Raw genomic sequence first — 72,089 nt, forward strand, 5'->3', positions numbered from 1 at the left:
ACCGTAGCAGTCGCACGGTTCCGGACTGCGCGCCTAGAACCGCGAGACCACCGCGGCCGGCGCGTGATCTCAGCTGTTTAGCATTATAGCCCTAATAAGCTGCAGCAATTAGCAATATCACCGTACGTGCGTCCGGTTCGTCGGAGTGATGGTTCTCGTACACGTCTGCGACAATGGAAGAACTCCAGCCACAAAACAAAACTCTTTCGAACACTAGGACGGCAGAAGGCGGTCCTCTGACCAATATACTCTAATACTGTCTTCTCCTCTCTGTGTTCTACAGACAAGAAACGCGAACTCCCAGCCACAACGACGGAGTTCAAATAACGTCTCAACGTAAGTATAGGCAGAAGAAGTGCTCTCAGTCACTGAACGCTGCGTACTCATCAACGACTTCCAACTCGGAGGCGAAGTCCAGAATCGTATAATTTCGCAACAGTACAGTGCCTAACCGTTCTAACTATAAACTCTCCTGACAGCAAAGACAGCAAGTACGACTGTACCAACAAAGCTGATACTGAGCGACCGTCACACACGTGCACTCAAAAACTAAAGACCTGCTCCTCTCCTTTGCTGGCTTCCCAGTAAGACTCGGCTCCCCTCCCTCGTAACTGCAGAAGGCGAATCGTATTCTCGAAACGCCGGAATATTCTCCCTCTCTACAGATTCTTCCGAACGCCGACCAACCATACTTTAGTCTTTTGTCGTCCAGTGCGGAAAGTTTGTGAGGGTATACCTATACTCGTACAATAAAACGCTTCTGAGTAAAAATACTTGGAAATAACCCAGCCTGCGTGATTTCCGAGGAGATGCTTCCTCGTTCCTCTCAACTGCGTCAAAGAGTTGCAGAGTTCCCGGTTACCATTCCGGTCCGGCTTCATATGGCCGGCCGTGACTCTACTGTGCTCCAGCACTTAGGTGTCCCAGCGTTCGTCTTGTTACTTCCTGTGCGGGCCTTCCACCCAGGGCTTGAGATCGGCCTGCCGTTTCATCTCCACTGGTGTTTCAACCTCTACTAGTATAGGCAATCATTCATTACGCCGTTTTGATAATAAAGACACTCCGTCACTTTCATGCAAAAGCGTTAACAACTATTTACAATGCGTATGTGACATTGTCAGTCTTCTTTAAATATTCATATATACGATGTACAACCTATCAAATGATACCTAATTGTTGTTGTAGATCACAGCAGAGTATGTAGATGAGTGCTCGTAAGGTGCGAAATTATAGCCACCTTACAAGTTCGTCCCCTTTCAAGTAATGAAGAACAATTACTTCGCTGTTTTAGTTTTGGTAAGTGTTGTTTCGCAAATATTCTGTAACTATTTTTCGAAGTTCCTATCCCATAAATTTTCTTCCAGCTTTAATGATTTCTATTATGCAGTTCATATGGCATTTCGATCATAAGCGATCGATTTAATCTCGACTCTTTGTCTTCGGAAGAAATATTCTCACTTTTCAGTCTCCAAATAGCTAAAGTACTCAGCTACATTCCTTGTTATTCTTGAATCAGCGCTATTACGAAGAACATGTTGTGAGTTATTCTTACCAGTTAAATAAGCCCTGATTATGCAAGTCCTAATTATGCAAACAAAAGAGGCCTTTTTCGTCCAATAATTCCTGCACGTGCTACAAGTACTTACATAATTTACAGCACCAATCAGACTGACAGATTCTTGTGATATGCGTGATATTTGTCGTCGGCCATAACTGATAAACACGTTAAGTGATTTCACAGAGATTTCCCGCCTCAGCCCTGCGATGTGTACCCTGCTTGATTTGCTCAAATTCTGCAGTCAAGTATTTGTAAAAGTTTTTATCGAGTCTTTGCGAGACCCATACATATTTAAGGCTTTTATAAAGTACGTATGTTTGTTGCAAGTATTTATTGTAATGGAACGTCTTTTGATAAGAGACGGTAACAGGACTTTTTGGGTTTTTTTATGTTGCAGCAACCGGTCATATGAATACTGAACGGAAGGAAGTAATATTTTCATGTGTGGGCACACATCTATATTCCATACATATAAATCTGCTGAGTTTCCACGTGACGGAGCAGGTGAGGCCTCCGTTCATAGCTGAACCCGCACAGACAGGACCCCGCGGTGAACGTGCTCCCGTGTTATGCTTTTGTTGTATGGGGCCATTTCCAGCAAGGAATACGTTCCTGTCTTGATGTAATCCTTTGTTCTGCATCATTATAGGTGAGACAACACTCTCCCTCCTCTTCTTAAGACACTGCATAGGTCTCGGTGATGTTACTCAAACAACAAGACCTTTGCTTTGAAACCCTATCCAGTATCAGTACCCGTGGTAAATTTCAAGGTTCTTCATGAATCACTGTATGTCTTTTCTGCGGACACAGTTTAGGTCTCTGTCGAATTCGTTGTAGCGTGACATGCTTCTGGAATTCTATAAGACAAATCTTTTGGTTGTAGCCTTTAGGACGTACGCATGAATGTCTCGTATTCTTTCGTGTGCCGCCACAGAGCGCTACCACGTGTCCATCCATACTCTATTAGTGCGTATGGTACTATGAACTTTCACTTGAAGTGCAATGTCTTCGAACGCTAAATTTGTTCTTATCACCATTACTGGTGACCAATTTCATTTATTCTTTGTGTATGTTAAGTGTTCAACGAAACTTTTTATTTGTCGGTTAATAAACTCCATATGGAGGTTCTTGGCAATCTCCTACTACTATCTTACTAATCCCCCCCCCCCCCCCCTCAGTCATTGTCTCACTTTGCCAGTACGAACCACGAACCAAATATCAAATTAGGAAAGGATGGGGACGGAAATCAGTCGTGCCGTTTTCAAAGGAACCACCAAAGCATATGCCTGAATAGACTTGGGTAAATCGTGGGAAACCTAAATGTGGATGGCCGTGGGGATCTGAACCGCCGTCCTCCCGAATGAGCGTCCGCCGTGCTGACCACTGCGCCACGTCGCTCAGTTGGGACACGCAGAGCAAAAGATTTATCATTACGTCTTCCTCAGAGGTGATGCTTTATACGTAGCTCACCCTGCTATGACATAATCCTTATCACCGGGGAGTGTGTTTCATAACCAGTTGATACTATCAGCAACCAATAGACATCAGCACAAATGCGAATCTGTTCTAAATCATTCCTAGTGTCAGAACAATGAACTGAGCAAGACAGGCAAGGTTACTGTGATAGCGACATTGCGTGTGCAGTCACCTGTAGAAGATGATGAACAATCTGCTACACAAGTTTCAAACTAAAAGAAGCACATAACAAAACCAATTAACCGTGATAAGACGCGATATTCAAATCAAGTTCTAAAGATTGCTAATTCCACACAGCAACTTTTGAGAGCATCCTTGAGCAATCCGGCGTACATCGCACTGAGTACTAGAGCGGCCGCGGTGGCCGAGCGGTTCTAGGCGCTTCAGTCCGGAACCGCGCGACTGCTACGGTCGTAGGTTCGAATCCTGCCTCGGGCATGGATGTGTGTGATGTCCTCAGGTTACTTAGGTTTGTTGTTGTTATGGTCTTCAGTCCTAAGACTGGTTTGACGCAGCTCTCCATGCTACTTTATCCTGTGCAAGCTGCTTCATCTCCCAGTAGCCTCCACGCTGCCCTCCAATATTAAATTGATGATTCCTTGATGCCTAAGAACATGTCCTACCAACCGGCCCCTTCTTCTTGTGAAGTTGTGCCACAAACTCCTCTTCTCCCCAATTCTATTCAATACCTTCTCATTAGTTATGTGATCTACCCATCTAATCTTCAGCATTCTTCTGTAGCACCACATTTCGAAAGCTTCTATTATCTTCTTGTCCAAACTACTTATCGTCCATGTTTCACTTCCATACATGGCTACACTCCATACAAATACTTTCAGAAACGACTTCCTGACACTTAAATCTATACTCGATGTTAACAAATTTTTCTTCTTCAGAAACGCTTTCCTTGCCATTGCCAGAGTACATTTTATATCCTCTCTACTTCGACCATCATCAGTTATTTTGCTCCCCATATAACAAAACTCCTTTACTACTTAAACTGTCTCATTTCCTAATCTATCTCCCTCAGCATCACCCGAGTTAACTCGACTACATTCCATTATCCTCGTTTTGCTTTTGTTGATGTTCATCTCATATCCTTCTTTCGAGACACTGTCCATTCCGTTCAACTGCTCTTCCAAGTCCTTTGCTGTCTCTGACAGCATTACAATGTCATCGGCGAATCTTAAAGTTTTTATTTTGATAACGACGCCCTCTTGAGTAGTCCCCGCCCGGAGATCCGATCGTTAGGTTTAAGTAGTTCTTAGTTCTAGGGGACTGATGACCTCAGATGTTAAATCCCATAGTGCTCAGAGCCATTTGAACCATTTGAACAGAGTACTAGCGGAAGCCACGTCATTGGACCTCAGGCAATGTCTTCCCGGGTGCCAGCAAACCGCCATCCGGACCGCTCGTCTCTCTCTGTGCCGACATGCAGCAGCTGCCACTCGGCTCCTGGGCCGCACCGCTGCTACCTACCCGACCCCGCAGATAAGAGCGGTCACTCCGACTTCCCAGTACAGGGTCCGCTACAGGAGGACGACACTGTCGTGGACAAACATCGATCGTCTCCCAGGTGCACACTTCAGCAACGTTCCGCTACTCCTCGGCCTACTGCCGCACAGCAAGACAACACTTGCCGGCCGACGCTGCCTGTATACAAGGTCACGTGTGTTGTTAGCATCCAAGCGGAACTCGTCGGTGTCATGGGTTTTCCGACGGTGGCCTTTGGACCCCGACGCCAGTGTGGTGTTTCCGACTACAAATATTTTAGCCATGGGTTTTCAGAGCGTCAAAGGAATCCACAATAGTGGTTTAAATGCTCTAAGCACTATGGTACTTAACATGTAAGGTCATCAGTCCTCTAGACTTAGAACTACTTAAACGTAACTAACCTAAGGACTTCACACACATCCATGCCCGATGCAGGATTCAAACCTGTGATCGTAGCAACATCGTGGTTCCAGACTGTTGCGCTTGGACCTCAGGCAATGTCTTCCCGGGTGCCAGCAAACCGCCATCCGGACCGCTCGTCTCTCTCTGTGCCGACATGCAGCAGCTGCCACTCGGCTCCTGGGCCGCACCGCTGCTACCTACCCGACCCCGCAGATAAGAGCGGTCACTCCGACTTCCCAGTACCACAGCGGCCGGCCACAATAGTGGGGGAGGCTCTGACGACCACCTTCTAATTAGAACATCTCTTAATATTTTATCTTGCCCCAGGACTTGCTACGCACATGTTATATAGCCATGTTTAAATGCTTTTTTATTTCTTTATTTTATATTTTTACCTTTTCATTTTTTCTACTTTTTATTATTCTTAATTTTTACCGTCTTTATTTCCACAACATTACTTCAGTAAATGATTAAATACTTGTCTTATTTTATGAATTGTAACGTCTAACTTAATTTTTTCAAGAAATCCAAAGGTTTGAAACATTTTCTTAAATCCTCCGAGTCATTGTGTGTTGTTATAATGTCTTTCATACTATAGTCAAGATCGACGCATATTTTTCTTCTTCTTCTTTTTTAAAATATTTTGAAGAGAAATGCCAATGGAATCTTTTTTAATTTCAGATAATGCATTTAATGCTTCCGCCTTCAGCTTAATTTTTCAGGGAGTATACGGTTGGATATTTCTGACTGATTGAGGAGTTTTAGTTTCCTATCCCAACCTTCAACAACATTGGTGGTCCTCTGCCGCTGGTTAAAAACGTTCCATGTATCAGTTGGTATATTAGGACTTTGCATCCACTGAATGACCATACAGCTTGCGAATTTCATGACCTTTTCCAACCACTACGCTTTTCCCCCATTATTACCGCCCACGCTTCATCCACACTATTTCTTGGAAGATGTACCATTGCAGTACACGTGTGGTACAATAATCGCACTTCTTCTCTGTCCCTGTATTCCTCCATTAATCCCAGTTCTTGTATTTTCTTCCACAGACGTCGGTTAAAGTGAAAACTGGAAGTGGAAAGGAGTATTTTGAAGGGTTACTGTTCTCACTTCTTTAATGAATTGTAGCGGTGCAGTATGCGATGACAATCCAGGCATCTTGTTTCTCAATCCATAAAAAAATCTTTTATAGGTATTTAGACTTTACAAAATCTTAAACATGGCTGCGAAATAACAACTGTGTAAATCTGAAGACGTTGAAAAATCAGCCAACCATTTGCAAACAAACGTTAATCAGCCCTTCACCTAGGTTTCGATATTTGTAAAAGTATCTTGTAACAAGGTCCATTACTTCTGAGAAAGGTATTTTCACAAATATCGAAACCTATTTCAAGGGCTAATAAACCTTTGTTTGCAACTCGTTGGCTGATATTTCAACCTCTTTACATTTAGACCTTTGTCTTGGAATAAACAAATTAAAACACGAAATACCTTCGTCTTTTCTTCTCTGTATCCTATGTCAACGTGTATGGTGTACAGTTGTTTGAAACATTTCGAACAACTGTCCGATGTCCCGTCCATAAGTACAGTTCCATTCTCACATACGACTTTCTCCGCTTCTTCACAACCGATCACCAGCATTCCTTTGTCGGGAACAGACCAATTGACAATTTTCAAAGAACTTATACTTCCAGTTAATATCAAATCGTCTTCACTCAGTTGAATTTCCGAAATAGTACCAATGTTCTACGTCGTCCCAATAGCTTCCTTTCTTGCTTTACAAAAATGCAATCTTCAAGTTATCATAATTTGGCATATTTTCGACGAAATCTGAACCTTTATCTGTCAGATCTTGATGTTACTCTTTAAAAAGCTGTCTTTTCATCGTGGACCCTGTTCCTGCTGTTGTGCTTTCGTTTCTTAAACTGCACATCTGCTTCATCTAGCGCGCAAAAGTGTTGCTGTTCAGCCACGATTCTGCCGTTTGAAGTGTGTGCATTATGTCTGAGATTAGCACTTCTGATAATAAAATTAAAGTAATTTGGAATATTGTTGAAAGGTAAACAGGGCAACTGTGATCACAGGATGACTATATTTCTGTCACACTCAATGAAAAGTTTATTAACAAAAATTCAGAAGTAGAAAATATTTTTAATAATCATTTGTAAGTGTAATAGAGAAAATAGGATCCAGATGTTCAGTAGAAAATGCAAGTCTATGTATGGAGGAGGCAATACCTACACAATTTGATAAAACTGAAATTCACCTGACCTCTCCTACTGAAATTAGGAAAATAATAAATTCACTCAAAAGTAAAAGCTGGCATGGAACTGACGGCATTTCCAACAGAGTACTAAAAGCTTCATCCCAACAGAGAAGTACGATTCTCAGCCACATATGTAGTAGCTCACTGGAACAGGGTATTTCTCTGGATAGACTGTAATATGCTATTCCCAAACGACTGCATAAAAAGGGGGATGGATCTCATACTAAAAACCACCGCCCAGTCTCACTGCTGAGAGCTTTCTTCAAAATTCTTGAAAAAGTAATGAATTCAAGAGTAGCCTCACATATACGCAAAATTGAAGTACTAACGGGATACCTGTTTGGTTTTCAGAAAGAATTTTCAACAGAAATTGCTATATATCCTTTCATTGATCAAATATTAAATGCTCTGAATAACCGAACATCACCCATGAAGCTTTTGTGATCTCCCAAAGACTTTTGACTGTGCGAATCATGAATTTAAGTACTTTGGTATGAGTGCGACAGTGCACAAGTGGATTAATTCATATTTAAGTGGAAGAATGGAGAAGGTTGAAATTAACAGTACACATAGTCTGCAAAAACCAGCAGAGTCCTCTTACTGGGGAAGTGCGAAGAATGGTGTCCCATGGGGTTCAGTCTTGGGTCCCTTATTGTTGTTAATGTGTGTTAATGACTTGCCACTTTATAATCGTGAAGATGCAAAGCTAGTTCTCTTTGCTGGAGATGCAGGTCTAGTACTCACACCAAGAAACAAGACTTAGCTAAGGAAATTGTAAATAATGTCTTTGAAAATTATTAAGCGGTTCTCTGCAAATAGACTCTCACTACATTTTGCTAAAACGCAGTACATACAGTTCTGCACAGTAAATGGCACAAGACCATTGATAAATATACACTTTGAACAGAAGTCTGTTACTAAAAAGTCAGAATATTCTAATTTGCCATGTTAAACGAATTTCTGAATGACAACTCCTTCTACTCAATAGGTGAATTTATAGATATTAAGTGGTAATTGTAAGAAATATATATATATATATATATATATATATATATATATATATATTAATGATATCATGTGAAGAAACCTTATGTTAAACTGCCACGTAGTTACTACATGTCGTATTCGTGATCGACAGAACAAGTATTAATGTAATGTAATGCGATTTTTAAACGGCCTCGGCACCTCCGTTCGGAATTCCCGCAGAACCAATACGTGTACTCATCACATTTTCTGTGCTTCTGGTAGCGATGACCATCCTTGAGGAGATAAGGATTCCGTTTCAGTGGTGTAATTAATTCCATTACTCACAGTGTACAGAACTCGAGTACATTAGGCCTACTAAACTATACGGAAACAAAAGCTGTCGGCGAGCGCACTGCCTGACAAACTGTGACAGTACATCCGCTACTGGCGTAAATGGTCGGAAAACCCACGGTGCGAAATCGCTTGGTCAGAAATACCTAAGGGTCTTGCAAAAGTGTCACAAACACCACGGTCGAAAAACCCAAGTAGCAAACTAGTCCCGCAGGTGCATGTATTATAAAAGTAATCACGACAAAAGTTTGATAAGGAAAGGGTCTACAGCCTTCATCCCACTCTTACACGTGTTAATTATCATTTATGGCTGCGCAGTTATTATTTATTGCAGTAATTTTTTTGTAATTAATCGGACTGGACAAACAATTAGTCACGTCCGGGAGACTTCAAACTAATACCTTATACGACTGTTGCAGGCTACATGACTCCAAATGTCAGAGCTCTTACCGATGTTTGCTCTTAAACTGGTTGAAACTGCCGCTTATGCACTGACAGCGCAAACGTTTGGTTGTTTAAAACTGATGGTCAGGGTCAAGACGGGGCAATGGTCCCCGGTTTCTCTCTGTCAGGACCTATTTACGACCACTGTTTCTATGCCGTATTACATAGCTGAGAATGGTAACCAATTTTTTGTAGAGACGTTGGAGTGTCCGCAATGAGACACCAACAAATCTGGCAACTTTGTTCACTGTGTGATCATGGGTGTTGTGACCAAACAAAACTACTTTCGTCTGGCTATAACTGTGGGTTCTTTGATAGGCTCATCAAACTAGAATACATGAAGTGTCAGTTCAATTTATTACATAAATGAATAAAAGATTGACTTAACTTTGACACAGTTTCATGCCACAGGAGTGCTTGGTAACTGACTACTGTCATTGGCTATAGTCCGATCCACGAACGATGGCGGTTCGGCGTGTGAAGGCACAGACGGGTATTACATTGTTGACGATTCCAAGCGACAGTTGTCGTACACCCAGGACTTAATTTCGGCCGGAACGCGTTCCGTCACCTACCAGAGACCATTTTCTATTTTTTTCTTTTTTTAATTTTTTTTTAACAGTTCAGCACCGGAGATTTGAAATAGTACAAGTGTGTTACATCACAACGTAACTATAATTTGCTGCTGCGCCAGCACAAGTGAACGGGACAATGGGTTGCCAACGTGATGTGACGGGCAGGAGGTACTATGTGTGTGTGTGTGTGTGTGTGTGTGTGTACGTACGTACGTACAGTATACCCAAGAATACTAAACACACGTTCATAGAGCATCTACAAAGCAACTGTTCGAACGTTGTGGCTGGCAGCATTTGAAAACATGATGTTATAGTCACGAAGACTACCGACTTGTGCCAGTACGTATTATAACACTCCTGTCTGCTACTGCTGTACCATAACCTTAAAGCCGGAAACAGGTTGTGAAATAAAACTTTTTTCTTAAAGCAATTGTGGTATAAAGCAACAGAGCAGTGTTGCCCTCTGAGAGGAATTTTGTTATGTTGACCGTGTTGTTCCTAACGGAGGTCAGATAAATATTCAGGAAAGTTCCTTTCGCAGTTCTTTACAAAATCAAGGGGGTGCCATCCGTTATGTCTCATTGCAGGGTCGAATTTTTCCTCGCCCTCTAATATTTTACTGAAAGGGATCCTTTCTGTAAATTGTGTAGGTCCTGTTTGTATTTTTCTTTCCAAGTCGTACATTTTGCCTTGGATTTGTGACGTGTTATGGCCACACTTCTTTTCGCAATTAACAATCTGGTTAGTTCCCTACTTTTTTCTGTTACAGATTGTTTAATCTGTACAAATTCCGCGTTACATTCTGTTTGTATTTCGGATTTAATACCGAATACCTTTTCGTCCACTTTAGTACAGACTAAGGGTTCTATTTGATCTTGAATTTTAATTACTTCAGAGTCAAATATTTCGTTAATGTCGTCAATTTGTCCTTGTACATTGGCAATATTGCCATTGATGACAGTAATTTCGCTTTCAATACTTTTGATTTCATTACTCACTGTTCCTACCCTTGAGGTGACTTCTTCAATTTGTTTACTAAGTCTGATGCCCTGCATTTCGATTTGTTTACTTTGTGCACTAATCTGTTGGTTTTGCTCAATAAGTTGATTATTAATGCTTCGCCCCTGTGCTGCTATTTGTGCATTAATATTGTCACTGTGTGCTGTAATTTGTGCCTTAATATTGTCATTTTGCGCTGCAATTTGTGCCTTAATATTGTCATTTTGCGCTGCAAATTGCGCAGACAGTATTCTAAGTAAATCAGTCAGATCTGGTGTCTTTTCACTTTTGGTTTCTACCGCATTTTCGAGTTCGAGTCCTACTCCCTCTCAGTTTCTGGTGATTCGAACATATTCCGCGATTCATTAACATAGCCACTGTCTTCCAAAACATCGCTCATATTGTCTTGCTTAGTACGAGCGACATTCATAACTTCTATCTGTTTATTGACATCGGCATGGTACCGTACGTAATTTAACTCGCGCGTCATGCCATCTGTTGGTGTGCTGTCTGTACTGTTCTCGATTGCATTCTGTTCTCGCGTGTCTAGATTAATTTCTAATTTCCTGTCCATTTTAGCTATTATTAAGAACTGATACCTTTTATTTTCAATGTAAACTGAACTTTCACTATTCGTTCTGTCAAATAATGTACAGGTTCGTGCCTCTAGACGTTTTATGTTCACTCTACGTTTGTAAAATGCTAACTACTTATAATTTTTTCCGTCTGTAGGTAGGAATTGAACAACGTCCTGTCACGCGGCGCCACGTATAACACTCCTGTCTGCTGTACCATAACCTTAAAGCCTGAAACAGGTTGTGAAATAAAACTATTTTCTTAAAGCAATTATGGTATAAAGCAACAGAGCAGTGTTACCCTCTGAGAGGAATTTTGTTATGTTGACCGTGTTGTTCCTAACGGAGGTGGCTTATTGGAAATGAAAGTCAGAATTACGTAAATATTTGAACAGTAACAAACAAAATTTTGCCTATCTGCACTGTTTAACGGATAACGAAAACGGTCGCCAGCCTAACTAGGCAAGAGAATGATTAACATTCTCGTTCAAGAAAATAGTTATTAGTAACTTTAATGGATAAACACACCCTATACTTTGTCACACGCGAGTGCAGTGAACTCTGACACATACATATGTTTACGGTAAGATTGAAACTAACATAGCAGCACAAACTATTTGCAAAATTATAACAGGTACAGAGAAACACTATTACTTTCAGGGCTTATACAAACTGAATGGTCTTTATAACGTTATTATTACTATTCATTGCATAATCATTAATTTGATATAGGTTAAGTCTCTCTCGGTTAAATACGTTACTATTTAAAATGAAAGTTAATTGGAATCCACTAACAGGTTGCTTCTCACTATCATTTGAATAAAGAAATTATAGTTTTCATAATTAGTCGTCTTCCCATTACTTGTTACCTAGCATTAACACAATAGACAAACTGTGGATCCTGTTATTAATATGCACTTCCAATACACAAGAGAGACAAACACTTAGCAAACATGAGTATATAACTTTTCACAACTGCAGTTTTCCACTTTTACTACATTGAGAGACAAAATTAACATACGTAAGATACTGACTCACCTTCTGCGATTTACAACAGGCAGTAATGTGATCATTTACTAAGCAAAACTTTATAAGCCTCAATCTTAAGAACTTTTAATTTTGAAGTTGGCATCAGCACATTAACAAGCAGTTTTACTAGGAAAATTATTTTCAGCAAGCTACATTAACTTTAACTTTCTTTTTACTATGTTCAAGAGGCATCGATTAGCAAAACACTGGGATTTATTGTTATTTCAGTAGGTACACTCGGTAATCACTTTAGTTCAAACGGAGAGGAACTTGAGATGTTATGATGAGGAGAAAAATCAAGGTAGGTACATAAATTCAGATATAAATTACCTTATATTTGAGCACAATAGCACACCCATTTAGCTGATCCTTCACTGTACATCATTATAGCATTCCGATGCAATGATTGCGCAATGTGGTGGCACCTGAATGTTGGTAGGTGGAATTGCAGGCAGAATTGCTGGACTCTGTCATTTCTTGGTGGCGATGATAGATACAAATTCCAGAATAGTTCCAGCTATTTATCCATCCATCCGAGGCATTGGAAAATAGCAGAAAAAGCCTCTCTCGGAACCAGCACTATGAAACTTTTGCATGGCAGTTCACAGTTTTTTTTTTATGGGCTTCCTTCCTCCCCTATAGCCCTACCTTTTCCTCTCCAAAAATGCCGCCATCCTCTAGTGTCGACGCAGCACTTAAAGTAAGGTGCTGTTAGTAGCAAGACTTTTTGCCATAACCCGAAAATAAAAGCGGAGGCATACTCTGCTATGCCTCAGGGAGCGACGACACACTACTCAGAAATACACCGCTCTCTGCAGGTGTGAAGCAAGTGATGAGTTTAGAAACTAAAAAGGAAGAAAGAAATAAAGACAGAAATGAAGGCAAAATAAAAAAAACAGGGACAGCAGCACATACAAATGAAAACGATACTGGCGAGATAATCCCATCGCCCATAGAATTAACGAAGTAATAATCCTCTAAGATAGATTGCGTGTTTTCTAGTTTCCCAATAATTTTCCATACAAAGTTCACACAATTCCCATGTTACCAATTGTCATATCATTAGTATCATAGAATAGTCTACTCTAGTGATGCCCAGAAGGCCAATGTCAAATCTTTGGTATAGGCAAGTCAAGGGTAGTTTGAAAGTCCGAGTGACATAGCTCCAGGGGTAAACTCAGGCAATTCCTGGACGAGGTGCCTTAGTCAACCCGGAACACCTTTTGATAACCATGAACCATTGCAACTTTCAGAAATCTTGCAAAGGTAGTGGCATATTTCCGGTCAGATTCCGCCAGACGATGCTGGCTCCACAGGTAGTCCATGAAAGAGACAGCATCGGTGAGGGAAAGGTCATAGATCGTGAAAATGGTGTGGCCCAAGAGCCACACCATTGCGTTACGTCGCGTTCGGGGGTTGGTCTGAATATCAGGGGTAAGGAACCAGTCGATTGACACATTGTCTGGTGTCGTCCCACCGATCAGAGCTAATAGCACAAGTGCAAGGTCCCACACTTCTGTGACGTGAGGGCATAAGAGACGGTGCTCTCTGGTGTCTACGTCACCACATCGGCCGCAAGCAGCCGAGGGCCGTAGGCGGATGGCCGCCAGGCGATGATTAGTGGGTATTAAATTGTTTACGACACGATACCATAGCGCTGAAACTTCCGTGGGAAGGGCTGGGTTGTTGATATTAGCCCAAGCTTGGTGCCAGATGACCGACGGTCGTCTGTCCTCTAATTTATGTGGTGTGGGCTGGCCTCGAAGTGCCTGGTAAAGGCGCTTCGACGTGCGTGCCTTGTCAGTGGCCACTGTTAGGACGTAACTTTGATTGAGGTAATAGTCCTTCACTGCCGTCATCCGGAACGGAATATGTGTCAAACATACTGGTGCACGCGCCGATTGTGGGCGATAACGGTCGAAAAGAACCGCTGTTGTCCCACCTGGGTCTGTTTCACGGAAAGTGGCGATACGATGAATCAGGAGGGCCGCACATTTGCGGGGAAAGTCAATGAGTCTAAGGCCACCATCGACCTTTGGCAGTGTACAAGTCTGTGCATCAACTTTGAACAGTGCATGCCGCCAAAAAAGCCAATATACTGTTTGTGAGATGGCTCTGCCAGTTTGTTTCGGTAACGTAAGGAGTTGTGCTACATACCATGCCCGTGATTGGATGTAAGTATTAATCAGTTGGATTCGTTGATGGAGGTCGAGTCGTCGATCAGCGTGGCTCACGCAACGTCCTCTGATGCGCGTGAGAAGCCGCCTCCACGTGAGTGTTAACATGCGCTGCGGACAGGCAGTCACCTCAAGGCCCACAACTCGGTACCATGGGCGTTCGATGGTCAATGATCGTGGTCCTAGCGGGATCAGCACCGTTTTGTTGGAATTTAACATGGCACCGGATGCTCGTTCATAAACGTTGAGAACTCGGCGAACTGAATCGATGTCCCTAGCGTTTGCGACGAACACACCGACATCATCCGCGTATGCTGCACTGCGAAAGGTGACGCCTGGGAGAGCGACACCATCGACCATCCGTCCGATGTCACGCAGCATGGGGTCCAGCGCTAAAGCGAACAAATACATTGACAGGGGACACCCTTGTCGAACTGATCGTCTGATGGGAATTGGTCGTGATCTGCAGCCATTCACAACGATTGTGGAATTTGCTCCATCCAAGAAGTGCCGGATGATTCTTATGAAGCGCTCCCCAAAACCCATCCGCGACATAACGGCCAGCAGGTAAGGGTGGGAGACCCTGTCAAAGGCACCGGCGAAATCTAGGGAGAGAATTACAGCCGGGGTTCGAGTGTCGGCGGTGAGTAAGACAGCATCACGGTATATAGAAGCGGCGGTGAAGATGGTTCGATTCGAAACGCCACATGATTGAGTGGGGCAAAGTACCTTATTCATTACCTGTTTAAGACGAGAGGCCACGCTTCGTGCCACCAACTTATAATCGGTGTTAAGAGCGGTGATAGGACGGAGGTCTTTAGCTCGACAGTGACCTGTAACCTTTGGAATAAGGGCAATACGTCCAGCTAGAAATTCGGCGGGTAGTTCGCAACCAGCAAAAATCTCCTCGCACATTTTGCAGAAGCGGTCTCCTAACAGGTCCCAGAATTGTTGGTAGAATTCATAAGGGAGACAGTCGGGGCCAGGTGATTTTTGTCCCGGACAGGCACGGAGGACAGATGTGAGGTCAGCGAGTGTGAGTGGCTCGGTTAAACAGTCGCGGTCTCGATGATCCAATGAAGTTGGGACCCCCACCGATAAGTGCTCGTTGGGCGGCGACGTCTACCGCAACATCCTGGAAGAGGTGCGTATAATGGTCTGTCAGGTGTTTGAGAACTTCACGATGGTCTGTGAGGCGCGTACCATCGTCTGTTTTAAGGCGTAGAATGGTGTTCTTCTTTGCATGATTCCTTTCAGAGGCAAGGTGATAGCTGGATGGCCTCTCGCCCTCAATCAGGGACGTGGAGCGGCACCTCACCACCATCCCCTCGGCCTTCTCCCGAGAGAAGCGAAGGATTGTCTCTTTAATTTTGTTGAGGCGCATGCGTAGCTGGTCATACCTATCAGCAGGAAGGGTTAGTGCATCGTTTAGACGTTGTTGATAGCAGTCTAATGTACTACGCTTCCAGTGTGCGACTTCGCGACTATGTTGCTGGATAACACGTCGCAGCCTCGGCTTCGCACAGCGGAGCCACCAAACTACAGTGGTAGGGTACTTCGATGCAGTAGCGATGCAATCCCGCCATGTTTTCGTGACAAGAGTGCGTAGTTCTGGCGTTGGGAGATGTAGTGTATTCATCTTCCAATAGGTGCCCCGAGGAAACGGGGTTGGGCCCGTGATATGCAAGGAGCAAGAGTACGCACAGTGGTCATTAAAGGACACAGGAATAACTTGGACGGCATAAAGGGCAGGAAGCAAATCAGCTGAGACATAAACACGGTCAATACGGCTTGCTCCAGTGGGGTAGATGTGAGTAAATTGTGTGTAGGCGGGATGAAAGTGGCGCCACGTATCATTAAGGTCAGCCGCCTGAAGGAGTGAAGCGAGTGCTTCACACCTCATAGGCGTTGGGACCTGATCAGCATCGGCTACCACAAGGTTAAAATCTCCGCCAAACACGATAAGACGACGAGCTGTCAAGAAAGGGGTGATATCTTACGTAAAAAGTGTTCTTCTGTCATTCCTGTGATTAGCTCCTGAAGGAGCATAGACGTTAATAAAAAGTACATCCCGAATGATACACGCAAGAACGCAACCATTGGGTAGTTTTGTAACACTGGATGGAGTTAACTCTGATCTGTATAGCAAAGCAGTGCCCCGCCTGGCGTCAGGGTCGATGTTATATAGTGCCTCATAACCAACCAGGTCAGAGAGAAAGGGGGCACAAACCTCCTGGAGAAAAACCACATCAAATGCACCAAGGCGCAGAAAGTCCTTCAGAGAGCGTAGTTTTACTGGGTTGGAGATGGAGTTGATATTTACTGTTAATAGGGAGAGGGCTCCCGGCTGACGGTCAATTGCAGCCATGAGAAAGCAACACAGAGAAAGTAACGTCAGATAAGGTCATGGTCGTATGTAAGCAGGTGTGTAAATATCGAAACTGTAACCCTGCTACATCACCCCGGATGTTAAAGACAAATACCAGGCAGCTCATGTGGGAACGAGCCCACTCAATCACGCATTTCGTCGTCTTCGTCGTCAGCCCAGTTCAGTCTTCCCCCATCGGCGGGATAGTCCGAACCAGGCGGCGCAGACGGCTCAGTCGCAGCGGTATGTGAGAGGGTGCGAGTGCGCTGCAGCGGCTGTTCGCTACCCTGTTCATTTTTACGTTTTGCGGGGACTGCTCCCCGATTCGTGATGAACTAATGAGTGCTTCTAATTGGCGAGCAGTTTTCCGCATACCGTCCGAGCGGGCAGCGGAAACAGAGCGTGTAACTGATGAGGCCTGAGATTCAGCCTCACTGCTGCTCTCAGGAGGGGGACGTATGACGCCCTCCTCCTCCGCCTGCTGTTCTTGGCTCGCCTTCTTGCGCCTATGACGACGCCGGGGGGACTTAGCGTCATCTGCCGGTGGGGGTGGGGTAGGAAGAACTACCTCCATCTGTTCTACAGTGACAATATCAATGGCCACAGCAGGCGCTCTAGTCGCCGCCGGCGGTACTGCCACTACGGGCGTCTGGTCCTAGACAATCTCAATAGGGCTGTCAATAGTTGCACTAGGTACCGTTTTCACCTCTCCTGACGGACCCGGAGTCGAGTCGTCAGTTCTCTCGGCGGTTCGGTGGGCAGCACCCGCCACTATCTCGCTGAGAAGAGGCACAAGGTTGTCACCTTCCGTGCGTTCCCGCGGCAGTTGCACAGGGCGCCTGCGCGGGCATTCCACGCGTAGATGCTCCGTAGATTGACAGAGGGAGCATGTCTGTGATTGCCCTATATAGGTAACCTGTGCCCTTGTACTCGCAATATTTAAATATGACGGTATATGCTGGCGGAGGTCCATACGAACACTACGGACTCCGCTGTTGCCCTGGAAACGGTAGGAACTGCCCCATTTTTCATTCGTGATGCTAAGCACCTTGCCATACCGCGACAGGACACGGCCGATTACTTCATTGGGACACTCAGGGGGTACGCTGAATACCCGCACAGTCCGTATCCCAAAGCCAGATGGCACTATATGCACTGTTCCGACTGTTCCATCGAAGTAGCGGAACGGATGTTCGCCCGCGAGTGCCAGGCCATACTTTTCGTATTTCTCCTGGTCGAGAAATTTTACAAATAGAGAGAATAAGACAAAATCCAGTTGAAAGGTGTCGACGTCATTTTCCGGTACTTGCAGATCACCAAATATCCATTCCTGTATTTCAAAGGCCGTTGGCCGTCTCGCTGCTCTGTCGAATACGCATTGAATACTGTTCGACCGGTTCGACATTTCACCGCAAAAATTTCAACGCTGGAAAAACCAAGAACAAACGAAAACGACCACGACTACGAAACGCGACTCGCGACCCGCTACAGAGCACAACGGACCGCTCCGACCGCGGGGTGCTTCTTAGCCAAAAGGCCGAGAAGCGATAGTTTGGTACCTCGTCCCCGACTCGTAGCTCGTCCCCGACTGACTATCAGTTCCACCTTTTCTACATAGGCCAGCCACACTTTGCGCGCGCTACACAGTTCCGTTCCCGAGAGGAACCACAACAACTTTTACATACAGAATAACTAAGAGCCCTAAGTGAGGATCAGCAGTTTACATAACAGCAAACAAACACATTAAATAAAACAAAACACTTTCGCAGATTGACATCTCTACAAAAAATTATTCACACAGAAATTACAATTAGGTGTAGTAAGTTTTGTTCCCTCCAAATGAGACAAAGAATTTAAATGACAGATATACTACATTACATAGAATCAAATCATGACATCAAAGTTTTTATAAAAAAAGGAGTAAACAATTTTGTGTTATCGATTCAATTAAACACATTTACAGAAGCTTAACGATGTAACATTAAATAAAACAACAGCAAAATAAATCAACAGAGTTATGGTGTTACAGTATGAAGCAGAACTGTGGAGCAAAGTGACACTGGTACGGCGGCAGGCGGTGGCAGCTGTTGTTTATATTGGAACCTTCTGCTGTTATGTTTTGATTATAAGATATTATGGTTTAGAAACCTGAATTTCAGAATAGTATTTTCTAAAAAATGATTTCTCATTGTAAGTCTTATCACAAGTCTCTCTTGTGTCCGGCAGGAGGGTGGAGGGAGGAGGGGAGGGGAAGGTGTAGAAGGGGGCGTGTTGCGTCTCCTAGAAGTTAAGAAATTAAGCATTGCGTACGCCCATGCACGTGCTTTCCGCTTGAAGAAAGCTTATGTCCTGCAGAGTATGTCTCTCGCTTACTTCAGCAGAATTTAACACTTACCACCAGAATTACCGATGAAAACTCGCAAAAAATGGAATCGAAATTCACTGAACAACTCGCTACGATCACGTTTAATGCTCGCATCAGCTGCGGCATTCACAGCAGAGCGCTCAGAACATACTGAACGCTCATTGGCTGTCGCTAAAAAAATGGTTCAAATGGTTCTGAGCACTATGGGACTTAACTTCTAAGGTCATCAGTCCCCTAGAACTTAGAACTACTTAAACCTAACTAACCTAAGGACATCACACACATCCATGCCCGAGGCAGGATTCGAACCTGTGACCGTAGCAGCCGCGCGGTTCCAGACTGTAGCGCCTTTAACCGCTTGGCCACCCCGGCCGGCGGCTGTCGTTACATACGAGACGTAGGTGCGCAGAACAAGTCAAAACTCGGCCACCCTCGTTCGTGACTCCAACTAAAGAAGAGCATCAGTTGATGCATTAATTAACAAACTGTTGTCTTGAGGTATAATGTTCGACATTCACAATAGTATAGGTTCATGAGAAGTTTTAACAACTCGTTAGTCCTACTCTATGATGTTGACTCCTTCAGATGAGGTCACAAATTGGAGTAGAGCGCTTCCGTACTCGGCTCTATGTTGACCTCCGGTGAGAGGGCACTGCCGTGCTGAGAGGTGGGGCCTGATCGTCAGGAGCGTGTCTGATACATCGTTCTGTACTGTCGCGAGACGTCGCTGAAGTCTGAGGTATCTGCAAGTGGTGTGGCACAGCGATCTCTGGACGATACTATACTGGGAACGGTAGCTACGTTGTACCCCTCTGTTATGTCTCCACGTCGACTCATGTAAATGCCCTGATTCTATTGAAGAGGTTAGCACATACACATACACACGCTCACCACCTTGCTCCCATGACGTAGTCACAGGTGGAGGGTCACGTGACTTTCTGGTACCAGTTTTGCACCATCTACTCGTATAATGCTCAAACTAGACCAGTATGCTTTTTTTAAGGGAATGAATGAGAGGACAGAGACAAACGACTTTGGTAACTACTTAATACTAGCCTTCCGTCACAGCCATCAAAAATATTACAGTCAGTAGTTAAGGAGCGAGGAAGTTCTGTAATATTTCGACGTTTGGAGATGAGGTACTGGTGGAGGTAAACCTGTGGGAGGAGGTCGTGAGTCATGTAAGGCGGGCAACTGACAGACCACTTCTCAACGAAAGGCAAAGGTCGCAAGTTCAGGTCGTGATCTGGCGCACACTTTTAATCTGCCATGAAATCTGAAAAAGAAAATAGATTGAAACATAGCAAATGATTAATTTGGCTTCAGATCAAAGGAAAGGAACGAGGAAGCAATGTTGGCACTACGTCAAATTTTGGAAAGAAGATTAGAAGTAGTCAGAAAAAAACATGTGTAGCATTTATTGACCTAGAAAAGGCATTTGGTACAGTCGACTGCAGGTTATTGTTTTGAAGCAATGCGCAGAGCATGACGTGATTGGAAGGACAGACGACTAATTCTGAGCACATACGACAGTCAAAGTATTGAAATGGAATAGTAGCAAGAAAGGTCCAAAAATCAAAAGGGCAGTGAGACAAGGGTGTGCTTTATCGCATCACTTATTTAATGTGTTTACTGAGGAGCAATAATAAGAATGAGAAAAAAAAGACGACCCAAATCAAAATTAATTGTATGCCTATTCACTCCATCAGATTTTCCAATGACGCTGAAATAGTGACACACTCAGAGAATGAAGTAAATAAGATGGTTAGGGTTTTAAATCAAGAGATGACACTCAAACTAAAACTAAATACGAAAAAGACAAAAGTCGTGGTTACATACAAGAAAGGAGGTGTAGCTAAGGCTGACATAAGAATAGGCAGGGAGAACGTCGAGAAAATAAACAGTTTCGTTATCTCGGTATTAATGTGGAGGAAAACAATAGACGTTTGGAGAAAGTGAAGACAGAAATAGCACTGTCCAAGAACGGCTTCAGAAATAGGACGAACCTTCTGGTGAACAGGCACAACAGCTTCGACACTAAGAGGTATTTGTAAAGGTCTCTGTATGGAGCGTCATGACGTACGGATGTGAACCATGGACGTTAGCCAAGTACGGGAACGTTCGCCACGATTCTGTGTTCTGGAGGAGAAAGAGAAAAACTCACAAGCGTGTTCTAATCCAACTGCGTGCCTACGGAATATCGCCCCAGTTGAGCAACTGGATTCGTGATTTCCTATCAGAAAGGTCACAGTTCGTAGTAATAGACGGAAAGTCGTCGAGTAAAACAGGAGTAACATCCGGTGTTCCCCAAGGAAGTGTTATAGGCTCTCTATTGTTCCTGATTTATATTAACGGCACAGGAGACCACCTGAGTAGCTGTCTTAGATTGTTTGTAGATGATGCTGTCATTTAGCGTCTTTTAAAGTCATCATATGACCAAAGCGAATTGCAAAATGATTTAGATATCTATATGGTGCGAAAAGTGCCAATTGACCCTGAATAAAGAAAAGTATGAAGTTATTCACATGAGTACTAAAAGAAAGCCACTAAATTTCGATTACGCGATAAGTCACACAAATCTGAAGGCTGTAAATTCAACTAAATACTTAGGGATTACAATTACAAATAACCTAAATTGGAACGATCATGTAGATAATGTTGTGGTCAGAGCAAACCAAAGACTGCGATTCATTGGCAGAACACTTAGAATGTGCAACAGGTCTAATAAAGAGACTGCTTAACCACTGCTTGTCCGCCCTATTCTGCAGTTTTGCTGTGCGGTTGGGGATCCGCATCAGGTGGGACTGACGGATGACATCGAAAAAGTTCAAAGAAAGGCTGCTCGTTTTGTGTTATCGCGAAGTAAGAGATTGTACCACAGACATGATACGCGAATTGGAGTGGCAATCATCAAAACAAAGGCATTTTTTGTTGCCACGGGATCTTCTCATGAAATTTCAATCACCAGTTTTCTCCTCCGATTGTGAAAACATTCTGTTGGGACCCACCTACATATGGAGAAATGATCATCACGATAAAATAAGAGCAATCAGGGTACGCACGGAAAAAGTGCTCGCTTTTTCCGAGAGCCTTTCGAGAGTGGAACGGTAGAGAGACAGCTTGAAGGTGGTCCATTGAACCCTCTGCCAGGCACTTAATTGTGAATATCAGAGTAACCACGTTGATGTAGATGTAATTCGACTAAATGAAAAACAAATGGGGTGGTTCTAGACGAAATTGGAGGATAGAAAGAACTGATGAGCGTTAAAGGCCATTGCAAAACAAAGCTTATTGGACCTTTAATTAGACATGATATCCCTTTACAAAGCATTTTCGAAGGCAAGATCGTAGGGTAGAAAACGGGAAGCAAAGCGAGAACATCCTATTAAGAAAGAAATATGATCAGTGAGATGAGATGTTCCTCGTACATGGAGATGAAGAAGATTGCTGTAGCTACTCTGCACAGGCTGTAACTTTTTCAGGGGCAGGAGGATATTAATTTAACGTACCGTCGATAAAGGAGACCATTAGTGATGGAACGCAATCACGGGTTAGGAAGGATGGTGCAGGAAATCAGCCGTGGCCTTTCAAAGGAACCATACCGGTATTTGCCTGAAGCGACGCATGGAAATCACGGAAAACCTAATCTGGGTGGCCGCACGCGGGTATGAACCGTCGTCCTCCCGATGGCGAGTCCAACGTGCTAACCACTGCGCTACCTCGTTCGGTTGCAGCCTTTTGAAAGGAGATGAAGGAGACTAATATTTTATCGTGTGAGCTTTGTATGGTTGTAATTTTAATTTTAATAATTAACGGCCTCAGTTGCACCGTTTGCCTAGAATTAACTAGGTTTCAGTCGGGATAACCCAACCTTCTTCAGAATAACAGTAACTACCGTCTTTCCATAGTGCACATCGTCAAGCTAAAACTACAAATCCATAAATAGGTCAATGTGTACTTAAAGAACTAGTCTAAATTATTGGAGGATGACGGGACCTATTTCGGTCAATTAATTTAAATGTGTTGACCGGAGCGATGTTCGCAAGTCACACTTTAGCTTTGAGCGTAATTGACCTATGTCGGTCAATAGTTTTTACATGTGTTGACTGGAGCGATGTTCGCCAAGTCACACTTTAGCTTAGAGCACAATTGACTTATGTCGGTCAATAGTTTTTAAGTGTGTTGACTGGAGCGATGTTCGCCAAGTCACACTTTAGCTTTAAGCATATTTCCGCTGTCATTCCCTAAATGCAATGGCAGTGGTCTTTTAATGAAAAAAAAGTATATTTATTATGTAAAAAGAAATGGATGAAAATGGGGAAGAAATGGGTTTAAATATTTTTGTTATTTACTCTTTCAGTACGAACTTTGTTGTAGAACCCCTTTTTTTTACGTGTGGTAATAAAAATTCATTTAGACAGAATTAAGCACATTTAAAATTACGTGAACTTTAACCACCCTCTCATACTGATAAATTCAAACTAACTGATTAATAACATTTATGACTCTGAAAATTATTTAAATTAAATTTTTTGCGTATTTCGGCCTTGGCACACATTTTCTAAATGCAGTGGTTTTTTTAATAGTTACTGAATTCTTTCCCGGCGTTAGCTATGGAACACAAGACTGTCTCTGTTAGCAGAAAATGGTTAAATATTGCCAAGCCGACCTGAACGTTTAATTATCATTGACAAAACACACTTCACTATACGTTTAAGTTATTTGCTTTAGAAATTGAAAGAACCAACAGGTGAATAACTTCAACGTTAATTATCCGCCTATGAATGCAGAAATGTAAAACCAGTAATAAATTCAGTCAGCCTCAGTATCGCTGCAAAAGAAAAAATATTTCGTAATTCACTGCAAATTTTACCTGCTCCCAATTTACGGGTTTGGTTAATTTTATAGCGGAACAATTTTTTAAATGTGCCGCCGCTGCAAATCGTTCGGTCGCGGCACAGCCCAGCAACACCAACGATAATCGCTAAAAATGCTGAAAATTCTTTAAAGAAATATTATAGATGACATGGGCAAGCTAATTTACATTAGTAATACACAATTTTGATAAATTATAATGTATTTAGACCATAACAATAATTAAAATTACACACCTTTATAATTTCTCCTCTAATGGTAAAAGAAGTCTACTCATTCATATAATGCTACGTCACAGGTTCCTCTCTCTCTCAGCTCTCGAGGAAGACGACAAAGAATGCACATTATGTATTCCTATTTATACTATTGCTGATTGTGAATGTCTCTTTGTAATCTTGCAACATTATTTTCCTCTGTGGCTGTATTTTACATTTTTTTCATGGCAGATATTAACATATTTCGTAATTACATTATGAGTATAGAAATATTACAATCATAAATACATCGAGAATATCATTACAGAAAATATTACAATAATAACCAACGTCCTTTATACAAAATTAAATAATATTTTTTCTTAAACAATTACAGTATATACGAATTGCTTCATAGCGGCCTATATAGTACAATTAAGTTTTAGTTTATTAATAGTGTGTGTGCTGCCAGGGAACGTAACAGTCTCCAGGCCCGAATTATGATAGCAGTGGTCCACTCACAGTTTTTACAGTATCTGTGTGGATCACCTCCATGAACGCAAATTGAGTATCCCATTGCCGCCACATTATCCCCTACTATAGTGTTTTCTGCAACTCATACCCATAACTTCGCCAAGAAGCTCAATCAGGCACGTGCATTAGTTTTTAACTTGATTCTAGACCATTTCGGGTCAAATATACTAATCTTGAATAATGACCATGTATTTTATATGGCCCGTATTGCCGGATGTTACAGATTAGATATAGACTTATTCCTGTGTTCAATCATGACCATTTGTGTGCTAAGTCAATAAGATGTTCATGCGTTGTAACCATAGCTAAGGAAGTGCTTAACAATTACGTCTTAAAAACTTCTAGACTAGTCGTAATAATGACGATGATGACTTTATATTATCATTCAGTTCCCACTCCTAAGTTCTTCTTAGGTGATTAAACTTCGTGCTGAAGCACAAAACCTAGATAGGCCTTACCTTGTAAGCACATGTCTTCCTCATATCATGACCAATGAATACTTCATAAATGTTAAGACAGTCGATCTAAGTACGTTCTGCACAGGTTAACATGTACCCCCTTCTCCTCAGCTATGCCTTTTATTTCACTTTACTTGTAAATTCAAGGTCAGGAGTTAAGTTCACGTCTTGTCGCAACAAGTAACTATCATACAGTTTATGCGCAGGCGCAAGGTATTGTGTCCGCCTAGGCGGGCCTCATGACGCTACGGTCAGTTCCAGTACAGCACTCATGGCTGACGCATCGCGGGCTCGAAGTGGGGCCGAGGCAGTTCCAGATAAGGTTTATAGTCTGACGATAATTTATGGATTTATAGTTTTAGTTTGACGATGTTCACTATGGAGAGACGGTAGTTACTGTTATTCTGACGAAGATTGGGTTATCCCAACTGAAACTGTGGTGTGCGTACTGTAAGAATGGCTCTGAGCACTATGCGACTTAACTTCTGAGGTCATCAGTCGACTAGAACTTAGAACTTATTAAACCTAACTAACCTAAGGACATCACACACATCCATGCCCGAGGCAGGATTCGAACCTGCGACCGTAGCGGTCACGCGTTTCCAGACTGTAGCGCCTAGAACCGCACGACCACCCTGGCCGGCGTACTGTAAGACCTTCCGTACACACACTATCAGATTATTTGACTTGTCGCTCTAATGAATTAGGCGAGTGTCAGCAATATGTCTCGTGGTCTTATTGTGGCGTGTTTATCTTCTGCCGTTAGGTCAGACGATAGAAATGCCACTTGCACGCTTATAGTAGCAGATTGATGGTGACCAACTTTAAGCAAAACTTGATTAATTTTCACATACATTTATTACAATAATAACAAACATAAAATTACTTAACTTGATTATGGATGCTATTTACAATTGACAATCTGAAGTTCCTTTGGTCTTGGTAAGTTAATCTAATTCGCACATATCTCTGATACTTGACAAAGTGTCCATACATTTATCTTCATGGCTATGTACAGGAATATGATAATCTTATTAGGCGCAGACTGAAACTTGACTATAGACTGGTACAGACTAATGCAGACTCGTACAGACTGGTGCAGACAAATGCACAATGACTAATCGGAGGTCTGTACACTCTTTATAATACCTCACGCGTTCAGGTATCACTGCGCGAGTGTGGTCTGCGAGGAGAAAAGTTTATACATTAGCAGCAATCTCATTGGCTGCGTTACATATTAATATGTGGGTTGGCGGAAGCAGAATTTGGTCCGTCTCTAAGGCAGCGCCATCTCGTAGTGCGGAGACGGACGAGCGCTGCGCCTGCGCTTTTGTGCTTAGCGGGGCGCACTCTAGTGGGAAAGTTGTGTATGCGCTGACTACGTGGAACTATGTACACAACAGAAACCTAAGTGAATTCTAGGCTAACGGTGCAACTGAGGCTGTTAATTATTAAAATCAAAATAAAAATTTACACAGTTGCTGACAGGGCCGCGAAATGTTGAAAATATTTGGTATGGTTGTGTTACATTCATAGTAGAGACGTCATTACAAGTAGCTCTTTTCGTATTACTACGTGCATTTATTTATTTACAATTTGTAGAGAAACCAGATGGCAGTTATAAGAGTCGAGGGGTATGAAAGGGAAGCAGTCGTTGGGAAGGGAGTGAGACAGGTTTGTAGCCTATCCCCAACGTTATTCAATCTGTATACTGAGCAAGCAATAAAGGAAACAAAAGAAAAGTTTGGAGTACGTATTAAAATCCATGGGGAAGAAATAAAAACTTTGAGGTTCGCCGATGACATTGTAATTCTGTCAGAGACAGCAAAGGACTTGGAAGAGCAGTTGAACGGAATGGACAGTGTCTTGACAGGAGGGTATAAGATGAACATCAAAAAAAGCAAAACGAGGATAATGGAATGTAGCCGAATTAAGTTGGGTGATGCTGAGGGAATTAGATTAGGAAATGAGACACTTAAAAGCAGTAAATGAGTTTTGCTATTTGGGGAGCAAAATAACTGATGATGGTCGAAGTAGAGAGAATATAAAATGTAGACTGGCAACGGCAAGGAAAGCGTTTCTGAAGAAGAGAAATTTGTTAACATCGAGTATAGATTTAAGTGTCAGAAAGTCTTTTCTGAAAGTATTTGTAACGAGTGTATCCATGTATGAAAGTGAGACGTGGACGATAAATAGTTTGGACAAGAAGAGAATAGAAGCTTTCGAAATGTGGTGCTACAGAAGAATGCTGAAGATTAGATGGGTTGAGGAGGTATTGAATAGAATTGGGGAGAAGAGGAGCTTGTGGCACCACTTGACTAGAAGAAGGGATCGGTTGAAGGGACATGTTTTGAGGCATCAAGGGATCACTAATTTAGTATTGGAAGGTAGCGGGGAGGGTAAAAATCGTAGAGGGAGACCAAGAGATGAATACACTAAGCAGATTCAGAAAGATGTAGGCTGCAGTAGGTACTGGGAGATAAAGAAGCTTGCACAGGATAGAGTAGCATGGAGAGCTGCATCAAATCAGTCTCAGGACTGAAGACCACAACAACAACAACATGTGCACAACAGCGTGCTGTAAGCACATTAAGCAATTATGTGAAATGTCTTTTGATTATGTTGAGCGGGACAAAATTAGTTAATCCGAAGAAACAGACTGATGGAGAAAATGATTACATTCCCGAGAGGCATTTATTTGTCAAACGGGCTTCGGTGTTTCCTATTGAAACAGGTGTGTGTGTGTGTGTGTGTGTGTGTGTGTGTGTGGCTTTCTACGGTCTCGTCCCGCACGTGTGAGGCCAGGGCCTGTGGTTGCTCCGATAAGACCCGGCCGACAATCGGTCCAATCAGCGCTGCCGCCGTACAGGCGCTGCGGTCCAGTAATTGTTGCGGGCGAAGGAGCTGACAGCCAATCAGAAGAGGCAGGCCAGGGCAGGGCAGGTTCCCGGCTTTCCGGCTCCGCAGAGTGGAGGCGCCGGCGGCGGCCGCCGCGATTTCGTTAATTGCGGCTTAGCGGCCGGCGGAGGCGCAGATAAGGGCATGGCCGCGCCGTGCCGGACACGGCAGGGTGTGCGCCCTGGCCGCAGGCGGCGAGCGAAGCGACGGGCCGTGGCCACGGCTTTACTGCGGCTCTCTCCTCCACTGGACGAACTGGTGGGCAGCCGCCAACCGTTCGCCGCCTCCTGCTGCTGGGGTGCCCCACTGTACGTTGGAAGTACTGTTCCCCATCTCTACGAACGTGCGTTATCTGGAGATGCTGTTTCAAAAACAGTCATCTTCTATGTACGGATCCACAGGCCCTACAAATTTCTGAAGTGAAACCAATTTGCTGCCTAGGCTGTTCTTCTGTTTTGAAAAACGCACTTTACTCGAAATTTCCGGTAGACTAAAATAATTGTTCGCTGGACAGACTAGAGTGCGGGACCTTTGCATTGCCTGGGTATTGCGAGAGAACTTGCCCCCCTTCTAACAGCCGTGCACCGCAAGTCTCTAGAGGAACGGAAGGTTCCAAATGATTGGAAAAGGGCACAGGTTTTTTCAAGTTTTCAAGAAGGGTCGTCGAGCAGATGCGCAATATTATAGGCCTATATCTCTGACATCGATCTGTTGTAGAATTTTAGAACATGTTTTCTGCTCGCGTATCATGTCATATCTCGAAACCCAGAATCTACTCTGTAGGAATCAACATGGATTCCGGAAACAGCCATCGTGTGGGACCCAGCTCGCTTTATTTGTTCATGAAACCCAGAAAATATTAGATACAGGCTCCCAGGTAGATGCCATTTTCCTTGACTTCCGGAAGGCGTTCGATACAGTTCCGCACTGTCGCCTGATAAACAAAGTAAGAGCCTACGGAATATCAGACCAGCTGTGTGGCTGAATTGAAGAGTTTTTAGCAAACAGAACACAGCATGTTGTTCTCAATGGAGAGACGTCTACAGACGTTAAAGTAACCTCTGGCGTGCCACAGGGGAGTGTTATGGGACCATCGCTTTTCACAATATATATATATAAATGACCTAGTAGATAGTGTTGGAAGTTCCATGCGGCTTTTCGCGGATGATGCTGTAGTATACAGAGAAGTTGCAGCATTAAAAAATTGCAGCGAAATGCAGGAAGGTCTGCAGCGGATAGGCACTTGGTGCAGGGAGTGGCAACTGACCCTTAACATAGACAAATGTAATGTATTGCGAATACATAGAAAGAAGGATCCTTTATTGTGCAGGGAGTGGCAACTGACCCTTACCATAGACAAATGTAACGTATATTTAATACATAGAAAGAAGGATCCTGTATTGTATGAGTATATGATAACGAGAAAAAAACACTGGTAGCAGTTACTTCTGTATAATATCTGGGAGTATGCGTACGGAACGATTTGAAGTGGAATGATCATATAAAATTAATTGTTGGTAAGGCGGGTACCAGGTTGAGATTCATTGGGAGAGTCCTTAGAAAATGCAGTCCATCAACAAAGGAGGTGGCTTACAAAACACTCGTTCGACCTATACTTGAGTTTTGCTCAGCAGTGTGGGATCCGTACCAGATCGGATTGACGGAAGAGATAGAGAAGATCCAAAGAAGATTGGCGCGTTTCGTCACAGGGTTATTTGGTAACCGTGATAGCGTTACGGAGATGTTTAGCGAACTCAAATGGCAGACTCTGCAAGAGAGGCGCTCTGCATCGCGGTGTAGCTTGCTGTCCAGGTTTCGTGAGGGTGCGTTTCTGGATGAGGTATCGAATGTATTGCTTCCCCCTACTTATACCTCCCGCGGAGATCACGAATGTAAAATTAGAGAGATTCGAGCGCGCAAGGAGGCTTTCCGACAGCCGTTCTTCCTGCGAACCATACGCGACTGGAACTGGAAATGGAGGTAATGACAGTGGCACGTAAAGTGCCCTCCGCCACACACCGTTGGGTGGCTTGCGGAGTATAAATGTAGATGTAGATGTAGATGTAACCGCTCTACAGACTAAGCTGTCCACACAACACCTCTCAAACTACAGCCCTACCTCCGTCCCTTTCACAATATCACATAATCGGCAATGCCTCTCTCTTACCGATGTGGGAGGTTCGAGTCCCGGTCTGGCACCAAATTTGAATCTATCAGGACTCGGGCCTGGTGGTATACGGGTCAAGCCTGTTCCCCGAAACCGATAGGTCGCGGTCTCGAATCCTGGTAGGACCACGGATTATTTCAGTCTGCCTTTAACCTGGCCTTCACCTCTCAACGATATGAACATTTGCCAAGAATGTAGATCTGATTCCACGTTAAACTGTTGTTTAACTTTTTTTATCCCAGTCGCGACCAATCATATGCGACGTTCGTGCTTAAAATTAATAACAATGTTTCTTCAGCAAATTGTTGTTCTCGAGCCCCATTGTGCCTGCACAGTTTATAAATTGAAATAATAACGAGTAAAACGAATTCTGGTTTAAATTCTTCCTCAGTCTTTTAGAATGCATGGTTGGTTTGCGCTCTTTGGCTACATTAATGTTTAGGGAACAACCAAGCATATTTGTCGCATCACATTGATGATTAGTCACAAAATAATAAAAAAAAAGGCTGACAGCATTTTACTATGTGATGAAAAAACATAATATTCACAAATCACTGAAGTTTTGATTCAAATAAAAAGGGAGTTTATAGTTTTCCTTTATAGTTCGTCCCAAAGTAAAAATTGTGCTAAGCCGTTTAAATAAAACAAATCAAAGCAGTATGCCGTGCTACTCAAAAAAAAAAAATTCTAATGTGATTGGAAACTTATGGGACTTAACCGCTAAGGTCATCAGTCCCTAAGCTTACACACTACTTAACCTAAATTATCCTAAGGACAAACACACACACCGACGCCCGAGGGAGGACTCGAACCTCCGCCGGGACCAGCCGCACAGTCCATGACTGCAGCGTCCCAGACCGCTCGGCTAATGCCGCGCGGCTACCGTGCTTTTAACGAGTAGTTCCCACGAAGTACCGAAAAACACGAGTGTTCGAAATTAAAGTTCTACACTGCCTCAGACCAGTTACAAATTACAAAACTTTTAAAAAATGGCAAAAATACACTCCTGGAAATGGAAAAAAGAACACATTGACACCGGTGTGTCAGACCCACCATACTTGCTCCGGACACTGCGAGAGGGCTGTACAAGCAATGATCACACGCACGGCACAGCGGACACACCAGGAACCGCGGTGTTGGCCGTCGAATGGCGCTAGCTGCGCAGCATTTGTGCACCGCCGCCGTCAGTGTCAGCCAGTTTGCCGTGGCATACGGAGCTCCATCGCAGTCTTTAACACTGGTAGCATGCCGCGACAGCGTGGACGTGAACCGTATGTGCAGTTGACGGACTTTGAGCGAGGGCGTATAGTGGGCATGCGGGAGGCCGGGTGGACGTACCGCCGAATTGCTCAACACGTGGGGCGTGAGGTCTCCACAGTACATCGATGTTGTCACCAGTGGTCGGCGGAAGGTGCACGTGCCCGTCGACCTGGGACCGGACCGCAGCGACGCACGGATGCACGCCAAGACCGTAGGATCCTACGCAGTGCCGTAGGGGACCGCACCGCCACTTCCCAGCAAATTAGGGACACTGTTGCTCCTGGGGTATCGGCGAGGACCATTCGCAACCGTCTCCATGAAGCTGGGCTACGGTCCCGCACACCGTTAGGCCGTCTTCCGCTCACGCCCCAACATCGTGCAGCCCGCCTCCAGTGGTGTGGCGACAGGCGTGAATGGAGGGACGAATGGAGACGTGTCGTCTTCAGCGATGAGAGTCGCTTCTGCCTTGGTGCCAATGATGGTCGTATGCGTGTTTGGCGCCGTGCAGGTGAGCGCCACAATCAGGACTGCATACGACCGAGGCACACAGGGCCAACACCCGGCATCATGGTGTGGGGAGCGATCTCCTACACTGGCCGTACACCACTGGTGATCGTCGAGGGGACACTGAATAGTGCACGGTACATCCAAACCGTCATCGAACCCATCGTTCTACCATTCCTAGACTGGCAAGGGAACTTGCTGTTCCAACAGGACAATGCACGTCCGCATGTATCCCGTGCCACCCAACGTGCTCTAGAAGGTGTAAGTCAACTACCCTGGCCAGCAAGATCTCCGGATCTGTCCCCCATTGAGCATGTTTGGGACTGGATGAAGCGTCGTCTCACGCGGTCTGCACGTCCAGCACGAACGCTGGTCCAACTGAAGCGCCAGGTGGAAATGGCATGGCAAGCCGTTCCACAGGACTACATCCAGCATCTCTACGATCGTCTCCATGGGAGAATAGCAGCCTGCATTGCTGCGAAAGGTGGATATACACTGTACTAGTGCCGACATTGTGCATGCTCTGTTGCCTGTGTCTATGTGCCTGTGGTTCTGTCAGTGTGATCATGTGATGTATCTGACCCCAGGAATGTGTCAACAAAGTTTCCCCTTCCTGGGACAATGAATTCACGGTATTCTTATTTCAATTTCCAGGAGTGTATTTCAGAGCTTTGTCCTTCAGCTCATGTGAATTGTTCTAAGTCCGCCCTCTTGCTAAATCTCAGAAATATTTCTGAGTCCACACGAAAATATGGCCGTAGATTTTCCAAAATTTCTCAACACTACAGGAAAGCAACCCAGTCGCCGGTCGTCGATCGATGCACATGGGTTCACTGTTCCGACTCAGGCTCATGATTGACCTCGGACAAGATGGCTGCCGGTACTTATGCCCTCACACTGCTGTTACGAAAATTCGCCTTCTAATAAAATACTTCATGTTACCTTGTTATTGACTTGGCAATGTATTTTGGCGCCTGCTAGTGGAGAGCACATCAGGGCATTACAATTGACATTACTTGGTCATGTTCATTAACAGCGCAAAACTGCATTATAAAATCTACATTACTATGTATAGATTTGAAAGCAAACTAAATACTGTTGTTTCCTCGGTTCTAGAAGGTATTCTTCGAGGGGAAAGAATATCAAACCCTCAAAGCCCTAAGAGAAATGTAGTAAAGCAAGAAAGGTTTTTTAGAGGAACGTCTTATAAGAACTACTCTTGAAAGAATGTAGATGCCAAAATAATTGGTCGAGAATGCAGATACTTTCATATTATTTACTATTTTTGTGCGTGAAGTTAAATAAGTTCTACAAGAGGACAACTGTCTCCTTAGAAATGTTATTTAAACACAGGAATGAGATAATTCACTTCAGCATAAGTTCACTACATCATTTACGATTCGAACAACCCTAGCTATATTTTTACTTAGCATTCATCACTAGTCTGGACCAACATAATGTTGGCCTAAGCCAGCATATTGAACTACTTAGAACTGGATGATGTCCGTCTCGTTAAACGCCCATAAAAAGCAAAAGATGCAGCACGTTCACAAAGTCATTGAGTATGTGTAGGATTTCTGCTGCAGTGAGTTTCATGCGGACGTTCTGAAGGACGCTTTGATGGAAGAAAATACCGAATTAAGAGAACTAATATGAAATTGTTACACATATTTTTCTTTTTAATTTCCTTTCCAAGTATAATAAAAAAGTTGGGTCATGTACAACAATTAAAAACCCCATAAAATAGTTATTTATTTAAATTTGTATGTTTGGCATTTTTTCAGAATTTGTCAAAAGGGCACGATTCCGGAGTTTTTGAAATGTTTTTTATTCTGCTCAATATAAGAGATATGTCATCCACAATGAAAGTGCCAGTACTGTGTCCTGGAATGGAAAATTCGGAGTAAACTTGCAGTAAAAAATAAACTTTTTCTTCATACCCGAAAATCAATTGTGATGGAGAACCGCCCTTTTAACAAATGACTACTCTTTTTAATTCTAAAACCTTTGATCATGAATAACTCAAAAACTTGATCGAGTGCAATACAAGCGCACTCGTCTTATTTTTCTTTACTTAAAAGCGTTATTGGACTTCCATTGGTTTTCCATTGAGGAAGCAGTAAAGAAAACTAAAGAAAGATTTGGAGTAGGAACTAAGGTTAAAGAAGAATAAACTAAAACTTTGAGATTTGCTGTTGACATTGTATTTCTGTCAGATACAGCAAAGGACTTGGAAGAGCAGTTGAACGGGATGGACAGTATCTTGAAAGGAAGATGAACACCAACAAAAGCAAAAAAAAAAGGATAATTAAATGTTGCCGAATTGAATCAGCTGATGCTGAAGGAATTAGTTTGGGAAACGAGACACTTAAAGTAGTAGCTTAGTTTTATTATTTGGGCAGCAAAATAATTGATCATGACAAAGTAGAGAGGGTATTAAATGTGGACTGACAATCGCAAGAAAAGCGTTTCTGAAGAAGAGAAATTTGTGAACATCGAGTATAGATTTAAGTGTTAGGAAGTCTTTTCTGAAAGAATTTGTATGGAATGTAGTCACTATGGAAGTAAAAAATGGACGATAAACAGTTTAGACAATAAGAGAATAGAAGCTTCTGAAATGTGCTGCAACAGAAGAACGTTGAAAATTAGATGGTTAGATCACGTAACTAATGAGGAAGTACTGAATAGAATTCGGGAGAAAAGGAATTTTTGGCGCAACCTGACAAGAACTAAGAATCGATTGATAGGACATATTCTGAGACATCAAGGGATCACCAGTTTAGTACTGGAGGTAAGTATGAGTGTTAAAATTGTAGAGGGAGCCCAAGAGGTGAATACGGTAAGCAGATTCAGAAGATGCTGTGATTGCAATCAGGTTTCCGAAAGAAGCACTTGGGATACGGTTTAGAATTCACAAAATGCAGGAATATATGGGCCAGAATGCCAATATCGTTTATTTTTTAGAGACGCATACGGGGCTTGAATATGGCATAATGGAATTCCGAAACTGGTAGCAAAAATGAAATAAAATAACATCTCAACTGCACGGCTGTTGGCCAATTTCATTGTTAAATACTTGACAAGCCGCTGTCCCATATTCACAGCGGATCAACTGAACATATCGTGAGTCCGTCGTAAGCAATATACAAATAGTCCTAGTGGTATCTAAATGAAAATCCCAGTCCAGAGCGAGGTAATCAACACAATAATGGCTCGATATGGAGTACTTCACGTATAGTACTGGTTTTCCGGGCGATATGAGCTTCTTTACTGAAAACTCCCAATTTAAGACGAAGTTTTAACACTGTGTTGTACTTACAATGTTCTCGGATGGGTTTAAAACTATTCCTTACGTATGGCGGTCATTTCTTGCGGTAAATTTGGTGAAACCTATTGCTGCTTCCAAAGTAGCGAATTTCTGTATCTTATTTGTTTGTTTTATATCGCAACATATTAGTCCGAAGATGATGTGGCCCAGGTTTCTAAGGAGAATATTTGCAGAGCTAGCAGTCTCTTGGTAGAAATAGCATACGATTTCTCGACAGCGTTCATTCAGTAAAGGTACGTCACGAAACAGGTGATGTTTTCGCGGTGGACAATCCCTCGCCAGTTACAGCCCTTCGGATGTGAGCGTCGGCAGCATTGTCGCAAGAAGGTACTGCATACGCGAGGAGAGGTCGTATGAGGCACTTGAAGGTAGCAGGACCGGCGTGGGTGGGCGGAATAGAGTGGGGGTTGACAGCTGGATGTAGGCCCCTGATTCGTGTCCGAAGGCCCCGCCTCGCACTTCTGCTGGCGCCACATCAGACGTCCGTTCATCGAGACGCCAGATAGCCAGTTTACGGCTGCTTCTCTGACGACGACGGCTGGGAGAGCTAGGAGAGATTTGTCTTCCCCAGCCGCCATATTGATTTATCACCGTCTGAAGTCGTCGTTGCGGTATTCGCGCATTAAGGGGAGTTGGGACGCCATATCCTGTCAATGTTAAATTTAGTGACTTGTTTTCCCAGTATTTCAGGAACCACGGTAGCCATTGACATGAAACTTTTACAGGACATTAAACTGCATGTTCTGAGCCTACTGAACTACAATAATTGCATTGCAGCCACTGCTTTCGGAAATACAATTTTTAATTACACGTTTAAAATTTTGTGTACTTTTTCGTACGTAACCCTAAATAATTTTAATTATATATAACATTATCTTCTTCTTTTAGTTCAGTCGCTTCAGGATATGTATTTTATTACTCCCTGAAAATTTGAATACTCTACTCGAAGTGGTTTCAGAGATTTAGGGAAAAATGCAACAGAAAATGTAAATTTTCAGGAACGGCTTCTAAAGTTTCAGAAGACTGTAACTCACTTAATATACGCTTAATTTTTTATTTAAAGTCACTCAGAAACACCCTGCAATATACTGTACATCATCCTCTTGAACTTTTTCCAAGTTTTTTCTTCTTTTCTTCTTTCTGGTCTCCTTAGTGGCCAACTGTGCTACATACTCTGCTTAACCAATGCGAACCTTGTCGATCCATTCAATTTGCTCCACGTTCAAAATGGCTCTGAGCACTATCGGACTTAATTTCTGAGGTCATCAGTCCCCTACAACTTAGAACTACTTAAACCTAACTAACCTAAGGACATCACACACATCCATGCCCGAGGTAGGATTCGAACCTGCGACCGTAGCGGTCGCGCGGCTCCAGACTGTAGTTCCTAGAACCGCTCGGCCACCTCGGCCGGCTTTGCTCCAGGATTAATTCCCATATGCTGTTGCACTTTCACCCTACCAATGTTTCCATCATTAAAAGCAATAACAGCATCACTGACCCCCCCCCCCCCGCTGTAGTGTCTTCATTCCAACAAAAACATTTTTTTGGTAAGCGAGTCCATATAAGATTATTGAATGAGTCGTTGGGATTCCGAGTCTGACAATACAGACACTTCTTCAGTAATTCAGGATTTGACAGGTCTCTGTTCTAGGCACTTCAGTCCGGAACCGGGGGCTGCTACGGTCGCAGGTTCGAATCCTGCCTCGGGCATGGATGTGTGTGATGTCCTTAGGTTAGTTAGGTTTAAGTAGTTCTAATTTGTAGGGGAATGATGAACAGGTCTCTGTAAATAGGTTTTATGATACGCATGACTGCTCCTCGGATGGAATGTTTATGGCTCTATGAACTGTTTGAGTACTGGGCATTGCGGTAATTGCACCATGAATCCGGTCCAGGAGGGCAACGGTGGTGTACTGGATTTTTATAAGTTGACAGTCTGTGGAAGAATGTAGCTCATACTGCCTGCTTCAATTTCAACAAATCCTCAGCATTATTTCTAATGGCCATCCCATAATACTGCTGTAGTTCCTCAATCATTTTGTCTGTCAGCCTGCCTCTTATGGTTTTACCATCACAAAGTTTCTCGAACTTTGTTTCAACTTCCTCAACCTGGTGCCCATCCTCTCCTGGACATGACCTTTATAACACAGCAATCCACAGCCTTCTATATAAAAATTAACGATTTTTAGATCTTGAAGTAATGCACGTAAAAATTTTAGCATTTTCCACTGGTGTAGATTATATTTAAAAAATAAGTGATATATATATATATATATATATATATATATATATATATATATATATATATATAATTTTATTCGGAAAATTGCAAATCTTATACTGCGATAAAAATCCGAAAATGTGAAAAAAAATTCCGTTCTAACTCTCCTTAAGGCTCCTGGTGAACAAGACTGTGTCATGATCGTGTAAGGACAGCTTCATCCGGCGTAGTGTGAGGAATTCTGCCGTATGTAACATACAGGATCGAGCTAAGTGCCGACCCTGCTGGTACGACGTCGGCGTTGCGGGTACATAATGTCAACCCGTCAGCAGCACGTGGTTGGAATGTACGCCCATCCAAGTACTTTAGGAAATGCAGTCGAAAAACAAAGGAAGTTGGTTACAGTACACTTGTTCGCCATCCATACCAGATAGCGTAGATGGAAGAGAGAGAGAAGATCCAACGGAGATCAGCGCGCTTCGTTACAGGATCATTTCGCATTTGCGAAAGCGTTACGGAGATGATAGATAAACTCCCGTGGAAGACTCTGCAAGAGAGACGCTCAGTAGCTCGGTACGGGCTTTTGTTGAAGTTTCGAGAACATACCTTCACCGAGGGTTCAAGCAGTATATTGCTGCCTCGTAAGTATATCTCGCGAAGAGACCATGAGGATGAAATCAGAGAGATTAGAGCCCACACAGAGGCATAGCGACAATCTTTCTTTCCACGAACAATACGAGACTGGAATAGATGGGAAAACCGATAGAGGTACTCAGAGTACCCTGCGCCACACACCGTCAGGTGGCTTGCGGAGTATGGATGTAGATGTAGATGTAGTCTTACGTGTGCTATAGCTCCATGTGTTAGCAAGTTATACAATAATCCCTCGTATCACACGGAGCTGGCTTCCCAGCCACAGTGTGTGCTAAGAAATTATCCCGAGAAAACAGTGAGCATCATGACGGATACAGAGATTAGTGGCCACAAAGTTGCTGTCGCGTGACTGAACACCGCTAAATACAAACCAAACTAAAATAAACACAAAATACACATATTTAAAAAAGTAGATAAAAATTCGCTTGATGTCTTACTTAGACGCAGTCTCCACTCCTTCCAGTCTGACTATGTAAGCTTAGACCAGATGTCGTTTGAATTCGAAGAAATAGTGTCAACGGTAGTTGAGAGATATACAGAGTGGCTCACCTAAAACTTGCACCGCACATATTTCGGAAATGTAAAGTGCTACTGTGTAACCTCCCCCTCACTTATCGACCTTAATGACAGTGAAAAATTAAACCGCGTGTACCTAATGGAAATTTGGGAAAAAGCAATCGTCACAGAAGTCAATTTGTCGGTAAAGAGGGAGGAAAGGGTTACATCTAAATGAAAGGAAAAATGCAAATGAAACTGGTGGAAATTAATTTTGAAAAGGGGTAAAGTTAATAAAGAAAGTAAATGTGCGGCCGTTACGTCAACAATTAACTAGCGGTAATTAGATATTTGAGATTTGGGGGAAATCACGGTCGCCAGTCCTAAGGACAATTACTATAGTAACTGAAAAAGAAAGGTTATTACACATATAATTAGCACTAGAAGCGTGGCAACTGAAGGTTGACACGTGTAGTGTGAAAACTGAAAGTTTGTCAGAAGTAATAAATTTCGCTACACTCTGACTTAATTTAGCAAAAGAATTAATAAAACCGGAAAATCGAAAGTTAATTTAGTGACTGAAGTTAATAGTGAGCTTTCTTTCTGAAGCACATCGAAATCCAGCAGAATACGGTTAGTCTTGGACTACCTCAACAATCATTTCAAAAGCAACTAGACTCTACACAATTTAGAAACAAGAGATTTAACTTTGAACTTGAATTAAATGATTCTGAATAATTAACAATAATAAAATTTAGTACGTACCAAGCTGAGCTGCAGTCACAGGTAAGCTAAAATATGCTAACAAAACTCGCACTCTTAATTTGTGCTTGTGTAATCTAACTATTGTAGCCAGCTATGCTTTAACTGCACTTGGAAACTAAAGTAATGAAATGCAATGATAGTACTTTAATGCTGGCGTCTGAATTTCAACGACACTCGGTTTCATTTCGGAAAAGGAAGGGACCCTGCTTGGTAATGCAATTGGGACAATGAGCAACAACGGTTCATGCTAAGTTGCTGTAATTTTGTGATGCAACAATTTTAAAAGCTGAGGTCTGCCATACAGTTCTGAAACTTTACGTGCTTTTAGTCTTCCTTGTTGGTTGATTGAAGGTTTGAAGTCGTCGATCGAGGAGGTGGCGACAGTCACTCATTGTCGGCCGTCGCTGTTGCAGAAGCTGGATGTTGGCGCGCCTTCTTCTCGACACTGTCACCAGGCGAAACGGGCTCTTGATGTGCGCCAGCTAATGCTTCCCGTCCGCGATACCGTGTCAGAAACTAACATAGCAAGTCGAGCGCAATTACATGCAGCCAAACCCCGAACGCGCGGCAACTCGCGGGAGCGTCACACAACACACCTGCTCCACTGCACTACCCCAGCCAGACTCCCCTCTCTGCTCTCGCTCCACGCGGCAGAGTTAACACTACCAAAGATCCTAAACACTTTCGTTCTCCACACGACCTATCGATGTATTCGTTCGATAGCATAGTTTTCCCTAGGCCAGACCCAGCGTATAAATACAAATAATATTCGCAAAACAAACCAATTATAAATCGACATAAATGCATATATATATATATACAAATAGTAAAACAATTACAACATACAAAGACACAGAAATGTTATATCTTCAGGTAACAAAATAAGGAAAAAAATGTGCAGTGCAATAGATGGAAATAGGAGGGTATGCATTTGCGGCGTTACAACTGACGTGCGGTTTCCACTGGATGGATTGGTAGCCAGGGGCTCGTATTGCTGGCCAATCAACAAACTGTAATATTACTTAGAAAGTGTCTTTTTGGTGCAAACATGCACTTCTTTAAACGGAACAATGTCTGTTAATGTTAACAAACTGAAACTAGGCTAAATTAGAATGTCAGTGGTATTTGTTGCAAACATACATTTCTCTACATGGAACAATGCCTACTGACATTAACAATCTAAAACTAGTGTGAATCATAATGTCAGTGGTGTTTGTTGCAGGATTCTAGTGTGAGTGGTTTACGAGGTGTCGTATCTGAAGAATTCCCACAATATCTGTGGTAGCACACACTAAAGAACAGCACAAGTGCATACACTAGATACGTTGATTCTGACTAGTAATGAAACAATTGACCATCACAGGTTTTATTCAAAATGACCACCGGCAGCGACAGTACACCCTTCCAGTGTGGTATGGAATGACTGTTAAACACGTGGAAATATTTTAGCGCTTGGCCGAGCGGTTCTAGGCGCATCAGTACGGAACCGCGCTGCTGCTACGGTCGCAGGTTCGAATCCTGCCTCGGTCATGGATGTGTGTGACGCCCTTAGGTTAGTTAGGTCTAAGAAGTTCTAAGTTCCAGGAGATTGACGACCTCAGATGTTAAGTCCCATACTTCTCAGAGCCATTTGGACCATTTTAGCGGAGATGTCCGAGCAGGCTGCAGTAATAAGTCGTTGCATATCATCGGTTGTAGTTGGTATGTCCTTATAGGCAGCATGATTCAGCTTTCGTCCTCAGCAAAAAGCAAATCTGGGGAACGGGCCGGCCGAGGTACAGGTCTTCTGCGTCCAGTCCAACGGTTTGGAAACAATTCTTGGAGACATGATGTAGTCCTTCGTGCACTACGGGCTGGATAGCTATCACGTTGGTACCACAGGTTTCTCCTAGTCTGCAGAGGAACGTCTTCTGGTATCCGTGGAAGATGGTCCGTTAGGAGGATGCAATACTTGTGCTCGTTCAGTGCTCCGTCTACGAAACATTGGCCTATGAGATGATGGTTCACTATCCCACGACACACGTTTGCTCTCCATGGACGCTGAAGTTCTACCTGACGAAGCCAACGGGGACTGCCAACAGGCCAATAGTGCATGTCCCGGCGTTTTACCTGGGCATGATTCGTAAATGTGGCTTCATCATTAAACAAGATACGTGATGCATCTGGAGTATGCTGCCTTAATGCTATGTACAGAAGTTAACATGATTCCCATAATCGTTTTCATACAGCTCTCGGCGGAGAGATGTAATAGGGCTGGAGAATGTAGAGGACATTTGCCTGGCTCATGCGATTGCTCGGGAGCTAACGTGCGGATCAACTGTAACAGCAGCAATAACATTAATTTCCTCCTCTTCTGTAGTCACTTGTTTGCTTCGGTTACGTTGTCTAGGGGTCACACTGGCCCTTTCTCGTAACTGGTTGACGAATTTGATAAAAAAAAGTGCGTTGATGGTTGACGTCTATTGTGATATATTGCTGCATACACTGCACAAGAACGAACTGCATTCTTCCTACACTCGCCATACACCATGAGGATGTAGGCATTTTCTGTGTTGGTCAACCACATTGTCCACTCACGGCCTACTGCTCGGACGGTCACACACCAACTGACTAGCAAGTCGCAATGCACTCAGGGAACACACGAGCACAGTGTAAACAAACATAGTAACATCGTACGTAACAACTACGCAGGTTAATGGTGCAAACAAATGTCGGTGTGGAAATTTTTCAAAATACGATATCTCGTAAACGACTCGCATTGGAATCTAACAACAAGCCCTACTGACATTTTAATTTACTCTAGTTTTAGTTTGTTAATGTCAATAGGTATATACATTTTATAAGTATTATTACAATCTGTTTATTGGCCAACAGTACGAGCCCCTGAATACCAATCCATTCTGTGAAAACCGCACATCAATAGCACATACAGTTTCCGCAGTATTATTGACACAAGTTTTAGGTGATTCACTCTGTATGCCAAACAAATTAATAAGAGATGGTAGTGTTCCCTCCTGGTACTGTTCCCCCATGGTAGACAACAGGTGAGAACACTGTTGCAGAAGCAACAAAAAAGAATGCCAGATTTGAAAGAACGTGAAATTTACGAGATTGGCGACATTTTACAGGAGCTCGAAATTTAGCGTGAACTTCAATGCGAGATGCTCTTAATAGTTTCCACGACGAAACTCTGTCTCGAAACCTGGCAGAAAACCAAATGAGATTCTTACGATATGTAAAGTACACCAGCAGCAAGATTCAATCAGTACCTCCACTGGGCGACAGCGACGTAATGTCCGTGATAGTGATGACAGCGCCAGGAACACAGGGCTACTAAACACAGCTTTTCGAAATTATTTCACCAAAGAGGATGAAGTGAATATTCCTGAATTCGAATCTAGAACACCTGCCAACAGAAGTAACTTACAGGTGATATCCCCGGTGCAGGGAGGCAGGTTAAATCACTTAATAAATGCAAAGCCTCCGCTACAGACTGTATATCTGTCAGATTCTTTTCAGACTATGCTGATACAATAGCTCTATTATTAGCAATCACATACAACCGCTCGCTCGTCGAAAGGTCCCTACCTTAAGACTGGAAAGTTGTGCAAGTCACACCAATACCCAAGGAACGAAATGGGAGTAGTCTGCTGAATTACAGACCCATACCACTAACGTTGATTTGCTGTAAGATTTTGGGATATATACTACGTTCGAATATTATGAATTATCCAGTGTTCGACCATTATGAATTACCTCGAAGAAAACGAATTCTTGACAAATAGTCAAAAAAGAGTCAGAAAATATTGTTCTTGTGAAACACAATCAGCCGTTTATTTTCACCAAGTAATGGGTGCTGTTGTCAGGGGTTCTCAAATTGATTCCATACTTTTAGATTTCCAGAAGGATTTTGATACCACCCCTCAAAAGCGACTTCTAATAGAACTGCGTGCCTATGAAGTATCGCCTCAGTCGTGCGACTGGATTCGTGATTTCCTCCCAGGAAGGCCAAAGTTCGTAGTAACTGACGGAAAACCATTGCGTAAAACAGAAGTGATATCCGACGTTCCCCAAGGAACTGTTATAGGCCCTCTGCCGTTCCTCATCCTCTTAAATGACATAGGAGACAATTTGAGCAGCCCTCTTAAATTGTTTGCAGATGATGCTGTCATTTACCATCTTTCAAAGTTATCAGATCACCAAAACCAATTGCAAAATGATTTAGACAAGATATATGTATGTTGTAAAAAGTGGCAGTTGGCCCTATTAACGAAAAATGTGAAGTCATCCACACGAGTGCTAAAAGAAATTAGCTCAATTTCGGTTACACTACATACCACAGAAATCTAAAGGCTGTAAATTCAACTAAATACTTAGCGATTACAATTACGAGTAATTCAAATCGAAACGATGACAGAGATAATACTGTGACAATAGCAAATCAAAGACTGCGAGTTACCGGCAACAGGTCTACTAAAGAGACTGCTTACACGACGCTTGTAAGACCTCTTCTGAAGTACTGCTGTGCCGTGTTGGATCCCTATCAAATAGGATTAATGATGGACGTCGAAAAGTCCAAAGAAAGGAAACTCGTTTTGTGTTATGGCGAAATAGGAGAGAGAGTGTCACGAACATGATAGGCGTTTGGGGTAGCAATCATTAAAACAAAGGCGTTTTTCGTTTTGGCAGGACCTTCTCACGAACTTTCGATGACCAAATTTGTCCACAGAGTGTGAAAGTATTGTTCTGGCGCCCCCCTGCAAAGGGAGAATGATGATCATAATAAAATAAGAGAAATCACAGCTCGCACGGAAGGATTTAAGTGCTCGTCTTTCCCGCGCGTCGTCCGAGAGTGGAACGGTACAGAAACAGCTTGCAGGTGATTCGCTGAACCCTCCGCCAGACTCTTAATCGTGAATTGCAGAGTAATTATGCAGATGTACATGGATTTAAAGCCAGTGAGAAACCAGAGGGTTGGCGCAACTAGGCCGCGTCTCCTGACGCCCTCTGCTGTTCCTACCTACCGGGTGGTTGTAAGTAAACTCTCCCTATTTAACACGTTATAACACGAAACTTAATTACTGTATGAGGACCAAATTTGGTAGCATTAATGTGCAGAGAATGGGGTGCGTGATTTCCATACGCTACACCGCCACCGTCCAGTTCCAACTATGGGCGCCAACTGCCGTGATCAGTAATCGTGATTCGAAGTCTCACACACCTGACCAGTCGCAGTGTACTTGTTGATCCGTCAACATGAGCTTGGAAAAAAGGAGCAGGGCATTATTGGTGGAACTCTGTTATCAAAACAACAGTAATGCTACAGCTACAGCTGCTGAAAGGATTACGTTCGATACTTTTTCTCCTCTTGCTGTGCGGAGTATGATGAAGAAGTTCGAATCAACTGGAGAAATGGGCGTCGCTGCGGGAAGAGTTCGACGAGCGGTTGCATCACAGGTGGTTGATGGAATCGCTGTTGCTACGGCAGACAACGCTACATGCAGTCCCCGATTGTCAGGCAGTTCGCATGCTGATTCACGGTAGTTGAACATCCCGTGGTCCACTATACGGAAGCTGCTTCGAACCATCCTCAAACGGTATCCGTACAAGATCCATATCGTACAGCAGCTTGCATCACAGGACGCATAACGACGTGTTGACTTCGCTCTCCACTTTCTCGCAAGGATTGAGAGCTGGCCCTGGACCATCCTATGGACAGACGAAACTCATTTTCCTCTGACGTGTGAGGTAAACACACAGAACATTCAGGTGCGGGGATTTTTACCTCCAGTCACTGTGCATGAAGTTCCTCTGCATGGTGAACGTGTCCCATATGGTATGGCTTCACGGCTACGTTCGTCACTGGCCCATTATGTTTTGAACAGATTGGCGCTCAAGGACCAAAGATGTGCAGTGTGACTGGACAGCGTTACTGTGATATGCTTTGCCAGCATGTCATACCCACCCTACAGATGAGAGACGCATTGAACTCAATAGTTCTCAAGGAAGAAGCGTCCCCACTGCACATCGCTCGTGAAGTTCACCAGCTTCTCCGGAACACATTTGGAAACGATCGAATTATCAGCCGATCGTTTCCAAATGCTTGGCCGGCACGATTATCTGATCTCATTCCCTGTGATTTCTGGTCGTGCGGCTACCTGAAGGACAGGGTTTACCAGGGGAACATTCACACTTGTGGTGATCTGAACGCAGCATATCAAGAGAGGTAGCCAACATGCCTACGGACATGCTTCGTTCTGCTGTGCAGAATGCAATCATGCGCTTTCAGACTCTTCTGGACACTGATGGGCAGTGTAGCAGTAATGGTACAGATATGTAATGGTATGATGTACAGTAGCAACACAGTAAAAGAGTTTCGATTGAATTGATTCTGCATTATTTCTCTTCCCCATGCCCTTGACATTAATGCCACCAAGTTTGGTACTCGTACGGTAATTAGTTTCTGTGTTATAAGGTGTTAAATACGGAAAGTTTAATGATACCCGTCCGGTATATCTACATGTACATCCATACTCCGCAAGCCACCTGACGGTGTGTGGCGCAGGGTACTCTGAGTACCTCTATCGGTTCTCCCTTCTATTCCAGTCTCGTATTGTTCGTGGAAAGAAAGATTGTCGGTATCCCTCTGTGTGGGCTCTAATCTCTCTGATTTTATCCTCATGGTCTCTTCCCGAGATATACGTAGGAGGGAGCAATATACTGCTTGACTCCTCGGTGAAAGTATGTTCTCGAAACTTCAACAAAATCCCGTACCGAGCTACTGAGAGTCTCTCTTGCAGAGTCTTCCACTGGAGTTTATTTATCATCTCCGTAACGCTTTCGCGATTACTAAATGAACCTGTAACAAAGAGCGCTGCTCACCGTTGGATCTACTCTCTCTCTTCTATAACCCTATCTGGTACGGATTCTACACCGGTGAGCAATACTCAAGCAGAGGGCGAACAAGTGTACTGTAACCTACTTCCTTTGTTTTCGGATTGCATTTCCTTAGGATGCTTCCAATGAATCTCAGTCTGGCATCTGCTTTAGCGACGATTAATTTTATATGGTCATTCCATTTTAAATCCCTCCTAATGCCTACTCCCAGATAATTTATGGAAATAGCTCCTTCCAGTTGCTGACCTGCTATATTGTAGCTAAATAATAAGGGATATTTCTTTCTATGTATTCGCAGCACATTACACTTGTCTACATTGAGATTCAATTGCCATTCCCTGCACCATGCGTCAATTCGTTGCAGATCCTCCTGCACTTCAGTACAATTTTCCATTGTTACAACCTCTCATCCGCAAGAAGCCTCAGTGAACTTCCGATGTTACCCAATGTCATTTATGTATATTGTGAATAGCAACGGTACTACTACATTCCCCTGCGGCACTCCTGAAATCACTCACTTCGGAAGAATTCTCTCCATTGAGAATGACATGCTGCGTTCTGTTATCTAGGAACTCTTCAATCCAATCACACAATTGGTCTGATAGTCCAAATGCTCCTACTTTGTTCATTTAACGACTTTGGGGAACTGTATCAAACGCCTTGCGGAAGTCAAGAAACACGGCATCTACCTGGGAACCCGTGTCTATGGCCCTCTGAGTCTCGTGGACGAATAGCGCGAGCTTGGTTTCGCACGATCGTCCTTTTCGAAACTCATGCAGAGTCCTACGGAGTAGATTTCTAGTCTCCAGAAAAGTCATTATACTCGAACATAATACGTGTTCCAAAATTCTACAGCTGATCGCCGTTAGAGATATAGGTCTACAGTTCTGAACATCTGTTCGACGTCGCTTCTTGAAAACGGGGATGATCCGTGCCCTTTTCCTATCCCTTGGAACGCTACGGTCTTCTAGAGACCTACAGTTCACCGCTGTAGGAAGGGGGTAAGTTCCTTAGCGTACTCTGTGTAAAATCGAACTGGTATCCCATCAGGTCCAGCGGCCATTCGAGGCATGTAATGGCTTCCACCTTCACATCACTGCGCTATGATTGGATGTCGTCCTCGCTACTTGGCAGAGATACAACACAGGCCACGCAGCACGGTACAAGGCTGACTATTCACGTTGTGCTTGTCCACCTTCTGATTTTATTTGCAGAGGGAGCTGCTCCGTGGAGTGCCCGCCATTGGATCGGCTGCATGACTTACGCGCCTCGGCTCGGTGGAGGCAGTAAAGACGTCAGCTCGGCGCCCCCGCCGGGGGCAGAGGCGGCGCCGGCAGCCGCCACGCAGCCGTAAAGTGCGCCTCAGCCACGCCCAACAACCGTCGAACGCCACTGGCCGGCATCGCTGCATCTACAGGAAGCCGACACTCGGTAGGGAAAATACCGCACGAGCATCTACTGCGCTAGGTATTGGGCGCGGGCAGCGAGCTGTGTGCAGCATCACACTGTACCTCTGGTGATTCGTGACATCGTGGCATTCCGCAAAGTTGTACACACTTCCACGTCAGGGATTTACACGTTTCTAGCGATGAATAGTGAGAGTCACAAAATTCTGGGACCTACACCACCTGGTAAACAGTATGTGGACACCTGTTGGTGTACATTAGTATGGTTTGTGTCCACTTTACGCCCTTATGACGAACTGAACTCTGCTGAGGAGAATTTCAATGAGGGCTCTGTATGTCCATCTTTATACAGACGGTTGCCGGACCTTGGTCGGTGGGTACAGTACGTCGAATCAAAACACCTTCCAGCCGTCTAAATTTCCAGTTCTTACTTGGAGCAACCAGTTTCTGCGATATATTACTCCATCTTCAGGCCCCCTGACCGACATGTAGGAAGATTCCCACCTCCGGTCAAAAAAGGGGTCACCATTCAATGACCATATCCGTAGATTTTTGACACAGCAATCCCTTCGATCATCACGTGCCAACTCCTCAGTCAGCAAGTGAACAGTCGGCAAGGCAGGTGATGATCGAAGGGACAGCTTTTTCAAAAATCTACGGATTCTAGTCATTGAATGCTGGCCCTATTTTTACTGGACCAGAGGTGGGAATCTTCCTACACGTCTGTCATGGAGCTTGAACATGATGTAATATATTGCCGAAACTGACTGCTCAATAAAATAACAATTGGACGTATAAACAGCTGAAGGGTGTTTTGATTCGACGTTCTCTATTTCAGTGAGGTGTCTGAATATATATTGGTAGATGGTAGCTCACTTTTCTTCGAGAGCCAAAACGCTGAGTCCTTAACTAAGCTGATGTTCTGACTCATCCCAAAAGTATTCCATTGACTTCAGTTCGAGACTCTGAGAACGGAAGTCCATTTCATGCGCGTTCTTGTACTCAAACCATTGTCTCACAGATGCTGCTCCTAACTGCTTCTATACTTGCTGAAGAGTCTTCCTAGTCGTGCCCGAAGAAACTTTCCTACGCTGTACACAATACACAGCGCTGTAAAAAGTGTTCATTTCCTTCTGGTTTTAGCTTTTCGTTAAGCACAGTAAGGGACTACACCATAATCGCCGGAAACACCCCCATACCATGACAGCAACTCCGTACTTCACTATTGGCAGTACACTAGATGGCACGTAGCGTTGTCGACGTATTCGTGAAACCCACACCCTACCATCTGATGGTTGCAGGGCATAGTGCGATTCATCACTCCAAACCACCCGTTTCCCGTTGTTATTCGCGCCACCTCCGGGGTCGCTTACGAGTGACTACAGAAAGTTGCAGTTTACGAGGTTCCATGATCACTGCACCCCATTCTTTCTATCTACGCACAGTCGTAGTTTAAGCCAGTTATACTCGTGATCAGGGATCAGCTTAAGATCTTTAACCAAGTTTTTAAATTTCCGAACAAATTCATTGGCAGCTGTTTCGTCAGCAGATAGTTTCTCGTTGCAAACGATTACATTTCGAATATTATGTCGTTTTTCACACCGTTGTAGCCAGCTTTCATTCGCTGTAAACTTTTCATTTTCATTGTCTCCGTGTAATTTTTCATTCAAAAAACAATGCTATTTCTTTTATGATTGATCCAGACAACGAACTTCCTTTTCTTCTCGTCTGCTCAAACTTCACACACAAAGCATTGTCTAAAATTTCACTTTTAGGCTTCTTCAAAGTCCTGCGTATTTTCAGTCATTTACCATAATAAATTATCACTTTATGACTTTCGAGAGTTCTCCTATCTTTTCTGCAATCTCTAACGGTTGTTGTGCCAGCCCTGCCACAATTGCAGTGTTTTAATGAGACCCGCCTTTGTCTAATTTTTCGTGCGCTTTCAGTTTCTCCGCTAAGATAACGTTTCATGTTTACGTTTAGTTCGTGCCATATTTTAATTTTACACATTTAAATATGTAAGAAGAACATTGTTCGTAATTTATGATTCCTAAATAACACATACTGATAGAGTTCGAAACAAGTTATTTCAAACTCATCGAACTCCAGCGTCTATCGACGGTCAGCTGTCTACTGATCCATACCGCAGACAATGAGTCATCGGTAAGTGCAAACAAACGCCGGAAATGGGATGGTCGGACTAGGCTGGGGTCGGACCATCCGAGGTTGGATTAGCGAGGATCTCCTGTAGTTCTAAGTCTAGGGAACTGATGACGTCAAATGTTAAGTCCCGTGGTGCTAACAGATATTTGAACCATTTGTAGCAGACGAAAACAGAGATTACAGAGTCTCTGCACCTCGCCAGCAACTTACAACTCGTGTAAAGATAAATTTATACAAGACGCATCCGAACAGACGGCTGTCACAATTGTAGCCAATGGTGTAGACCAGTTCTAATCTGGTCCTCCTGGACTTAAGGTCTTTATCAAGTAGGCGTCATCACTCAGTACGCACATGGAATTGGACAGAACATCGCCAGTTTTAGTACAATGTAATCTCTACCACGCACCTTGGAGTTCGTATATACTGTCTGATCAGAAGCATCCGGACACCAGGTATAATGCGCAGTCGACCGCAAGACGATACGACTGGCGCGTCGCCAGTATAAATGGAGGCGTGGAGGGTCGTGTTGTTCAGCAGAGAAGCAGAATGAGTCGATCAGAAGGGCTCATTGACTTCGGACTTGGTTTGGTTTGGTTTTCTTTTGCTTTAGGGCGCAAAAACAACTGGGGTCATACGCGACCAACTCAAAAGTATAGAACACGAAGTCAGAGAGGAATTAGAAATTGACATAAGAGAAGACAGCTGAAAACTGGGATGTGGAGAAAGGGCTAAAAAAGACACCATATAGAAACAGAGGTCCAAAACTAAAAATTAAATGGCCTTCGACATATCGCTTTGGTAGATAAAAAGTAAGACGCAGTCGACAGCCCGTGCATCATTTTCTAAAACGGCCGATAACTCAGACGGCAAACCCAAGCGGGAACGTAAATGGTTAAAAAATGAGCATTCCGTCAGGAACTGGCGGACAGTTGAAACTTACTTCGTACGTGGACTAGTATTTGGTTGTAAGATGAGCAACAAATCCAACAGGGATATTTGACCCCTTCTAAAGATGCAGAGCTTGACTGTTCGTCATGTTACTGTGAAGTCGAAACGCAAAGGAACAAGCATAGCAAAACCAAGACGACGCAGAGCTTTTGCTCTGGGATTTACAACATACCTAATCGTAAGAGGGCAGAGACCAAAGAATGGTGTAATGAGCTTTTTTTGTCATCAATCTTCTGACTTATTTTATGTTGCCCGCCACGAATTCATTTCCTGTGACAAACTTTTCATCTATGAGTGGCAACTGGAAGCTACGTCCTCAGTTATTTGCTGGATGCAATCAAATCTCTGCCATACTTTGCAATTTTTACCCTCTATAGCTGCTTCTAGTACAACGATAACTACTCCCTGATGTCTTAACAGATAGCCAGCTGTTCTGGCCTAGCGGTTCTAGGCACTTCAGTCCGGAACCGCGCTGCTGCTACGGTCGCAGGTTCGAATCCTGCCTCGGGCATGGATGTGTGTGACGTCCTTAGGTTAGTTACGTTTAAGTAGTTCTAAGTCTAGGGGACTGATGGCCTCAGAAGTTAAGTCCCATAGTGCTCAGAGCCATTTGAACCATTTGAATCTTAACAGATGTACTATCATCCTGTCTCTTCTTTTTGTCAATATTTTTTCCCTATATTCCTTTCCTCGCTGTTTCTACGGAGAAGCTCCTCATTCCTTACATTATCAGTCCATATAATTTTCAACGTTCTTCTGTAGCACCACATCTCAAATTCTTCGATTCTCCTCTGTTCCAGTTTACAACAGCCATGTATCTCAGAAATTTATTCCTCAAATTAAGAATTATATTTGATAGTAGCAGACTTCTATTAGTCAGGAATGCCCTTTTTGCCAGTGTTAGTCTGCTTTTAAGTCCTACTTGCTCCTTTCGTCATTAGTTACTTTTCTGCCTAGGTAGAATTCCTTAACTTCAACTACTTCGTGATCTCCAATTGTCATGTTAAGTTTCTCGCTGTCCTCATTTCTGCTGCTTCTCACTACTTTCGACTTTCTTTTGACTTACTCTCAATCCATATTCTGTACTTATTAAACTGTTCGTCCCATTCAACACATCCTGTAATTCGTCTTCACTTTCACTGGTGATAGGAGCGTTATCAGCACATCTTATCATCGATATCCGTTCATCTTCAATTTTAATCCCACTCTTGACCCTTTCTTTTATTCCATCTTTGCTTATTCCATTTAGAGACTGAACAGTAGATTGAAAGACTACATCCCTGTCCTACACATATTTAATCCGAGCCTTGGTTCATGGTGTGGGTTCCTGTAGTCATGTCCTAGTTCATGAACCATGGGCAACGTATGAGTGGCCAAGTAAGTGCTTCTGACAGTCGGGATACCAGTTACTTTGGAATAAGGCTGGGCATCTCGGACATATTGCATGGTGGCTTAATTATATATAATGCAAATACTTTTAATTTTAGTCGCTGTCTGTCCGGTTACGCAGTCTCGTAACCGGTTGGTCCTGACTGGTATTAGTACGCAATCTGACTGCATAGAATAACAACAATGAATGAAAGAAAACTTCCGTTAACACAATTAATTAATTAAGTCCCCAGCAACTATAAAAGCTACGAAACAACAAAGCACAAATGTAACTGTTCTGTGTGTGGAAGTGTGATTCAACGTACACATCTGGCACGGTTCTTCCTCAATACGACAAGATGCTTTAAACGCCATCTACAATGAAGTAATTAAAAAAACCAAAAATACTATAATTGCACATAGAAACCAGAATTACACTCTAATACATGTACACAAGCCAGATTCTTTGTTGACTGAACCTGTGACCAAGAGACATTGTTAGTTAGGACATTTGAAATAAAAAAATTTTCTTTACCTTCATATATATTGACGAAACATACACTCTGATCATTACAACATCCGCAATCGAACAGCATCGGCTGTCTAGCCCATCAGAACAACTGCACACAACATGCTCACAACTAGTCACGGCTACATCAGAACTCCTACTGCCCACGGCAACTTCTCAACAAGCACTCTCCACGACAACTTCTCAACAAGCACTGCCAGTGGAGGCGGCTGAATAATACTCTTTGGCGCAATCTCTGGCGCTGTGACTCAGTGTAGCCACCTTTCATATGCCCCTCCTCCACGGGCTAGAATTTGATGGTATTTTTGCCAGCATTGGTGGTGAAAATACCACCAAATTCGTCCAAAAAATACAGACAACAATTAAAAAGTAATATTAATAAGTAAATATCACATAACTAAATAAATTTTGGCTTTGCACTGACCCTTCAATAACCTAATATATAAAAGACAGTAAGGAATACAAATGCTTGCATACATTTGATATTACATAATAGTTTACACAAGTATCATGTGGTTAAACAATTCAATCAATAGCGTCAGCAATGACGAATAGGTGCAGGTAAGAGTCTCATAACATTTCATAAACACACAAATATTTCATAAACACACAAAAAATCAGTTTATACAAATATTCACATAAAATCCTTTCAATAGTTCAATAAACAAGTAGATCTCTTCAGAGTAGTTGACAGTTCCAACAGTAGCACCCAGCAATGATCAATAGGTGCAAATAGCAGTCCATCAGTCGCACCCAGCAATGTTGAGCAGGTGCAGACACCAACAAGTGACATTTCAGTAGAAGCAGTTCCAACAGTGGCACTCACAAATGGCGAGCAGGCGCAGACACCAACATGTGACATCTTTTCAGTAGAAGCAGCTCCATCAGTGGCACCCAGTAATGTTGAACAGGTGCAGACTCCAACAAGTGACATCATTTCAGTAGAAGCAGTTCCATAAGTGGCATCCAGCAATGTTGAACAGGTGCAGACACCAACAAGTGACATCATTTCAGTAGAAGCAGTTCGATCAATGGCACCCACCAATGTTGAACAGGTGCAGATAGCAAGAAGTAACATTATCTCAGCAGAAGCAGTTCCAACAGTGGCACCAAGCAATGTTGAGCAGATGCAGACACCAACAAGTGACATCATTTCAATAGAAGCAGTTCCATCAGTGGCACCCAGCAATGTTGAGCAGGTGCAGACACCAACAAGTGACATTATGTCAACAGAAGCAGTTCTATCAGTGGCACCCAGTAATGTTGACAGGTGCAGACAGCAACAAGTGACATCATCAGTAGTAGCAGTTCCATCAGTGGCACCCAGTAATGTTGAACAGGTGCAGGTAACAGTCCATAATATTCACTATCACTAATTAGACAGTTCGTCACAGTTCATCAGCAGAAATTAAACATTTCCAAGTGGCACCCATCATGTTGAACAAGTGCAGGTAACAGTCCATAATATTCACTATCACTAATCAGACAGTTCATCAGAGTTCATTAGCACAAATTAAACATTTCCAAGTGGCACCCACTAATGTTGAACAGGTGCAGCCATGAACAACAGTTTGAATGCACACACAATTGCTTTTACAAAATTATTCTCAATTTTCTTACACTAAACATACAAATTATAACAAACACACACATGATATCAGATAATTGTCATATTAACTATTACAATACACAAATACCAGTAAACCTATAGTATTTATGGGTGTCAGTGCAAGCCACAACAAACAAGTAAAATGATATTTAGGAGATAGGTCGGTACCAATTATTTGGGATTAGGAAGGGGAAACACACTCACTCATCTTTCATCCACATATTAAGTACTACTGTGTAATTGAATAGTGTTAACTGTGTAAATGCAATTCTGTCAAAATTTGATGTTCAACATGTGTATCAAGTAGTAGTGGTAACAGTGTATAACAGTCAATAATAGTTAGTCAACGTCATAGTCATCATGTCAAGACCAATGTTTGCCAAGCCAGATCAAAATGTACGGTTGCTGAACAACTGTCAGTGTGCCAAGATATGCAATTACTTCCTCTCTCCAAAAAAAAAAAAAAAAAAAAAAAAAAAAAAAAAAAAAAAAAAAAAAAAACAATATATACTGCTTATTGATTTAACAAAGTGTGTGTGTAGACAATCTTCCTTCCACTTGAGTGTTCTAGTCTGCCATCTTCACCCTCCTTGTTCCATATAAACCAACAAAAAAAAAATGCTCCTCACTTACTTTACCGCCGGCCGCGGTGGTCTCGCGGTTCTAGGCGCGCAGTCACGAACCGTGCGACTGCTACAGTCGCAGGTTCGAATCCTGCCTCGGGCATGGATGTGTGTGATGTCCTTAGGTTAGTTAGGTTTAAGTAGTTCTAAATTCTAGGGGACTGATGACCACAGCAGTTGAGTCCCATAGTGCTCAGAGCCATTTGAACCATTTGAACTTACTTTACCTCTTATCCACCAAAACTCCAATAATCATCAGCATCACATAATCTTAATACTTCAATAATACCTTTTACGTCGATACACATAAACCTGATCATCAATATCATTTAACTTCCATAACGACTCTTTCCTGTAGTCAGTCTCCTCGAACAAGTACAGATAAAATCCTAATGCAAACTTCATTTCATCATCCCATACAATCCGAAGACACAATGAATACACACAACTTCTGTGTAATCCACCTCACCCAAATCTTCTACTCATTATGAATTATAAAATACATTTTGGTTACCTTGTCCATCATTAAATAAAAGAAATGCATACATGATCTCAAACAGCCTTAAGTTCGAATAACTTTCAGTAAGTAAGTACGAGTACGGAGAGTGAATGATCGTAATATTTCACAGTGTGTACACCACTTCAAGAATCATGGCAAAACAGAAGCAAACATGTGGAGTATTTCTTGTGTCAAGTGTCACTTGCTATTTCAATTGCTCGCGAAGAATGCAGTGTAATAACTGTCAATGGTCTAAACCTAGTGTTGGTATGTCATGTCGTTAGCTTGCTTCCTATTAGCATAAATTTATACAGCTTCCATAAAACCTCCAGCTCATGTGACTTCAATGAAGTTTCTTGTACCAACGTCGTTCGTAGAATTATAGCAGTTCATTCTCTTATCTTAAAATATAAGACACTAAGCGTAAGCAAAACATGCAATAGCGAGTAAATGTACCAGTAGAGAACAGAATGTCAAGCACAATCCCTACAACGAGGCTCTGCCAAGCAAACAATCTATAATTAACACCATAGAGTGACCTAAACTCAATGTTCGTACACCGCATATCAGCATTTCTATATACCAAATTAAAGAGTAGTTATGACAACAAAACAGAAATGTGTGAATATTCAATCCATATGCAAAGCAGCAAATATATATCTTACATAATAAACAGGTCATTAGCATCATATCAGCATGAGCAAATAAATGTTCATATGTAATCTTAATAAGTAAACATGAAGACGCAAGCAGATAAATCACAAAGTAAAACTTACATAAATAACCATAGCAGTACAATTAATCAGGTGACAATTATAATTTAAAGAAATAGGCACATCAGGCACATAGTAAAAAAAATGTGACATCAGTGAAAAAGCAGAGCAGCCAATCGATGCATAATATACATAAGTAACAACCCTGTTAATTAATCAATCATTGTCAAAATCAGTTAACACATAGTATAAATCACGTAATCGCGAGCAGCAAATTACGTCTAAAGTACGTACCAAAGTGGAAATATGTTACCTGAAAAATAAATTCAATTAATAGTTACCTTTTTAGTTTATTAGTTTCTTCTTCGAAATGACATTCTTCCTGAAATTTTCTCGATGGCAAGTCCTCTTAACGTCGGACACACACAGAATTTACCTGAAGGTTTTAAATATTTTATACAACCGTATCCTGTAAAATACTGAACGTTAATAACATAATTTATCAAGTCACTATAGCTTTATACTGAATTTATTCAGAGAAATTGCACTGTGTATTTGTTTACGGCTGTCAGTGCATTCGCACTGAGCGCTCGATCAGCTGTAGGTACGCGTGACGTAGGAAGTAATTGTTTGCGGTCAACGACTGCCTTATGTGGCGCGCAGACTTGACTGTTGCTTTGAGTATGTGCCGCCGCCAGAATACGGCGCGGTATCCTTGTACTCTCCGTGTGTTTACGTATAACTGTTAGTTTCTCAAAAGTATGTCATTCCACAAAAATTTTAACGTTCGATATATGATGTATTCCCTTGGAGCGCCGAGATTTAAGAGTTTCTACTTCGACAGTGTTATCATGAATAATTTTGCAAACTCTATATGGACAGTTATAAAGCAGAAAAAATTTGCGACACAAGCCTTTTCCTTTGTGAGACAAACGATGAGACTTAATTAACACCTTTTGACCAACTGACAAGGTTTTTAAACGCCCAGGACGTTTAGCTGATTTCTCTCTTCTAGCAGCAGATGCAATATTTTGTAGAGCAAGGTTGACAACTTCAGAATGCCGCAGTTTCCGTGTAGGTGGAAAAGGAACGACTTCAGAAATGCGATTTGTCGGTGCTTTATTTTTTAATATCAATATAGGCGGTAAAGAAGTTCAATCATTAGGGAGTTCATTCAGAATGTTTTGAAAAATATGAAGATACTGATCCCACGTTCTGTGATTCTGATGACAATAAAGTCGACACAATTTATTGATTTCCTCCATCGATCTCTCTGAAGCGTTAGATTGAGGGTGAAAAAGTGAAATGAAAATTGGTTTAATCTTACGACGCCGTAAAGTACGAAGCCAAATTTTAGAACGAAATTGTGATCCATTATCAGATATAACTTTATCAACATGACCCACTTCTTTAACAAAATGTTTGATGAAAGCATTAGATACTGAACGAGCTGTTGCTTTGCGTAGAGGTGTAAAACACACATATTTTGATGTCAATTCCACTGCTACCAAAATGTACGCAAAACCATTAGTAGAACGAACCACTGGACCGAACAAATCGACTGCAGCTATCTCCATTAATTTCGCTCGAAAGATAGGAAACAACGGTGCTCTGTGAGAAATAGTTGGCGGCTTAGCCTTTTGACATAATTTGCATTTGGCAAGAACAGATCGAATACGTTTTTCCATATTACTGAAGTAGCAATTTTCTCGTAATTTATGAAAGTATTTTCTGGGACCAAAGTGTGCATAACTGAAATGTGTATACCAAATCAATTTATTAACCCACTCATCAGGAACGCAAACTAACCAAACAGAGTTGTCGACCGATTTTCGTTTAAAAAGAATATCATTGCGAACTAAATAATACTGTCTAATCGCTACGCTTTCCTTTCTCCTCCACTTCTCCTTAATGTCCTTCCAGATTGGATCCTTATTTTGCTCCTTAGCGATGTCCTGGAGCGAAGACGAAATAAAATTCTCAAACGCAACACCTTGAATATACATCAAACAATAATTGTTTTCTTTGCAGTCCTCTTCAGCACTTTGTTTCAAACCCATAGGTGCACGTGATAAAGCATCAGCAATAATATTTGAAGAACACTGTATGTAAACAATACTAAAATCAAATTCCTGTAGATACAGCGCCCATCGTGACAATCTTCCATGAGTTAATTTTGTTGACATAAGAAATTCCAGAGCTCGATGATCGGTGTAAACCTTAGTATGTCTGCCATACAAAAATAAGCGAAATTTTGTGAAAGCCCAAACAACAGCCAAGGCTTCAAGTTCCGTAATCGAATAATTCTTTTCTGCTTTAGAGAGAACACAACTTCCAAATGCAATAGTTTTCTGTACTACAACGCTGTTTTCTTCTATCTCTTGAAATAAGTGTGCATCTAGGCCTTTGTATGATGAGTCCGTCGCTAAACAAAAATCTTTAGATAAATCCGGATGTGAAAGAAGTGGAGAAGCAACTAAAGCATCACGAAGTTGTTCAAATTCTGATTGAGCTTCCTCATCCCAACACCAATTAGATTTCTTTCCAGATAGTTCACATAAACGAGGTGTGGCCAAATTATCCAATCTGACAAAGCGTCTAAGAAAATTACAGACACCAACAAAACAACGAACATCACGTTTTGTAGTAGGAACAGCATAATTACGAATAGCGTCTAGTTTCTCTGGATCAGGAAGAATACCTTCTGTAGAAATAATATGACCAAGAAATTTCACCTGAGAACGACCAAATTCAGATTTTTCCAAGTTCACTGTAATGCCAACTCTTGCAAAAATACGTAATAATGAATCCAAAATTTTGTTATGCTCACTCCAAGAACGTTTAGCAATAAGAATATCGTCAACATATGAAGTAATATTGTCACGAAGATAAACAGGTAAAATTTCATTTAAACTACGAATGAATGCTGCAGAAGATACAGTAAGTCCAAACGGTAATTTCCGAAATTGATAACAATCACCAAAGGCTAAAAAGGCAGTGTTTTTTCTACAATCAGGGTGGAGTTCTATTTGCCAAAAACTTGCGCGCATATCAATCGTGGATAAAACTTTAATTCCATGGAAATGTTGAAGAAGTTCATCTAAATTTTGTGGACGGTCAGTTTCAGGAATGATGATATTATTTATCTGTCTGGAATCCAGAACCAAACGAATCGACCCATCCTTTTTAAGAACGACATGTAATGGGCTGGTATAAGGACTGACTGCTGGCTCAATAATGCCTTGATTTAACATGTATTGAAGTTCACTCTTAACCTTGTCTCTGTAAGCCAAAGGAATAGCGTACGTTTTCTCCCGAAATGGTGTGTGTTCTTTTACTTTGAATAAATATTGTAAGCCTTGTATAGTTCCTGTGTGATGACTAAATACTGTAGCATATGAAGTCAAAATTTGGTGCAGTTCTTCTCTCATGAATGAACACATTGTCGTCATAACACTCAGCGAAAACATCAGAAGGAAGAAACCTTAAACATTTTGTGTCTGATTCATTAAACACTCGAAAAATTTCAAAGTTTTCGGCATTCCGGCAACAGTCAAATTCACACTTCCTTCTTTAAAGTTTAAAATTGCCTTATGTGTGTTAAGAAACTCCATACCTAATATAATTTGTGTATTGAGTAATGGAACAATAATAAAATTTGCAGAAAATTCGTATCCTTGACAAATGAAATTTAGGTTGGTCTGTTGTTTGACTTCCACACTTTTTCCAGAAATAGCTCCTCGAATTGTAGTTTTAGAAACAGGTAACACAGGACAAGCAATAGTTCTTACACATATACGAAAAACTGATTCACTAATAACATTCAATGGGCTCCCAGAATCTAAAACCGCAGTGAACTTATTCTTACCCACACATCCTTCAATAACAGGATGTAAAAATGCTTCTACATTATTTTCCTTTTCGTCTAGCAAAATGTCTCTCATGTCTTCCAGGCGTACGTAGTGTAAAGTCGTAGTGTCATTACTTTCTGAACCGTCTATATTGCTGCCAGAAGCCAAAGCTACAAGTCATTGTCGATTGTTTGCGTCATGCCTTTGATTATTCGCGTCATTTCGCGGATCAATTTCTACGATTTGCACTTGTCTCTCGGAATTTCTGTCACGCGGAGGATGCCAATTAGGTCCCTCCTGCCTGTTAGATGTAAATTCTTGGTTGTGTCTGTTATAAAAATTTCTGTTTTCCTGTCCATCTGCATGACTACTTCTTGTTTAATTTCGACTGTCACTTCTGAAATTACTGTTAGATCTACTACCCTGGTTATTTCTGTAGTAAGAATTTCTATTATTGTATGAATAATTTCTGTCTTGATGATACTGATTACTGTTTCCGTATGATTGATCATTCCGGTAGGAATTACCGTTATTATAATTGTCTGTGTAATTTCTGTTAGAACGTCTGTTATTGTCATAAGGCTGGTATCTATTGTCCTGTCAGTTTCGTCTGTCATCCTCAAAATTACCCATATAACGCCCGTTCCGATCATTATCCCTTCTCTCCGAAAATCTATTGTGATAACTGTTACTGAAAAAATTACAAGAAATCCCGTCGTCGTTGTCATACTCAAGTTCTTGTAGCAACTTCTTAAAAGTCTCAATGTCGTCTTTACATCTTCCGGCTAAAGCAATTTGACTTATCGATTGTGGAAGCTTAGTTAAACAAATGCGAATTAATTCAGGTTGGCTATAAGGGTTGGACAGGAATTGATTCTTTCGAATCATGTCTTCAAAGTATTCTGCCGGCGTGCGGAACTCAGACTGTTTAAAATTACGCTGCATAGTAAGACTATCTTTGACTCTGTCTTGCGTGTTTTCGGACCAATATGCCGATAGAAATGCATGATAAAAATCATTTAGATTATTACAATCTCTAATAAGTGCGCGCATCCGCGTCGCCGGTTCGTTTTCTAAATAACCACACATAAATTCCAGTTTGTGACTTAGTGGCCAATTTGGTGGAAGTGCGTACAGAAATTGATCTAACCATGAACATGGATGTATGTCGTTCTTAGAATTGCGAAAGATCTTAAATTTCCGAACAGTTAAGAAGTGTTTATAGTCAAAGTTTTCGCCTCGTGGCGACAAAGACCTACCGCGTCTGTCCCAGTCCCAATGTCGATTATTGTCAAGTTCGCGTGCCTGGCGCTCTCTTGTTGCATCTCGTAAATGAAATAAATTATTTTCTTCAAAACCCGCTGCTATCTGTGATTCTAAATTTCTTCTATTGTCTTTACCTACGATTTCGCCTTCAATTTGTTTGACTTGCTTTCGTAATGCCTCAACTTCCCTTTTAACGCGTTCATTAAATTTTCCCTAATTTTCAACATGTTTATTTATGCTCTAGTACTCTTCTGTTTCTGCAAATGGCAATGGAGCTGTATCATCTGAATCTCTGTCCCCATATAAACTAAGATTTGTCAATTTATCTGAAATCTCCTCAACTCTTTCCGATAAGTCACCTATTTGTTCTTTCTGTTTATTTACGTCTTCCGTAAGTGTCGCGACTCGGGTTTCAGTATTGACACATTTAGTAGTTAACTGTTCATATTGTTGTGTTAGGTTATTTATTCTGTCATTTGGTACGGATTCCTCGATTCTCTCAAATATTTCTTCCTTATCGTGTGCGCGTTGTAAATTTAACTCTGAAAATTTTTGTACTATCACGCGATCTCTTTCTTCCTGTTCTCTATCCTGTTCCTTTTGTCTAATTTCTATTGCAATTAATCTATTATTGTGAGAATTCAAAATCGGTTGTACTTCTTCTCTAACTTCTTTCTTTAATTCATCTTTCATGTTTTTGAAACGTGTCCCTATTTGTGAGTCTAACCGTGTTTCCATTGTTTCCATCTCTGTTTTAATTGTTCCTATTTGTGAGTCTAACCGTGTTTCCATTGTTCCCATATCAGTTTTAATTGTTCCTATTTGTGATCCCACTGTTTTTAATTCAGATCCCAAATTTAATATTGCACTCATCAACTGCTCCATATTAACTGGTTCGAAATTCTTTTCACCCCTGACATTTCCCGCAAAACGAACTACTTTCGTCATAGCAGTAAAGCTATTTGTGATCGATACTATTCCAGAATCTTCTGTCGTTAATCTCGTATTCTGAAAATTTTTTGATTGTGAAGAATGTTGAACTGGTTCCGAACTATTTTCCCGACTTATTAAATTGTTTTCTACTTCATTATTCATCATACTGTTCTACCGTGTTGGCGAGTCCCCCATGTTAACAATTTCGTCATTCTCACTATCCACCATTTTTTTCCTTTTTCATCGATCGCGTAATCATTTACTAAACAAACAAAACTCGTCACTATACGAAAATTACACACAATATGACACTTTATCACCAACAATACCATTCACACGAAATGCTTCCCTCGAACACGATTAAAGAACAATTGAAATCTTCATAATTGCACAAAATTGTCAAACGTGTATACAAGACATCAAAAATTAAATTCTGCAAAAATACCATTAGAAGAAAGACAAGACAACTACAAATGTTCATTACCAAATCTACACATACAATATAGACTACAATTACTAAACTACAAATTACTACAACAATACTACTGTCTGCTATTTTTACTATCAAAAGAATTCCAAGGGACGATCCGAAGCAGCGGTCGCCACGTGCATGAGGGCTTAATTAAATATAATGCAAATATTTTTAATTTTAGTAGCTGTCTGTCCGGTTACGCAGTCTCGTAACCGGTTGGCCCTGACTGGTATTAGTATGCAATCTGACTGCACAGAATAACAACAAAGAATGAAAGAAAACTTCCGTTAACACAATTAATTAATTAAGTCCCCAGCAACTATAAAAGCTACGAAACAACAAAGCACAAATGTAACTGTTCTGTGTGTGGAAGTGTGATTCAACGTACACATCTGGCACGGTTCTTCCTCAATACGACAAGATGCTTTAAACGCCATCTACAATGAAGTAATTAAAAAAAACCAAAAATACTATGATTGCACATAGAAACCAGAATTACACTCTAATACATGAACACAAGGCAGATGCTTTGTTGACTGAACCTGTGACCAAGAGACATTGTTAGTTAGGACATTTGAAATAAAAAAATTTTCTTTACCTTCATATATATTGACGAAACATACACTCTGATCATTACAACATCCGCAATCGAACAGCATCGGCTGTCTAGCCCATCAGAACAACTGCACACAACATGCTCACAACTAGTCACGGCTACATCAGAACTCCTACTGCCCACGGCAACTTCTCAACAAGCACTCTCCACGACAACTTCTCAACAAGCACTGCCAGTGGAGGCGGCTGAATAATACTCTTTGGCGCAATCTCTGGCGCTGTGACTCAGTGTAGCCACCTTTCAATATTCTGAGTCGTGGTCACCTTTGTGCTCAAACGGGCAAGGACTACCAAATCCACTGGTTAGTCCCTCAACCGTTAGGGGTAAAACTCAATGGGACCCGGGGCAAGTAAGGCTAGCAACCTGCTTCCCTGGTACTTTAAATATGATCCTGGCAACAGTCAGAGCAAAATGCTTCGGACCTTTGGAGGTGACGGAGTCCCACCTCTAATTGACAAACCAGGGACTCCTAAGATACAACTCGGCAAACGAATGGTAACGAGATGGGGAGCTATTAATATCAATGGGGGCTACTCTGGGAAGAAGGTAGAGCTGGCAGAAGACGTTAGGGTTGGACGTTTTAGCTGTTAGTGACATTCGGGTAAGGAGTGAGAAAGAAGAGGAAGTGGGAGAATACAAGGTCTACCTGTCAGAAGTCAAAGCAGGAATAGCACAATGGGGTGTAGGGCTTTACATCAGGAAAGAAATGGAACCCAGCGTAGTTGCATTACGGTATCCAAACGACGACTGATGTGGATAGATTTAACAGTGTCTAGCAAGAAAATTAGAATTGTGTCAGTATATTCGCATTGTGAAGGGACAGATCAAGATAAGATGGATAGTTTTTATGACGCACTCAGTGATGTAGTTGTTAGAGTATAGGACAAGGACAGTGTTCTGCTCATAGGTGATTTTATTGCCAGGATTGGAAATCGAACAGAAGGGTATTAAGAGGTTATGGGTAAATTTGGAGAGGATATGGAGGCCAACAGGAACGGGAAACAACTTATGGACTTCTGTGCCAGAATAAGCTTAGTAATTACAAACTCCTTTTTTAAACATAAGAACATTCACCGGTATACTTGGGAAGGCAGGGGAACCAGATCTGTCAGTGACTATATAATAACAGATCAGGAATTCAGGAAGGCTGTGAGGGACACACGTGTATTCAGGGGATTCTTTGATGACACTGATCACTATTTAATCTGCAGTGAAATTGGTATTGTGGGGCCGGAAGTGCAGGAGGTCAGGTCCATATGTAGGAGGATAAGAGTGGAGAAACTTCAGGATAAGGAAATCAGGCACAAGTACATAACAGTGATCTCAGAAAGGTACCGGTTAGTTGAATGTAGTCAATTACAGTCATTCGAAAAGGAATGGACAAGGTACAGGGACACAGTACTAGAAGGGCTAAAGAATGTCTTGGAACAGTAGTGTGTAAAGGTAGGATGAAGCAAACAGCTTGGTGGAATGATACAGTCAAGGCAGCCTGTAAATGGAAAAAGAAGGCGTATCAAAAATGGCTACATACTAGAACTCAGGTGGACAGAGAAAGTTATGTTGCAAAAAGAAACAAAGCCAAACAGATAATTGCAGCAACCAAGAAGAAATCTTGGGAAGACTTTGGAAACAGGTTGGAGACTTTGGGTCAAGCTGCTGGAAAACCATTCTGGAGTGTAATTAGCAGTCTTCGAAAGGGTGGTAAGAAGGAAATGGCAAGTATTTAGGACAGGTCAGGAAAACTGCTGGTGAATCCTGTTGATGCCTTGGGCAGATGGAGGGAATATTTTGAAGACTTGCTCAATGTAGTGAAAATACGATCAGTAATGTTTCAGATTTTGACGTACAATGGGATAGGAATGATGATGGAAATAGGATCACATTTGAGGAAGTGGAGAAAATGGTCAATAGATTGCAGTGCAATAAAGCGACTGGGGTGGATGAAATTAAGTCGGAACTCATCAAATACAGTGGAATGTCAGGTCTTAAATGGTTACACAGGAGAACTGAAATGGCGTGGGAGTCGGGACAGGTTCCATCAGACTGGACGAAAGCAGTAATCACACTAATCTTTAAACATGGAAACAGAAAAGTTGTAACAACTATAGAGGTATCTCTTTAATCAGCGTTGTGGGTAAAATCTTCTCAGGTATTGTTGAAAGGAAAGTGCGAGTAGTAGTTGAGGACAAATTGGATGAAAATCAGTGTGGGGTTACGCCTTTAGAGGTTGTCAGGACCAGATCTTTAGCTTACGGCAAATAATGGAGAAGTGTTACGAGTGGAACAGGGAATTGTATCTATGCTTTATAGATCTAGAAAAGGCATATGACCGGGTTCCTAGGAGGAAGTTATTGTCTGTTCTACGAGATTATGGAATAGGAGGCAAACTTTTGCAAGCAATTAAAGGTCTTTACATAGATAGTCAGGCAGCAGCTAGAGTTGACGGTAAATTGAGTTCCTTGGTTCAGAGTAGTTTCAGGGGTAAGACAAGGCTGCAACCTGTCTCCACTGTTGTTCATATTATTTATGGATCATACATTGAAAACAATAGACTGGCTGGGTGAGATTAAGATATGTGAACACAAAATAAGCAGTCTCGCATATGCGGATGACTTAGTTGTGATGGAAGATTCGATTGAAAGTTTGCAAAGTAATGTTTCAGAGCTAGATCAGAAATGTAAGGACTAAGGTATGAAGATTAGCATCTCCAAAACGAATGCAATGTCAGTGGGAAAGAGATATAAACGGATTGAGTGCCAAATAGGAGGAAAAAAGTTAGAACAGGTGGACGTTTTAAAGTACTTAGGATGCATATTCTCACAGGATGGCAACATAGTGAAAGAACTGGAAGCGAGGTGTAGCAAAGCTAATGCAGTGAGCGCTCAGCTACGATCTACTCTCTTCTGCAAGACTTAAGTTATCTGTGCACCGTTCAATCTTTCGACCAACTTTGTTGTATGGGAGCGAAGGCTGGGTGGATTCAGGCTACCTAATCAATAAGGTTGAGGTTACGGATATGAAAGTAGCTAGGATGACAGCAGGCACTAGTAGAAGGGAACAATGGCAGGAGGGTGTCCACAATGAGGAAATCAAAGAAAAACTGGGAATGAACTCTATAGATGTAGCAGTCAGGGCGAACAGGCTTAGATGGTGGGGTCATGTTACACGCATGGGAGAAGCAGGGTTACCCAAGAGACTCATGGAGCCGGCCGAAGTGGCCGTGCGGTTAAAGGCGCTGCAGTCTGGAACCGCAAGACCGCTACGGTCGCAGGTTCGAATCCTGCCTCGGGCATGGATGTTTGTGATGTCCTTAGGTTGGTTAGGTTTAACTAGTTCTAAGTTCTAGGGGACTAATGACCTCAGCAGTTGAGTCCCATAGTGCTCAGAGCCATTTGAGACTCATGGGTTCAGCAGTAGAGGGTAGGAGGAGTCGGGGTAGACCAAGGAGAAGGTACCTGGATTCGGTTAAGAATGATTTTGAAGTAATAGGCTTAACATCAAAAGAGGCACCAATGTTAGTACTGAATAGGGGATCATGCAGGAATTTTATAAGGGGGACTATACTCCACACTGAACGCTGAAAGGCATAATCAGTCTTAAATGATGATGATGATAATGATTGTCTGCCCCTGGTAGCTGAGTGGTCAGCGCTACCGAATGTCATACCTAACGGCCCGGGTTCGACTCCCATCTCGGTCGGAGATTCTCTCCGCTCAGGGAATGTGCGTTGTGTTGTCCTTATCATCATTATTTCATCTCCCTTGACACTCAAGTCGCCGAAGTGGCATCACCTCGAAACACTTGCACCAGGCGAACGGTCTACCCGACGGGAGGCCCTAGCCACGCGGCATTTCCATTTCCATCCGAGCATTTCGTACTCGATCTTCCACTCTTACTGTTCCCTCTTTGGTGTTGCATGTATTGTATATTACCTGCCTTTCCCTATACTACTCAGTATTTCCAGTATCTTGCACCACTTTACACTGTCGAACGCTTTTCTAGGTCGATACGTCTTGCGAACGAGTCTTGTTTTTTTTTTCGGTATTGCTTGCGTTATCAACCACATCGTCAGAACTGTGTCTCTGGAGGCTTTACCTCACCTAAAGTCAAACTGATCGTCATGTAACACATCCTCAACTTTCTTTCCCTTGGGAATAGGGAGTAAAACAAGAAAAGCCTGGTACAATGCTGGAACAGCTCTTCATCAGCCACACATTTTAGTATTCAAAGCTAAGCGATGCTTGGGGTGGTGTAGAGAATGAGGCCTGTAGGCAGTGAAAGACTAGAAACGAATGATTTCCTGTGATGAATCGCGCTGTACCCCATGGCAAACCGATAGAATTCGTGGAGAACATTACATACCATCTCGGGTAACGCCAACAGTCACTTACGGAGGAGGTGGTGCTGTGACTATGGAAATGTTTCTCGTGGTTAGTGTGTGGCACCCTTATTTTGTTTAAGAAAATGTTAAATGCGACAGGATATGAACACTTTTTACTGCATAGTATACTGCGTACATTGGAGCAACAATTCGGAGACAGTGATTGGTTCAGCGTGGCAGTGTGTGAGGTGGCAGTATTTCGCAGCTTACAGTGATTCAGATTCCACCCATTGCCAAGTGAGTAACTGAAATTAGGTTCGATAGGTTCTGTATTGTTTATGAGGACATTTGAATGTGACTGATATGAGTTTTAGTGTTCATTGCCTGACGGGTGATTTTATTGTCAAAGACTGTGAGCTCAGTGGAGTAAGAAATAGAAATGGGAAATAGGTCTCATGGTGTGTGTGTATGTGTGTGTGTGTGTGTGTGTGTGTGTGTGTGTGTGTTTGTGTGTGTGTGTGTGCGGGCAGGTCTCACCAGTCCGGAAGTAATGATGAGTTTGGGGACAGGGCGGCACAGCTTTCAAAGGCGCTTTTCCAGTACAGCTTACTGCAGACAGAGTGGACTGCGAGAGTGCGGGCACAGCGTGCACCTGAGCACCAGCACCGGTTGGTTGTGTTGGGGAAGGAGACCAGACAGCGAGGTCATCGGTCTCATCGGATTAGGGAAGGACAGGGAAGGAAGTCGGCCGTGCCCTTTGAAAGGAACCATCCCGGCATTTGCCTGCAGCGATTTAGGGAAATCACGGAAAACCGAAATCAGGATGGCCGGACGCGGGATTGAACCGTCGTCCTCCCGAATGCGAGTCCAGTGTCTAACCACTGCGCCCCCTCGCTCGGTGTCTTGGAGCGCCAGCAGCCGGAGATCGGCGGTCATGTACGCCACACTGCTTCTCGGGAATTTTTCACTGTGTGGTCTCCAATTACTGGAATTTTGTTTAGATGGCAAAGCAGGGATAAATTCTAGAAGTTTAGACGCCAAAAACCAAACTAAAGTCTGGGGTTGGTCGGCAGCCGGAAGAATGAGCAGAGAAGGAGAAACGTACAAGGAATTATATGATTATGGTTCCCCGCCCGCACATTAGAGGTAGTAGACCAGCGTTTCCTAGAGAGCCAGAAGTTGTGAGAGAGGGTCTTCCGTCTGTGTCACTTCTTGTTGACGACGAATGGCCCTGCTGTCTTCTGCCCTCAGGCGAACTTGTATTTTAGCGAGCAGTTAGGTCACTGCAGTTGTTGTTAAGCTTATACGATTCTGAACTTCGCCTTTCTGGCTATTACACACCATATGGTGGTCTTGAGAGCATTTCTTTTGTTATGCTCTCAGGCTGAAATGTTTCTGGATTTCGGCGTTCTGGCTGGGAGTTGATGTCTCTCGTCTGTTGTGTGCCACAAGACAGTATTCAGATTTAGTAGTTTGTGGACCGCAGTCTTCTGTCCAAGGTCTTGTATTTTAGCTTTCAGAATATTCGGAAGGGCTGCAGCTTTGCCAACGGAGAAGATTTCTTCGAGGATAGTAGCTCCGACTCGTCACCACGCTGCATTGGCGGCGGGAATGCGAATCGCTCTGGCATTGTAGGTCTCTAAACTAAACTGCTGCGATCACGATTAACGTATTTTTTTTTTTTTGTCTCCACTGAGGTTTCACACCAATTGGGAGTAATTTCTTCTGGAGTGTCGTACTGAGGTGATGTCAGTCATTTCGCATTTTATTTCACAGATGATCTATCCCAAAACAAGGCAGAACCAGGCAGTTGATTGCTAGTATTATTTTAAAGTGACTTCTGTTTTGTTTTGGACGATCATCTCATTGTTCTAGCTTTTTTTTTAAATGGGTTCTTACTTAAAATAAATTTCTATAGTACAGAACTGCATTTATTCTTTAAGTATAGATTAGTTTCCCTCGATCATTGATTTCTATTGTTTTGTGTTTTTTTTATTAAGAATGTTCTGATGCAATACTTAATTTGCTGGAGGTTGGGGAGGAGAATGTAGTCCACATATCACAGACAATCACTGGGCAGTCCATGGTATTTGCTCTTATTGTAGGATATTCGTTGTGATGTAACTCTTTGTTATTGTCAGTTGATATTGCAGTTGGCAAATCAGTTTCGCAAATTTGCACACTTTTAGGTACTGTTGGTTCTCTGACTCCGTACCCCGAGAGTTAAGAGATGTATAACACACTCACTCAAACCAGAAGGGGTGTCAGAAATGAACGCTGTCATACAACTTGCATCTGTGAGTCAGTGATATGTTGGCAGTAACATTCCTGAAATGCGGACTTAAAGAGTCCTCACCTGAATCCACTGAAACGCCTTCGGCGTTGATTATAAGGTTGACTTTCCTCGAGACACCAGTGGCCAACATCAGTACCGCCTCTGATTTCGGCTCTTGAGGAAGAGTGGGCTGCTATTACTCCACAGTACTTAACAGACTTCATTGAAAGTGTCCCCAGCGAGCCGTCATAAAGGCGAAGGGGGGAGACAACCTATATCAGTGTCCACTAATATGATCAGATGGTATACGTCGATTTCTAGGCAGCTGTTTATGACGACTGTCGAACTGCTCTGCGTGCTCGTGTGTGGCTGCGACTATAGGCTGGCGAGAAGACGCTGTTTGCAAGGTGGAGTGTCCATTATTGGCAGTAAGCGAACGAACAGACGCCGGCTCCTCTACGGAACATTCTTCCCGACTCCTCAGCGTGGGCCCTCCTCAGTCCTCCTCAACCGGCGCCGCCTCCCTGCGTGCGACTGCTGCGTCTGAGACAAAAGAACGGCGCATTTCATCGTGTCCTGGTCACAAGAAAAGCCAATCCAATAAAAAGGGACAGAAGACAATGGTACAAGGAAGAGCGGCGCCGTGGAAAGGCGAGCGTCGGCGGCTGGCACGATATAAAAAAAGACGAGCGCAGAGTTTTATTGGGCGCCGGAGCCGGAGCGGCAGCGGCAGCGGGGGCGGTGGAGGCGGCGGGGAGGGCTGGCGGTGGCGGTGCTCTGCGGGGGCGGCGGCGGAGGCGAGGCGAGGCGCCTGGCTTTGACGCCTTCCTCTCCACGAGAGGGCGCCGCCTGAAAACATTGCCTCCTTCTGCGGCAGACTGCCGTCGCGGCGGCCGAAAAAGTCTCTCTTTCGGGCCGAGGGTGGAGGCGTTGGTGTGGGCGGGGGGAAGAAAAAAAGGGAAAGGGGACTGCGAACGAAAAAGAAATTGCCTGCACTTTACATTCCGGCGACGGGTGGGTCGCGGGGCGTCTGGAGGGGTCATTTATGACGGAGTGGGTGCTGACCGCGTGCGACCACGCCTCCTCCGCCTGGAAGGGCCCGGTGTTCGCTACCGTAAATCTGGCGCCGTGGCTGCGCGCGAAGGCGCCGAGCAGGGCGTAACTCGCGTCCTAAGGGCAGCCGCTGCCCTCCGCGCTTTCGCCGTCAAGTGTGCGATCTGAGGTGGCTGGAACGTCCCAGTGCCCATGACAGAATCTGTCATACAGTTTATTAACTTGTTTCGAAATTAAAACAGGTGTGAGCCACGGGGATACACTTTCTCCATTACTGTTCGACTGCATTTTCGAGAAGGTATCACGAGCATGGAGAAAAAGAATAGAAGAAGAGTTAGTAATAATAGGAGACTTGTAACAAACAGAGATACTTTTCAAATCGACCGCAGATGATTTAGGAATCATGGCAGAGAAACTACAAGACGTAACAGGTAAAAATTCTCCAAGACGTAACTGAGGAAGACTGTATTAGAAGTTCCGACAGAAAAAGCCGTGGAGACGACCGGTACAGGTTGCCCCGGGAGGAATGGTCAATATTCAGGGATCTGAGAGGAACGATCAATCTAAGCAAAAATCTTATCTAAACATGGGCCTTAAATTGCATACAGTAAGACCTATCAGTATTACTTCATCTTCGATATTGTGAAACAAATATCTTCTACTGCAGGGACTTTGCTTTCCATGCCTTAGGACGGGGCAGAGTGGACAAAACTAGAAAAAAATGTCTAGTAAGCATGGCCTCTAAAATACATACCATAAGAGCTATGAACACTTGTTCCATAGAAGAGATGTGTTCCAACAGCAGCGAAGGTCTACGAGTGCCAATAGTTCTTAAGGTATGCATTTGAGGGGCCGTGGTTATTGAACTTCTTGCCTCCAATGACCCCTGAATGTTGAACATTCTTCTTCGGACACCCTGCATATGGAATCAAAACATGGAAAAATGAAGTATCGGAATTTAAATACTCGAGAGAAATAATGCAGCTAAATGATCTGGACGTAACAGCTAACATAAATGAATCCAGGAAAATGGCAATGGCATTCCCGTTAACAAAGAACATCAACAGTATAAAACCCTTATCTATTAAATGGTTCAAATGGCTCTGAGCACTATGGCACTTAACTGTTGTGGCCATC

This window comes from Schistocerca nitens, chromosome 7 (genome assembly GCF_023898315.1).
Source record: "Schistocerca nitens isolate TAMUIC-IGC-003100 chromosome 7, iqSchNite1.1, whole genome shotgun sequence".
Classification (NCBI taxonomy): Eukaryota; Metazoa; Arthropoda; class Insecta; order Orthoptera; family Acrididae; genus Schistocerca; species Schistocerca nitens.